Source organism: Phodopus roborovskii, unplaced genomic scaffold (genome assembly GCF_943737965.1).
Source record: "Phodopus roborovskii unplaced genomic scaffold, PHOROB, whole genome shotgun sequence".
Lineage (NCBI taxonomy): Eukaryota > Metazoa > Chordata > Mammalia > Rodentia > Cricetidae > Phodopus > Phodopus roborovskii.
In genome coordinates this window covers 255,379-327,467 of record NW_026126482.1, presented here as the reverse complement: position 1 = coordinate 327,467, position 72,089 = coordinate 255,379, and the positions used below count along the sequence as shown (strand labels likewise).

At 38.1% G+C, this 72,089-nt stretch overlaps 1 protein-coding gene across 1 annotated transcript; it reads right to left on the bottom strand.

Annotated features, from left to right (window-relative positions):
- Positions 1–15,201: 15,201 nt before the first annotated feature.
- Positions 15,202–58,260, bottom strand: Mfsd14b (major facilitator superfamily domain containing 14B). The gene is made up of 12 exons (XM_051194119.1): positions 58,007–58,260; positions 44,927–45,022; positions 36,395–36,457; positions 35,868–35,995; positions 33,225–33,339; positions 28,430–28,648; positions 27,091–27,204; positions 25,511–25,582; positions 22,960–23,072; positions 20,675–20,772; positions 18,794–18,936; positions 15,202–16,968 (listed from the first exon to the last, which is right to left on the bottom strand). The coding sequence occupies exons 1-12, from the start codon at positions 58,118–58,120 to the stop codon at positions 16,720–16,722; spliced, it is 1,524 nt and encodes a 507-aa protein (XP_051050076.1). The 5' UTR covers positions 58,121–58,260; the 3' UTR covers positions 15,202–16,719.
- Between the last annotated feature and the right edge of the window lie 13,829 nt (positions 58,261–72,089).

Below are 72,089 nucleotides of genomic sequence, written 5' to 3'. Positions count from 1 at the left end.
CAGGACTCCTTCAAGACCACAGTGACCCTGGCTCTAATTCCTGTCATTGCCTGCCTTTATTTAACCCATGTGTAAGGTAGTCAGCAAACATGCAATGGAAAATTCCTACTCATCCATGAGCAAAAGACAGGGAGTCCAACCACAGAAAATAGGAAATGATATGAAAAGGGAATTCAGGTCGGTGATGTAGCTCAGTAGTGGAAATAGGGAAATGAGGGGGAAGCTAGTGGGTTCACTAGGACTTTCCCATACACCCTGTAAACCCGGTACACACAGAGCAAGCTAATTCGTGGAAGAAGGAGGAATTAAAAGATCCACACATAGGGAAAGTTTAACTAGCTGTCAGGAAAATGAAACATAAAATGTATCATTTCTAGCTACCAAATTCCAAGCATGTAATGAGACTTACAGTTTTCCAGTCTTTTGTTAATCAGCAATTATTCTTTACAGTGGTGATAGGCATCTTAATCTCAAAGATATACCTCACATGTGATCTGAAATTATGTGAGAACCTGGCATTTCACTTTTATTCATATCAGTCTTCATCACTCAGATAAGCTTCAGACTGTAGGAACTTTTATTTACCAATGTCTTGGGGAGAGGGGAATATAATGTAAGTAAACTGGCTGAGGCCCTTAATGTAGATTTAGTCACTGTCAGTCAGATCCTAGAGATTTCCTAGCTAGATCTCTAAATTGAGCTATAGACATCTCACTCCCCGTCTCTGCCCAGCCATCTTACTTCCTGTCTGTCTGTTAGCTAATGGCAAACTCCACCCTCTGATCTTCAGACATACTTTATTTGTACAAGATATAACCACATATCTTATTTTTTGGTCTAAAACCAAAAGTTGTAACTAATATAAGTAAAACATATACAGGCAATAAGTATATCAACAATGTCTAGTCCATTAGCATTTAACAAATTCAGAGAAAGGATTCCATTATCTGTCCTATCTTGGTGAGTCCAAAGTCTTGTACCTAGTTTACTTTCTATTCTAATTTGCATTATCAAATTATCTTGTAATGTCTCTCAACTTTTTACACTTTTACACATCTTTAGTGAGTTTCTTTTCTGAGTCTGGTAAACAATGAAAACTATAACTATACTATCTAGTCTTCAACTCCCTCAGAGACACAAGAGGGAATTAATGTTAACCAAGTAAACAGAAAGTGCAAGCAACGTTGGGACATCCATCTTCTGCCTATAGGCCTAGCATATCTAACAGACATTTCTGTGAAGCAGGATGTTCTGAAGGATTGTTTCACCTTGTCTTGGCAAGGTTTGCAGTGACTTCTCTTGGCCAGTTTGGACAGCATACTGTGAGCAGTCAAGGCAAGGGCACTTTCTTGCTCAGTGACTTATTTTTGCCTCAAAAACAGTAAACTCCATGTGGAGTTTTTTTGTTGTTGTTGTTTTTTGTTTGTTTGTTTTTTTGATGCACATCATCTTCTCTACAATAGATTGGTGCTGCCAGGAAGAGACCTGTCTCATTGTCATAAAAAAATAACCTATGTTATTAAAACATCTTAATGCCATATTCTGTAGATCTCTGAAGGGTTTGAAGATGACCTATCTAAAATATATCTCTGTTTGACCTTGAAGACATTACCTAATATTACTACAAGTTCAATTGTAATAGGTGACTAATTATTAACCTACATTTCCTTATTATCTTATATAATTGTTAATAACTTTCAATGATTTTCATTACATTTTTTAAATGAGCCATATGGGTACAATACATTGAACAATTTTAGAAATATAAGTACAGTATGTTTTAACCAATTAATTTCAAATGTGTATGAATATAGAGTATTTTTATACAATATACAAAAGTCTAATTCAATGAAAAATACTTAAAACTTGTAGTTTTAAAAAATAGATTCAATAATGTACATTTTTATCTTACATCTATTTCATCCCTCTTTTTCTTTCCAGAGTAGATTCAATAATCTACTCTTTTATCCTATCATATCTGTATCACCCCCACTTTTTTCAAAACAAAATCCTTGACTCTGATCCCCTTTGTTCAACTTTCTTCCTGACCATAACCAACAACATTTTATAGCCAACCCCCTCAAACAATGACAAATATCCATAAACTATTAAGTGACCAAAAAACACCCACTCCACCTTTTGGGAGTGTGGGTGTCATGTTCTTAAATTTACTTCCTGCTGTCTGGGGGGGTGGCATCCTTAGAGGATCCTAAATTTGGATTGTCAATCTGTATCATTTTTGTTCAGTTGAGGCTAGAGTAGTCTGTGAGACTGGATCATCTCAGTGAGCTACCTCAAAATTGTTCTGAGCAGTTTGTAGTCCAAAGTTGATCTTTAGTTGGAGTTGTTCAGCTTAATGATGTTATCATAATCCTGGAGAAATTGTCATTGTGGGGCCCTGTCCTTCTTATAGAGATTGCAAAGCCCACTGTTAGGTATGGCCATGTTTCACTGCAGAATACTGGTAGAGACTCAAACCCAAAATCATGTATAGGAAGGTAGATGAAACCTTTTCCTAGAATTACTTAGTACTCTATATATAACAATTAACATCATGACAAAAAACTTAAATTACATACATATATATGTACATATATGTGTGTGTGAGAGTGTGTGTGTGTATTAACCTTACAAATTTTATATAATTATATTTATGCTTTAAGAAAAACTGCTTTAAAAAAGTGTAGTGATATATTAAGATTTATTAAAGCTTGCTTAAGGATTCAGAAAGCAAAGTCAACCACAAGTTATAGAATCAAGGCACACACCTTTAATCCCAGCAGCCAGAAACTAAGAGGTGGTGGTACACACCTTTAATCCTAGTATTGAGGATTAAGAGATAGATGGATCTCTGTGATTCCAAGGCTACCCAGTTCTATACAAGAGTGAATCAGTCTAAAAGAAAATTATAGCTCACATCTTCAATCCCAACATTAGGGAAGTATATAAGACAGAAGCAAGTTGTCAGAGAGGCATTCATTTGCCAGCCACACTAAGAAAGAGTCTGAGGTTTGGTGAGAGCACATGGAGACAGGATCAGCCCATTCAGCCTGAGGTAGAGGTAAGAAAGAAGCTACTGGCCAGCTGCTTTGCTTTTCTGATGTTCAGATTGAAGTTTGAACCCCAATATCAGTCTCTGGGTCTTTTATTTGTTTGTGTTACACCAAAGGATTATGAGATTACTGGTAATACAATAGTCCTTTAACTATTTGTTTTACTTCTTTTTTTTAGGTTTATTTTTTTATTTAATTTTATATAACAAAGTCCGATTAAATGAAAACAAACATTTATACACAATATTTTGTTTCCACAGAAAATGAAAAGATGTGGATTCCTTCCAGACTAATGTGGTTTGATCACGCCAGACCGCCTGAAACAGAGTACAAGCTGATCCTACATTCAAAACAGCTGGACAAAACAGCCCTATAGACTACAGCTAGGATATCTGAATCTTCTTCGAATTCCCCAAGACAGCGCCCCTTACCAGCAGGAAGTAGTTTGGAAAGAACGACGCCCAAATTCCCAAATATTTGTTTTACTTCTGTCCCGTATCAGCTGTCTCTTTTGACATGAGACAGATATTTTGAATTTTACTTTAACAAGCATGCTTGAGTTTAGAGAAGGAGTGAGTCACACTCCAACTCCAAAGCCAGCTTTAGCCTTTAATTGAACTGGGACTACAAAAAGACCATTTGCATTATATGTCTGTAGAGAAAAGCAGACACAAATATTTGGGAAGATTTTTGAAAATGTATCCTGTTGGAAATATGATATACCAATAGACCAATTTACTCCTTTCCTTGGGACTTTTCTGGATTATTTGTTCCTTTTCTTCAGATGTCTCAATTTTCCAGTGATCTCCAGATTTCTTGGCTAGATATCTTTATTTTCCTGAAAAGACAAAAATAAAACCCTTCCTCAGCCAGGTTCTTCTTTGGCAAGTTGTATCTGATTAAATGAAAAACATGGTTTCATAGGTTAGTTTAGATTAAATGGCCATGTTGCTTGATGAGCTATCATCTCTTCTACTTAAGAGGTGTCTTGTTTAATTCTGTAGTTTTTATTCAATGTCTGTCTGCAGCTGTTGTTCCTTTCTCATTAGCATTCAGAAAATTGAAAGTTAATAAAGCACTATGCAATCTATTTTAAGGGTTCTTTATTATCCCTTTCTATTCATTTAGCATATTCTTTAGAGTTCAATTTGAACTTTCCATCACTGCCTTCTCTGTAGGATTGTGTGGTATACCTGTAATATCCTTTATATTATAATAAGTCAAACACTGTTTTATTAGAGACATATGCTGGAGCATTGTCTGTCTTTGTCTTTATTTGTGCAGGTATACCCATGATGGTCATAACTTCTAGCAAATGCGTAATTATCAAATCAGCCTTTTCCAAACTCAAAGCAGTTGCCCATTGATAACATAATGATATGGTATACATATTTTAATTTTCCATATTTTACAAAATCAAAAACATCCATCTGGCTGATCTCATTCCTTTGAGTACCCTTTGGGTTACTTCCTGCAGGTAGCGAAGCTTGGTTGTATAAAGAACAAGTAGGACATTTCCTTATACTATCCTTGGCTTGTTGCCAAATGATAGAATTGTCTTTTTTCAAACCTTTGCTATTGACGTGTGTTTTTTTTTTTTTTTGGTTTTTTGTTTGTTTGTTTGTTTTTTAAACGAAATTCTGAGGCCTTTAGCACATTTCTATCAATAGTTGATCAATTTCATCATTACCTTGTGCTAGAGGTCCTGGCAGACCCATATGGGATCAGATGTGTGTTATACATGTGGGAGGATTTCTATTCCTGATTATGTCTTGTAACTGAATAAATAATAAAGTCAATTCTATATCACCTGGTATAAATTCAGCAGCTTCAATATGCAAAACAACTTTTCCTGCATATTATGAATCTGTAACTATGTTGAGAGGTTCTTTATGATCCATTAACTTCATGAGAAGAGCATATAATTCTGACTTTTGGACAGAATTATAAGGACTTAGGTTCACTTAAATTTCCTGATTTACAACCTGCCTTTTCTGATTTATTTATATCAGTGTACAATAAAGGGACTCCAATTATTGGTGTCTCCCATACAATGAGAGGGAGAATCCAGTTAGTTATCTTTTTAAGTTTAATTCTCTTGCTTTTGGTTAATTGCTGTTGACCTTCTCCAAAAAACTACTACAAGCTCTTTGCCAGGGTTCACTTTCTGCCCATAATTTGTCAATTTCATCATTAGTAAAAGGTACTATCATTTCTATTGGATCTATTCCTGCTAATTGATGAAGTCTCAATTTTACTTATAGAATCAACTCCGTGACCTTTTCCACATAAGTTTTTAATTTTTACTCAGTTTATGTGGTTAAAAAAAATCCATTCTATAATATCTTCCAACTGCATTAAAATTCCTATAAGGGAATCCTTAGAGGGTAATATGACTAGAATACAGTTAAGCTTTGGATGGACACACTCCACATATGTGATCCCTATTTTGTCTTCCACCAAAGCCAATTCTTCTTTGGTTTCAGCTGTTAATTCCCTGTGACTATTAAGTCTTTGTCACCATCTAAGGTTTTGTTTAAATTAATCAGCTGGTCAGATTTTATACCAATAATGTGCTGTAGATGGGAAATATCTCCTAGCAATCTTTGAAAGTCATTAAGAGTCTGAGATTGATCTCTCCTAATTTTCACCTTTTGGGGTCTAAATTTAGTAAACCTATTTTATAGCCTAAATAATTAATACAATCTCCTCTTTGTATTTTTTCAGGGGCAATTTGGAATCCCCAACAAGGCAAAATTTTCTTCACTTCTTCAAACATTCTTTTTAAATTTGAATCAGATAATAATTTCTACATTTGAATCAGAGAATAAAATGCCATCCATGTAATGATATACTATAGGTTGAGGAAATTACGTATTATTTCCAACAGCTGACATACAAAATATTGGCACAAGGTGGGACTACTTAACACTCCTGTGTGAGAATCTTCCACTGATATCTCTTAGCGTGCTGAGAATTATTATAAGTAAACACTGTGAATATTTTTCTTTGTCTTTTTCTCGTAATGGTATACTAAAATAACATGATTTTAAATCAATTACTGTAAGAGGCCATCCTTTAGGCAATTGGGAAGGCAAAGGAATTCCAGACTGTAAAGAGCCCATTGGCTGTATCACTTTATTAACAGCTCTTAAATCTTTTACCCTTCTCCCATTTTCCAGATTTATTTTTAATAACAAATACAGGAGAATTCTAAGGGCTGGTTGATTCCTCAATATGCTGAGAATTTAGTTACTCCTGAACCAGCTCTTCTAAAGCCTGCAGTTTCTCTGTTGTTAAAGGCCATTGCAAAACCTATACAGGTTTGTCTGTCAGCCATTGTAAAAGTAGGGCTGTTGGTGTCTTTGGAAGATTAGCAGTTGTTGTGTCCTGGTTTTGCACAACTTGAATGGTTTGTGATTGTTCTTTATAATATCTTCTTATAAATCTTCCAGAACCATATGTAAATTTATGGTTTGTTCCTAAGATTTGGGGAATGTTTATGTGGGCATTCCGTTGATGTAACAAATTATGTCATGTCCCCACAAATTCATGGCTATATTAGCAACATATGGCTTTAATATTGCTCTCTGGCCCCACACATTCAAGCCATCTTGTGCTCTGTTTTACCTGAGATAAAGTTCCAATCCCTAAAAGTTGAACATTGACCTCCTGACGAAGCCAATTTGGATGCCAAGATCCTTGTGATATAATTATGTCCACACCTGTGTCTACCAAACCTTCAAGGATAACATCGTTTATTCGTAATTTTAATTTTTATCTTTGCTAATTTATAGAAGTTTGCCAATATACTCGATCTGTGATTTTTCCTGTTTTGTTCTCTCTCTCTGTCTCTGTCTCTGTCTCTGCCCCTCTCTCTCTCTCTCACCAGGGTTTCTCTGTGTATCACTAGCCATCCTGAAACTTGCTCTGTAGACCAGGATAACTTTGAACTCAAGAGATCTGTCTGCTCTGCCTCCCTAGTGCTGGTATTAAAGGCATGTACCACTACCACCCAGAATGTGAGGGTTTTTCTTAGATTATCTGAACAATGAAGACCCTCGTTAAATTTGGGTTCCCATCAGGTGGCAGCCCCTATACAGGGACATAGAAGAAGAAATCTTTGCTTTTTGTCCATTTTCCCTCCATCTTGCTAGAATGTTCATCTATCCTGTTACTGCCACCAGTATTAAATACAGCATCTTCAAGATTCCAACACAGGTTGAAGTCCGTAGCTTTAGCTAAAGCCAAAGGTTTGGACTGCTGAGACATCCAGCTTCAAGAATTGAACAACATTTCACATTGCAAGACACCCATTGTTGAAGCACTCATATCACATCCTGTAAGCCAGTCTAATAATTCCCCTCTTCATTATGCACATAATCACAATAATATAGACAGCAGCCAGGAAAAAAAGGTCAGTTCTCTGCTCAGTCATCATCAGAGAAGCTTCTTCCTGGGAACAAATACAGAGACCCAGACATCATTTAGAAAGTAAGAGACCATGAAATCCTCAGCTCTAAATGGGAAGTCTCCATCATATCCCTCCCCTCAGCTCAAGGAACTCCACAGAAGAGGAGTAAAGATATGAACTCACAGAGACTGAGGGCATGCAAAAGGGTCTGCATCAGTTGGAGTCTTAGAGCTGAAAGAAGTGGATGCATGGCCCCATTCCTAACCCAGTAGCCATGGTTACTTGAAAATGAAATTTTAGTTTCCTCCAAGGAAGTCTCACTGGGAAAACAAACTACTATTAAGGGTAGACTGCATGTCCAGCACTATATGGCCAACAGAAAACGAACTTGATGGGATCTTTGGGGGCTCTTTGTCTCATAGTATCATGTCAGGGATTTTCCTTTAATTTTAATTTTTATTTTGTTTTATGTATGTTGTTTTCCTCCTCTCTTTTTGCCCTTTGCCTGTGTATTGTGGTATTAGTATTTTTGTGGTATCCATGAATGGGTCTGTTTATTATGCTTTCCCTTGGATTCTTTTCCTTCTATTTGTTTGTATTGTTCAATTCTGATGTATTGGTTTTGCTTTGTCTTATTACATTTTATTTTGTTTCACTGTTGTCCCATAGAAGCCTGTTTAAGAGGTGAATGTGGATGGGAGGGAGGTTGGGGGAACTTCGAGGAGTGGGGTAGGGAAAACTGTAATCAGGTTATATTATGTGAGAAGGGAATCTATTTCCAATAAAAGGGAAAATACGAAAATATAACATATATACCTATTTATGTATTTTTCATTCTATCAATTCTGTTCCTTTAGATAACCCTGACTAATATGTGGGCTCTGGTATTTACTCACCTGCCTCCCCACAGTACACTGCTAAGTATCAAGCCCAGCTAGATATCCAACCCCATATCAACACCCCACATAGTCCTGTGTATGGGGCCCTCTGGACACTCCTTTCCCCCAATGACCCACATATACTGCTATGTACCAGGTATAGCTGACATCCTAGTATCAAGGTGTATTGAATATTTTAATGTCAACTTGACACAAGTTTAAGTCACCTGAGAGGGAATCTCAGGTGAGAAAAATACGTTCACAAAATTGAGCTGTAGGCAAGCCTTAGCACATTTTCTTAATTAGTAATTGATGTGGAAGGGTCCAGCTCACTGAGGGTATGGGCTAGTGGTCCGGGATTCTATAAGAAAACAGGCTGAGCAAGCCATGTATCAACTCTTGCCTCCAGGCCCCTGGCCTGCTTGAGTTCCTGTCCTGACTTCCTTCAGTGATTAACAGTGATGTGTAACTGTAAGCCAAATAAATCCTTTCCTCCCCAACTTGCTTTTGATCATGGTTTTCCATCACAGCACTAGTAACCCTAACTAATACAAAGGGCCTGCCAAACACGCATTGCTGTAATTATGAAACACTGATTTCTAAGCACCCTCTTGTCACTGTCACAGATAAACTTCTAAGTTTTAGGGCTTGGTAGGCACCCCATACTCAGGGCGACACCTACCTTGCTAGATACTCTTCTACCATATCTGAAACCCCATATACACTTAATTTTTGAAGTGATTGTGTGCTATCCCACAGGGTCTGATATCTAACAGTATATGTGATATAGCATTTATAGGGGTATCCAGCATGGAGGAATGGAGGACTTGTCTATTAGGGCTTGTTACCCAAGACATCACTAGGGGAAAGGGATAGGATCCAGTACAACTAAATTCCTAATGGTGCATGGGGGTGATGGTCAGCTGGTTAGTGGGTTCTAATACCTATCAATGTATATGGGGCAACAAGAAGGGTTGCCCTACAGATCCTGATACTTTTCAGTTACTGTTGAGTAAAGAACGGAAGTCTAGTGGACTGTTGGGTAGTACCAGTGTTTGGGACTGCCACAAGATGGCAGTGTTACCTAGCAGTGTATGTCTGTTGGCAGCAAAAGAGTCTGTGACGGGTATCCAGCATGGTTTAAAATCCTGCAGTGGTAGTGATGGTGGTGGTGGTGGTGGGGTGGTAGTGGTGGTGGTGGTGGTGGTGGTGGTGGTGGTAGTGGTGGTGTGTGTGTGAGAGAGATTTGGGCAGTGTTCAACTACTGTTGTGGGGGGCAAAGTGGGCTATGGTACTGAAGGACCTGGTACCTTCCATTGTATGGGCATGAAGGTATTCAGCAGGGCCTAATAATATTGGGCAGCAGCAAGGGTAGTGGCTAGCATGTCCTGTTTAAAACTTTATATGGGATGGGGTGGTTGTCCATTTGGACCTGATATATAGTGCTTTATGTGTTGCTGTAGGAGTGATGGTACCAAGCAGATTATACCTGGATGTTTGTATCTGTTATTCAGTAGGACCTGATAAATATAGTCTATGTGGGAGAGGCTGCAGATGGGACTGTCCAGCAAGATATGGTATGTAACATTGTATGTTGTTTGGCAGTGTGGGGGACGATGTCTACCAAGTGCAGATACCCAGCAGTGTTATGGGGTGATGTGAGATGTCTGCCAGGTCCAGATACCTAGCCATATATGTGAGGCTTTGGCAGCAGGGTTGGGGGGAAGGGGTTAGCAAAGCCTGATATTTAGCAGTGTATATAGATTACTGATCTGGGTCTATAGTCCAGTAAGACCTGATACCTAGATGTGTATGGATCTACTGGAGGTGGTTCCAGCATGGCCTGAAATATTGTAGTATGTTGGGCAGTGATAAGAATGTGATTACATATCTAAGCCTGATGCTAACACTTTATTTGGAGAAGGGGAAAGTTCTAGTAATATATATGGGTTAGGGCAGGGGGTGTTAAGTAGGACCTGATATGTGGGGATGTTTATCAAGGCCTGAAACCTAGCAATTTGTGTGGGGTGGTAGATCTAACAGTAGTGTCTTGGGGGAAGCAACAGGGAATGTGTCCAGAGGAGCCTGATTCTTAGCAGTGGTAGCAGTGGTGTTTAGCATGATTTTATATTTAGCATTTTATGTGGAATGGGAGGGATGTCCAAAAGGGCCTGACACCTGGCAGTACATGTACCACTTGATACTTATACTCTTATATGTGACAGGAATGGGGGAAATGTTCAGTGGGACTTGATAAATTGCAGTGTATTTTGGGTGGCAGCTGGTGGTAGGTATCAATCAGGGCCTGCTAATTCACACAAAACATACAATGACGTGGAGGTATCAAGTTGGGACTGAAACATAGCAGTGTAGGTGATATGGAGGGGGCTAGTGAGGTGCTTATCAAGGCCTGATAGCTAAACGTTTATACAGAACACTAGAAGAGTATCCAGCATGGCATGAAAACTGGCAGAGTATGTGGAACAGCAATGGGAGAGGACACATCCAGAACATTATGAACTTTAGGGAATCATGATCCATCAGGCACATTCCTTTGTAGCCATATGTTCCCATGTTTCGGGCCTTGCTGGAAGTCCCCCTCCCCCTTTGCCCTGTCTTCCCACGTAAGATGCTAGGAATAAACATCTACTGATTACTCCAACCTTCCATCACTCCATAATTAAAGAATATCAGACACATAAACTTCTAGGTTTTAGGCTCTGACACCCTGTAGTTTTAAATACACTATCATGAATCAGATCCTGCAGGACCCCTACTCCAACTTACATGTTCTAAATGTTAGTCCTGCTGGACACATCCTCCACCACCCACCATCCATAAATTTACTGCCCTTTCAGGCCAGGCAAACATAAAATGCTTGGTGTCAAATATTACTGAGCAGACACCTTCTCACCTCCACCACAACCCACCACATACTCCTAGGGATCAGGGTATGTTCTGCCACACAACAGCCTCTCTATACTAAGTATCAAGCCTTACTAGACTTTCATCTAGAATCCCACATATACTGTTAGGGATTAGGCCCTGATATATCTGACCATCACCATATATACATTTCTAGAACCCCAGCCTTGTTGGGACTTCTAACCAGCACCTGCCAGCAATACATTGTTAGGATTTTAGGACATGATAAGACTTGATTACCACCCAATTTACACTCTTAGGGAATCAGGTCATATGGGATGCCCACTACGATATTGCCACTCTAGGTGTTAGATTTTGCCAGCAGATCTCAATCTGTGGTTTATGACCTCTTTGGGAGTTAGATATTTCACATATCAGATATTTATATTACAATTCATAATATTAGTAAAATTAGTTATGAAGCAGCAATGATTATGGTTGGGGTCACCATAACATGAGGGACTGTATTAAAGGGTTGTAGGATTAGGAAGGTTGAGAACCATTGTGCTAGACCCCTCCTATTTCTCCACATAAAGTGCTAAGGATCTGGTTCTGTTGGACACATTTCCCAATTCCTTGCTTTAACCATTCCAGATATACTTCTAGTTTTAGGGGTATGCTGGACACACTCCTGCCACTTCCTCACTATACTTCTAGGCTTTCTATCCAGCCTCCCAGGCTGTTGTCGCATATATAGCAATAGCTACCAGAACCCACTCATACTACATTGCTAGTTATCAAGCCCCGCTAAAGACCACATCCTTTGATGACCCATATAAACCAGAATTTATCAGGTCCAGCTGGGTAGTTCCATCTTTCCTACATAAAGTATTAGGTATTAGGCCAAGCTAGATATTTCCTCTTGCCCCCAAGACACTGCTCCTACGTTATCATACCCTGCTGGTATCTTACCTCTGGATTGCCATCTTACATAGTTATCAGGATTTGATTGAATGCCACCTCATGCCCCTGCCATGGAAGCCCTGCATATCCTGATCCTTATCAGTGTAGTGGCACACTGGCTGTTGGTTGGTGCCCAGCATGTTCTGATATATAGTAGTGTATGTTGGTTGGAAGCAGCAGCAATGAGATATTCTATAGAGTACGTTATGTAATATTGTGTGTGAGTTACTGGTCCACAGCTATTATCTAGTTGGACCTGATACTCAAATATTTGTAAGAGATGGTGACAGAGAGGTGTCTAGCATGGACTTTAAATTATCAGTATATGTTGTCAGCAACAAGTTAAGCATGCCCAGCACAATCTGATACTTTATGTGGGATTCAGAGAGTGTATATTCAGCTGGACCAGATAGATACCCAGGACTATGTGAAGTTATGGTAGGGTTAGGGGTACCGGCTGGGTCTAATACAAAGTATTGCGGCAGCGGCAGCTGGGGAGGGGGGGTATTGGTGTGAGGGAGTGACATCTAGCAGTGTAGGCAGTGAGTTGGGGAGAGTGTCCTACAACCTGATGAATAGTAGAGATGCTTAGCAATAAGGTGAGGTTATCTAGTAAAGCCTGATATTTAAGCACTTTATGTAGGACACTGTGTATTGGGGGAGAGGGAGTCCTTTTGGACTTGAAACAATACTGTACATGGGGCTTCAGAGGATTACTGGGTATCCAGTCTTATTCCTAGCAATATATTTGATCTGAAATGGTAGTGGCCCAAAGGGCCTCTTACCTTGTAGTATATGTGAAGATGTGGTAGGTCTGAATCTAGTATATGTGAAGTTTTGCCATCAAGGGCCTGATAACTAGCAGTGTATTTCAGTTGGCAGAGAGTGGGGGAGAGGGGGTGAAGTTGTCCAATAGGGTCTGGTATCCAGAGTGTAGTGGTACAGCTACAGTGGTAAGTGTCCCAGTAAGGCTTAATACTTAGTTTATATGGGGTGCCAGAAGAGGGGTAGCCATAGAGAATGAAAACCAGAAGTGAATATGGGGCTGCAATAGTAGAGGGTGTGTCCATAACATACAAACTCTTGAAGGACACCTCCCACTCCACATATACTTGAACATCAACCTCTGCTGGATACCATCTCCGCTACATAAAATTTTTAGGTATCAAGTTCTGTTGACCCCTAGCCCATATTCCATATATATTGCCAGCCATCGGCCCTGATGGACTCCTGCTGCCCAGTTACAGCAGAAGACCTTGATGTGGGATGTCATTCTGTTTTCTGCTTTTATTGGTTGATGAATAATGTTGATTTGGCTAATGGCCAGGCAGAATAAAACCAGGCAGAAAATCCAAACAGACATACAGAGTGAAAGAAGGCGGAGTCAGGAAGACACTATGTAGATGCAGGGGAAGCAAGATGTGAGGTAACAAGCAACGAGCCTCATGCTAAAATATAGAATAACAGAAATGGGTTAATTGTGAAAGCTATTCAGCAACATGCCTGAGCTATTGACCAAACAACTATAATTAATATTAAGCCACTGAGTAGTTATTAGGGAACTGACAGGCAGGAGAAAAACCTACATTTACAAAATCCCATTATTTTGGAGATGCTAGTACCATGGGATGACCACTAAGAGCAGCTGCAGCAGTGGGGTGGAGCCAGCCAGAGCTCATAAGACAAGCTGTGTGTGCTACAGAGTGGAGGTGGAGAAGTGACTCAAGTCCTTTAGAGGAGCCCAGGTTGAGCATGAACTCCAGACATTAAACATTGTGCTATTTACTCTTTTGGAGCTTTGCTTTCCTCTGATTGTTGACTGTGTCCTGGTTCTTCCCTCTTGAAGTAAGAAAGTATTTATTTACTTATTTAATCTTACAGGAGCCCCCAGTTGAGACATCACATCTCAAAATACTTTGAGTTTTAAAAGAGATTGGCTACTTTAAAGACACTGAACTATTAACATGTTTGAATTTGTGAAGATTTGGATTTTTTAAAGTTACTTATATTTTTAATGTAAGATCTTGGAAATGAACACGAAAGGAATGGTTGTGGCTTAATGTTGATGGTAATGTATTTGTGTGTCAAACTGACAAGAGGTCAATTGTGCTGGGTGGTTTTATGTCAACTTGACACAGACTAATGTCATCTGAAAGGAAGGAACCTCGGTTGAGAAAATGCCTCTATAAGATGGGGCTATATGCAAGCCTGTGGTGCATTTTCTTATTAGTAATTGATGGGGGAAGGCCTGACCCAATGTGGGTGGTGTCATCCTTGAATTGGTGGTCCTAGGTTCTATAAGAAGCCACGAGGAGCAAGCCAGTAAGCAGCACCTCTCCATGGCCTCTACATCAGATCCTACCTCTAGGTTTCTGCCCTGTGTGAGTTCTGTCTTAACTTGCTTCAATGATGAACAGTTATGTGGAAGTGTAAGCCAAATAAACCCTTCCCTCTCCAACTTGTTTTGGTCATGATGTTTCACTGAAGCAATAGAAACTGACTAACACAGGTAGTATCTAGCAGGACCTGACACCTAACAGTGTATTAGGAATAGTGGCCTTAGGCAGAAGGTCTTGATTTCTAAGAAGTTTTATATATGGTAGCGATAAAAAGGTGTCTAGCAAGCCATAATAAATTTCTATTGGGAGTGTCTTGAGAGTGGATTTGTGGGCATGAGTACAGAGCCCATGAAGTTTAGAAGGCATCGAATTCCCTGGAGCTGGAGTTGCAGTGGTGTAAGCCTCCCAATATGAGTGCTGGATGCTGGAAAAGAACTCTTCTCAGCAAGAGCAGCAAACATTGTCTCCAACCTCCTGTTTTGTTTTAAATACTTTTTACCTATTAGGAACAGAAGAGATAATTCTACACCCATAGCAGCATTGTTTTTATGACTTACATTTAATGGGAGGTTTTCAAGGAACTATTCAAACCATCTTTTAAAAAGTATTTTTTTAATTAGCTGAAGGATTACTAACTCAGTTATGTTGATAGCTACCCAAAAAAGAACCCAAAAGAGCAATGACAGAACTTGTTTTTAAGACATGTAAGTATCCATTGAAAATTTATTATGTATTAAGAAGCTTAACCTAAAAACCAACAGCATAATAAAAAGATATGTTATATCTGTTCATTGCAGAACAGGCTTCAAAATATATTTTCCTTTAAATGTATTCAGTCAGTACACAATCCTTTATAAAAGTTGTATATATTTTTTTTCTGTCAATGCCTTCATTATTTATAAATACAAGATTTACACAGCACCCCCATCAAAAAATTAAAATCCTTACAAATATCTACATGTTTTCATACCTATAAAACTTTCAAAGGAGTGCTTTGTTAAAGATAGACCCTAGCTAATGGTCCATTTACTGTGCAGCAAAATATAAAATCTGTAAAATTTTCTTTGTCCACAAAACATCTCAAAAATTAGCAAGATACTTATCATGAAACCAAGCTTCACTAACCCTCGTATTTTTAAGGGAATTTGATGTGTGCATTTCCATGAGATTCTGAATTCAGAAAAAAAGACTGAGATACAGACTAGTTGAAAACAAACACATTCTACATTAACAGTTAAGGCAGGAGTATGGTGAGGAAAACAGAAGTAGGGCACAGGAGATATGGGAAGGAGCATCCATTACTGTTACTCTCACCCCCTTTTAGGAATGTTCAAATTGTTTAAACAAAACAACAATAAAAACTTTTCTTGAAGTATACTTGGATTTCTTTGTTACCACTAGAATGCTTCATGGTTGGTTGTTTTGCTTTGAGATAGGATCTTACTAAGTTGCTGAGGCTAGCCTCAAAACTTGCAATCCTCCTGCTATAATCTGTAAGTAGCTGGGTTATAGGCTTTACTTTTCTTCTTCTTCTGTAAAATCACTTTGTGTATCAAGAATCTGAACTGCTTGTTCAACATGATTTGAATGTCCTAAGAAAAATTTCCTTTAGCTAATAAAGGTGATCATTGACCAACACTATTAAGGTTCATTTTCAAGAAGCTTAAGAAGTAACGAAAATAAAGGGAAAGCAAAACTAGGTTTACATCCGAACTTTGGATAAAGTCAGTAGATCCCTGATACCAAGTGACTCTTAAGAATGGCCACTCATCAACACCTATGGACTACGAAATTATTCACAGAAAGAGAATGAAAGAAGGCAGTTCCACACTGTCTACCTAAAAGGGTACAGAAAAATTGCTGTCACTCTTATTCTAGTTACTGAAGGAAAGACAACCTTTCCTATCAGACATGATTTTTCTATTGAAGTTTTAAAGTCTAGATTCCACATAACCTTGAGAGTTTCATATTATTTTCTGTGAAGCATTTTCAATCTTTTTTAGAATATATAAACAGGAAGGAAAAGAATGTGAGTAAAGGAACAGAAAGAGGCAGAAGAGTGAAGGGCAGAGGCATGAGAAAAGTATTTAACTTGGCCCAAAGGATGCTGCTAGCATTGCTCCTCCAGCACCATGAAGTCTCCAAGTGGTGCAGCTTCCTCCATGGCTCTCAGAGATGGTGTCTGTAGAACTTCCTTTAGTGATGGGTTAAAGTTCAGTGCATTGATTTCCAGGCTCTTCAAAGGAGAGCTCCCAGATGCTGCTGTCTTGCAGTAATGGCTCAATGTCCTCATCACTGCCCCGTTCAGGAGGGATGCTTGGGCTGCCACTGATGCTGTTGTTATGTTTTTGAACTCCACTGTTTTTACGGTATTCGGGGATAAATAAGGCAACCAGAAAAGACATAAGAACTATACATGCTCCAAATAAAAATGGCGGGCCTGGGATGAAAGCTCCCTGATGGACAAAAAACAAAAACAATACAAATAAAGACAGAAGTTTGGTTAAGTTTCATTTTGTTTTTTGTTTTTGTTTTTTTTTTCTATTTCTTTATTTCTTTTTATTTTACATGTCAATCCCAGTTCCCCCTTCTTCCTTCCCTCCTCCATCCCTCTTTACCTCCTCACATGCACCCTGACCACCCTCCCCTCCCACCCCCCACCTCAATTCCATATGTAGGGCAATGCCATCCAGGTGGGGTCATGTAAATCTGTCAAGTCATTTGAAGTAGGGACAAGGACTTCTCTCCTGTCTCTAGGTTAAGGCAGTATCCCTTCATGGGGGATGTGTCTGCAAGGTCCTTTTGTGCACCAGGAATATATCCTGGTTCCACTGTCTGAGGTTCCTTAGACTGCTCAGGACTTCTAGCTGAGACCCATGTTCACGGGGTCTGAGTCAGTCCCATGCTGGATTCCCAGCTATCAGTCTGGGGGCCCGTTAGCTCCTCCTTGTTCAGGTCAGCTGTCTCTATGTGTTTCTGCAACCTGGTCTTGTCCTCTCCCTCTGCATCTGGATTCTAGTTCAACTCAGTGTTATGTTTTTTAAAGACAGAGTCTTGTGCTATTTAGTCCAGAGAGGTCTTGACATTACAACCCTTCTGCTATCAGGATCATATGCATACATTACTATACCAGCATAGCAGCATAATTAGACACTTTTTTTTTTTAACTTCAAGCTAGTTCTGAATGATTTTTTTAAAAAGCCACTATATAGTTAATTGTTTTTTTAAATAAGCTTGTATTTTATTAATCAAGGCAAATTCTAATAGAATTTAGTGTTTAGAAAATAACTCAGGGCAATAACCTATAAACTTATAAAAGCAGTCATTTTCTTTTTGTAATTGTTAGTATTCAGGCATCTGTACTGCCCTGTCCTTGGGACTCTGAAATGACATGCCCTCAGCTGCAGCCACTAAGAGCACAACCTGTGCAAATTCACTATATTCCTTTTTAATAAAAGGGCCTTACATACCTTCCTCTCTCTCTCTCTCTCTCTCTCTCTCTCTCTCTCTCTGCCTGTCTCTGTCTCTCTCTTCTATTTTGCTGCTCCTGTCTCCAAGCCAGTGTCCTCCTCGCCTCCTGCCTTTCCCCATTCCCTTTCCCCTCCACATGAGCTCTGCTGTCACATGGCATCTTTCTCTCGCACGCCTCTTTTTAAAATTAGAAGCAGTAATCTTTAATCTTATCTTGTAACCTTAGATCATGCATTTCCACATGTGAATATTAATAATTTCAGGTTTGTACAGAACTTCATACTAAATGTTTCTCTTTTTAAAAATGGAAGCACATTAGGTTTTTTTTTTTTTTTTTTTTAAAGACGGGCTCTGTTGTATGGCAGGCTGGCCTCAAACTTACGTAGCCAAGAAAATGACCTTGAACTTAAGATCTCCCGCCTTTATCTTCTGATTGCTACAATTACAAGCACGCACAATCACACTTTTGAGTTTTATACATTTTAGGTAAGCACCTACCAACTGAGCTATCTCCTAAGTCTCTTTAGCTGGATTTTTTAGGTAATTTCGTATCTTATTTAGGTTAAACTTGGCCAGATAACAGCATACTATTCATAGTGATTATATAAGTAAAAAGATAATCTAAATAAGATACACATACTTTTTTCATATAAGACATTAACTCTGTTCTTAATTCTTTCTGATTCTGAGCAATGAACACAGAATTTGCTGCTGTCAAATGAAACAATAATAAATAAATAGGAATCTAAAGCTACAAGATTATGCTATAATCAAGCATAACCATTATTATAACACAGATCACCAAATTACCTGTAGGGGATCTTCATCAGAATTCAATTCTGGGCCCAACTCGTTCAGTTCAACATGGAACATGTAGAATATAAAGCCATATAGTGCTGGCCCTAGACCATTGCATAGCCCTCGTATTCCTGTTACAATCCCCTGGGCAACTCCTAAACCACAACAATGAGAAGGGAGTCAGTCTTCTTAGAAATGTACCTCAATATACGGAGCTTATCTAGTCCTCTCCATCACATTATAACACACAGATTTGGTTGTACTGTGCCATCATAGTTTAGGCTAATTATCTTATAGCATCTATTATAGTCATTAGAGCTCATCATATTTTCACTCCTTATACAAATATGTCTATTTAATAGTTCTCTCTGTACTGAAGTCTATAAGGAGAAAAAATGAATTCAGTTTCTGAAAACCTTTTGGACTAAATCTACCATTTAGTGGGAAATACAAAAAATATCAAATTATTATTTCCTTATCAGGTAATTTCAATTTTTCTATGGATTAAGACTTGGCTCATTTATTATTCATGTACAATAAAAATAGGTCACATGTGAATAAATACAAAGAGGCTCCCCCTGGCCTTGGGTTGCCATCAGCACCTCCCATCTCCTGCAGATGTCCACTCAAAAATTATGGATGTGCCAATTTCTAGGTATCTCAACTTTCTAATATGATAAGCAGAACATGGTTTTGAAACATATGAAATGAATATCTGTAAGTCAAAAACAGGCAAGTATGATAGTATCCATACTTAACACTGCAGTTAAGGGTGACAACAGGGTGTCACTTAAGTCCATTAATTTAAAAATACATACAGCAGCAAATTCTTTATGTGGGAAAATAAGTGTAATGATAAATAAACTATGTTTTTAAAATTTATTTTTTGTTGAAATTTTTAAGTCTTCTTAAGAATTTAAAAAATTAGCCAGGTGTCGGTGGCACACGCCTTTAATTCCAGCACTCGGGAGACAGAGGCAGGTGGATCTCTGTGAGTTTGAGGCCAGCCTGGTACACAGAACTAGTTCCAGGACAGGCTCCAAAGCAATACAGAGAAACCCTATCTCAAAAAACAAAAACAAATAACAAAAAAAGGATTAAAAAATTTCCCTTTAGGGATAGAGGTGTAGCCTACTAAATCCTAGGCACTGGGTTTGATATTGGCAATAAACCAAACCAAAATGTACATTTGTGTTGTTTTATACATAGATACACAAAAACACATCCTCTAAAATTCTCCACTTTCCTATAATACAAATGAATGTTACAATGAGATAAAAAAAAAAAAAAAAAAAAAAATCTCCCGCTTCCTGACTCTAGTAAGGTGGGCCACTAGAGAAAAAGTTAATTTTGGCAACAGAAATGGCTGGAAAGGAACCAGGCATTGAAAGGAAGAATAAAGTCTGCTTTCTATACAGCAGTTCTAACTTACTTCATCTCTCTCTATATCCAATTACTAACAACCAGAGGTTTCTTCATCTCTTCAAAGATTTATTTCTTAAATTAAGCTCCTGAGACTGAATTATTTCAAGTTAACTTTTAGTGACTAAGTAGATATTACACTGCTAATTTGTTATTATTATTTAATAAAAATATGTTGAAATAAGACTATAAGCTGGTTAATTCTGATAGCAATATGCAATCAGAATTGAGATTAGGAATGGATCTTTTCTATTTCTAACTATAACCTGAATGACTGAGTCTGGATTGCTAAGTGTGAGTGTGAGCAAGGAAGAAAGTAGAACTTCTGTATTTCATAAAATAAGCAGGTATGCTTCTATGGCAGGGGCCCCTTGTGACCAATTGTTATTGTTATGGAGAATAAAGGATGTCATACTTCAGGGAAGAGAGGTTCCAGCTGAAGGAACAAAATGCAAGGGGTACATATCTCACCTTGTTGATCTGACTCTGCATTCCGAGAGATGAGGGCACTAACTGCTGGGAATGTAATGCTGGACATGGCAGCCACAGTACCTGCTGCCCACATCATCCTGAAAAGATTAAGGAAGGCTGTAGTAAGGCTTTAAGGTACTTTTGATCAATATGGTGAGTGTTAACAGTGCATGCTTTGTATTTCCTCATGTTCCATTTTATTTATTTTTCCCTCTTTAAATACAGATTTCCTGGACAAGGCAATGCTTCCTCAGTAATTCCAGAAATCTCGGCATCTTAAAGGGTCAGGAAGAAACAGCATGAGTTCAAGGCTAGTCTGGAATACAATGTAAGTCTCTGTGTGAAAGAATTCATACTACTAAGACTGATCAAAAAATATTTTATTTCCTTATTTCTTTCAAAATCTCTTCTCCCAGGTTGCCCCATTGTCATTTCCAAGTGTAGCATCAAGTTCTAAAAAGGTGTCTATTTTTCTACTTGCTTTAAATAAATACACATCTCCATCTTCTCTGACTTTCTACATTTCTTGAAAATTCACCTTTTACAATCACCCCTGAGCTGTGTGGTCTGTCAGGCTTGACAGCACTGTCTGTTACCAAATGAATGAACAAAGACTATTTGCTTCAGACCTTTTCTCAATGAAAAAAGAAAAAGAAAAAAAAAATTTAGGTGTGAGTCACAGCAATGTCTGAGAGTTAAGGTAGGTCCAAAGGCTCTTGTGCCCCACTGGGCCATACTTCCTTGGGGGGTACTCTTTATTGACAATCAAAAGTCTTATTATCATAAAGTCTTTTTAACAGTTAAAGTGTTTTGACTAGATTAGCTAGATACTGAACCAGAGTTCACAGGATCCGCACCATCCCCCCGTCCCCCCAAAAATCATCATCCTAGTTAATCTTAGGCAAAATATTAACACAGAATGAATGGTTCAAATAAACAAAATTCAGAATTTCATATATTTGATTCTCAACTAATCTCTAACCAATAAAGCATTTATGAATGCAAATGAGGACTAATTCATGTCTAAAATGGGGACTGAAACTGCAGTATTCGGCAATAAGGTACATAAGAACACTTGCCATTCAAGAAAATGGAACTCAGAGCTTTGTGTTCCTTTTTATCAATAGGGAGCTAAAATATGAATACTTAAAAGAAAATCGACTCAGGATACTCACATCACTTTGGAGGAGATACTGGTGTTCACCAACTGGTTTATTTTATGATAGTTATATTACTACTTAAGTATATTAAGTTGATTATATGTTATATCCTGAAAGTAGATACATTTCTTTAAGAAGCAGAAGTACAACGAATATGAGACTGCAGTGGTCAGCTCTAAATGGGGCATCTGTATCACACTTCCTTCCCACAAGGCACAGGGATCATTCAAAAAAAGGTAAATTGAAAGATTTTAACAGCCAGAAGTAGTGGACATGTTCAGTGAAACAGTATTTGCTAGATGTGATAGCACTGTTGCACACATGAACTCACAGCAAGACATGCACATGATTCAGTCAGCCAAAATACCAGCATGAATTGAGGAGGGGCTCATAAAGTCATCCCCCCTCACCTCCATCAAAGGAGCTAATGACAACTGATGGCTTCTGGGGAAAAGAGGTGGGGAGTGTCAGTTTTCTTTGGGTATGCATTCCCTGAGAGGCTATTACTCATGCTCCAGTAGATGTCCTATCTTTTTTTCTGCATATACAAATAGTACCAAGTGAACACAGTGAGTTTAAAAAGAAAAATCCACATGAAGTTATGGAAAAGTGGTGGTAGGCCCAGCAGAAAAGGTGGAACGGAGGAAATGGGGAATATATCTGATGAAAATATATATGCATGTATGATATTCTCAAAACCCAGACATGGTGGCCCAAATCTAAAATGCAAACATTCAGGAGGCCTACACAGGAGAACTGCTCCAAGTCTGAGGCCAGTCTGGGCTATAATTTTTTATTGTTTCAAAAACCCACCTACCCTCAAGAAGAGAGAAAGGAGGGAGAGTGTATATGGGAGACAGAGGACTGGTGGATGACAACACAAATTCAATTAAGCAATGACTCCAGATTTAGTGAAATCTTTATAAATTATCTTGAATCCTTTTAGTTCCACTCCTGCCCCAAGGGTGAAATGCTGAAGATATCAAACAAGTGAAAAAAAAAAACAAAAAAACATTCTTTTAACATAATCAAATAGACTTAGCTCCTTTAAGGATCATCACATCTGTTAATATTCATTGCTTTTTATCTGTATGTTTTGATATATGTGAACTACAGGAGGCTTACCAGGCCTGAGATCCAAAACCATACCATGCAAGTTGGAGCATCTGGAAACCCAAGCCAAGGAGGACAGTATTTTTATTCCCTAGTGAACTCATCAATTTGCTAAGGAAGACTGTCTGTAAAGGAAAGAAAACAATCCTGAGAAGCCAAAGGAACACACATTAATTTGACCATAAACTCAAATTAAGAGCATAAGCTCTTTTAGTGAAGTTCACTCACTGACACCCAAAGATTTTTAAGGACACACGTGTCTGTTTATAACCCCCAAGGGCAAGCAATAGTGATAACTCTTCAGGGTTAGAGTTCAAGAGCTCTAGTGCTGACCTAGGGCTTAGGGCCTTTGACCTTCTTCCGAGAAACCTATCTAACTGGTGCGCTGCTGATGGGAGATGTCATTCTGTAAATATGTTTCTCTTATTGATTAATGAATGAAGCACTGTTGGCCAATAGGAAAGCAAGATAGGTGGGAGTAGGAGACAAGGAGGATTCACGGAAGTAGTAGGGAAGAGTCAGCATGTAGAAACCTGAGAGAGCAGAATACCTGCCCCTATCTCCAGTAAGATGAGATCATGTGGAAATACTTAGATTAATAGAAATGGGTTAATATTTAAGAGCTAGCCAATAAGAAAAAAGTAACTAGCCAACAGCATTATTATCTAATACAGAGTCTCTGTGTGTTATTTGGGGCTAGCGCGACAGTGGGACCAGACCAGCGGAAAAACATACTCTTAACACTCTGCTACTACCACCACCAACCCCCACCCCCTCCCATGAATACAGCTGCACTCCAGTTACGACTGAGAGGATTACACTTTAGTGTTCTTTGGAGAAATGTAAACAAATACTGTTCAGCAGAATTCCACACCTGTATATGTTCAGCACGGGTTACTACTCACTCATAATTAACAATTTCACAAAATGAAGAATGATATGAGCTCTGTTTTTAATAAATTTATATTCTGTTAAATACAACTTGTAGAGACACTCTGAAAAGGAAGATAAGGACACCTACGGGCAAACAGCTAAGGTTAATGTACAAAACAAATGAAAATCATAAACAACTTGGAAGCTTAACATAATTTATATATGCTAACACCATTATGGGCATTCTTTGCTGCCAGCCCAGAGCTGTGTCAGTCCCAAATAAACACACAGACACTATATTAATTATGAAACTGTTGGCTTTGTTTTGGGTTTCTTATTTTCTACCTCTGTCTTAATTACTTAACCCATAACTACTAATCTTTGTATTTCCACGTGGTCTTCTCTTAACAAAGAATGAGTCTAGACCTGTTACTCCTCTAGCATCCTATATTGTGACTGCTCAGTGTCTCCGCAGAGAGGAGAGCGATTTCCTGTTCTCTGCTTATGTTCTGATTCTGCCCAGCTAAGTCACTTCCTGCCTGTCTGTACAGACCTCCAGACCTTTATGGTTGGCTAGTGGCTGGTTTCTGCCCAGATACATCACTTCCTGGGATCACATGATGACTCCTCTCTGCCTACATTTCCCAGAATTCTCCTTGTCTCTGAGTCCTACCTATCATCCTGCCTGGCCAATCAGTGTTTTTTTATTCATCAACCAATAAGACAAACATATATACAGAAGAACACTTCCCATCATCTCCTCTTTCTGTCTAAATAAAAAGAAGGGTTTAACTTTAACATAGTCAAATTATATATAACAAAACAGTTATCAAGTTAGAACTATAGTTATAATATAAACAAAACCAGCAAGGAACTCCGAATCCCTTCCCAGACTTCTCATATCCTCTACAGAGAGTTAATCACAGAAGAACATTAGCTTGGCCTAGATAGCCCTTTCAAAGGAATGGCCTCTGGGCAATCCATACAAACTGTAGTGTATGTCCCTGAAGCACACCAGGGCATATACATTTTCCTTTCTGGATTGACGATTATAATAGATTGGAAAGTATTTACTGTTACTAACTTACTACATATATTCTAATGTGCTGATTCTTATTTGTTTAGTCCTGTAGACACCAGGATCTAGAAGACATTTATTTCTAATTAATTTTCACCATTAAGGAAACACTGAAACACATTCCTCTGGTTTATTCCGCAGTATCTGGTTACTTTATTTTTCCTTTAAAATAGTTTTTATAAGTATTTGTTATGTGTGTGTACACGAGTCCCAGCATGTATTTGGCAGTCAGAGGACAACTTGAAGGAGTCAGTTTTCTCTTTCAACCATGTGGGTTCCAGGAAATGAACTCAAATCACTGCTTGGCAACAAGCACCTTTTATTGTGTCATTTTGCCACTCCCTTAATCCAGCTGTTTTGGAAGTAAGAAAGAAAAATGGATCCAGCACAAATTACAAATAATGTCCTAATGAAATCTGTATAAAGTTCTACTGAATCCTGAGAACTTTAATATTGTATGTGCAACCAGTAAGTGTGTCCCTGCCAGCTTCCTGAATTTGATGAGGTTCTCTACATGAACAAGATGTGTTACAGCAGGAGCTAAGCAGCTGAGGCAGTAGTGTGGAGGAACTCCTTTATCATTTTAACCCACATGTTGTAAGAAACACTCACCTGAGCCACAATGGACAGAATTCCTACCATAGCTATGAATGCTACAATTTTCACAGATCCAAAACCTATGACCTATAGAAATGAAAAAGGTAAACAAACAGATCACTTTTAAATGATGTAATTAGTAAATGATCTTTTCCCTATTAAAACCGACAGGAAAAAATAGTTGAGGAAAGTTCACAAAAGCAATAGAAATTAGGGCAGTGACAAAAGCTCCAAAAAATTAGCCCATAATTTTATCCAAATCTGACATAAAATAATTATAAGCAGGTACAAATTGTGAATTTTCTTGAAAATTTTATTATGCTTATTTTTTTTAAAGCATTTCTTCTCTTAATTAGTCTATCCCAGTGTGGAGGCAATGAGACCATACAAAAAAGAGAGTGTAAAAGAAAGCAATTTGACTTTTAATTTTTTTCAAGGGAGAATTGGACTATCAGCTCTTGAATCTGGTTGTATTTTAAAACTATGTGAGCAACAGGGAAAAGGACAGAAGGGGAGAAAAGAGAACAATAGGGTGCCAGAACCCAGTGAAGACCAATTATATTAGACTCAGAGGTATGAGCCAGAGATGGGAGTGCTGTAAAAACTCCCATATACTTCTACTAAGTAAACAACCAAGTCTGATTGGCAATTGACCTCTGAACCTCTAATGTTGACAGTAACTATGAAATGGCTAATAATTTTTAAAAGGATATATTACTTTGTTTTCTACGGAAATTCTATAAAATATAGGAAAATATACCAAAAGTGACTTTATATAGTCTTCTTACTTCACAAGTGAGTATCTTCCTCCAAATCACAATTAAATAATAAAAATACTAGGGCTAGAACCTCTGGCTCTTCTATTACTACCTAATCATATTAAATTACAAAATCTGGAACTGGTAGGGTAGCTCATGTCTATAATTTCAGCACTTAGGAAGGTAAAGGCAGCCTATTTACTGCTAAAGCATGGCAGCAATACTAAGAGTAAACTTATCACAAACTACAGACTGCTTATATATAAAAGTACATAGGCTCATGAGCCACTTTGGTACCAGTTGTATATACCCTTTGAGGAAGAGAGATGGCAGTTCTATATCTTCTCTTAATTTGGTTTAATCTAAATCCCACTTTAGACTAGGGTCTCAGAGACAGACTTGGTGGTGGATGGCTTTAATCCCAACATTCAGGAGACAAAGGTAGATCAATTTCTATGATGTTAAGGTTAGCCTGGTCTACAGTAAATTCTAGGCCAACTAACCTGATACACATACAAACCCTCAGAGTTTTGTTTCCGATAATTCTGTCTTTTAAAAAAACTATTCCACAGTAGATGTCTTACTATGTTCTTAAATCTTGGATATAAGCAACACTCCTGTCTCAGTGAGAAGTTGGGCATGGTTATACATACCTGGGGTACCATTATTTATAAGGCCACCACTAAAGTCATCATTGGATTATAGGTCCCTGCTTTGTAAAATCTCTAGAAACAAGTTCTTATTTCCTTTTCTACAGTGGTTTCCTCAACCTATCTTAGACAAATCTCAATCTTTGATATTCTACGTGTTAAAGACTACTAGGGACTTATTACTCACCTGCCTGAGATAGAGAAAAAAGCTTGAATACTGTCCAGCTTCAGGGAGGTATGAGAGAAACACTGTGATGCAGATGAGTAAGACTGTATAATCTTTTCCAACTTTCTTTAATGACTGGGAATAAGCAGAAAGCAAAATCACAAATGTCAGTGTTTTTGTGATATTGGCTTCACTATTTTCATATATCTCCTTCAAGAGATCCTGAATACCCTATAAACCAGTCCAGAAAAAAAAAAAAAAAAAAAAAAAATTCTACAGAACTTCCTAAGAAAAGTTAATTCTTTCTCTGGATTGTAAAGTAACTTCTTTTAAATGATTTTAATTACAAGGTTTTCTTTTTCTGACATAAGGTCTCATGTAGCCAAGGCTGGACTCAAACTCTGTATGTGGCTGAGGATACATTTGATATTCTGATCTTCCTTTCTGCCTCTTCCATAGTCCTCATTATATGTAAATTCAACCTATTCTTCAAACTGTTGATAGTCAAGTTGCCTGAAACCAGGAAGATAATTGGTAGGTCCTAAAATTTTTATCTGAACAGGAGTGACAAGTGTCACAGAACTTTTAGGCCGCCATCCATAAACTTTATATACTCATACCCAAAGCAACTAACATTTACTGAAACAAACAAAATAATAACTCACAGGTTCTCTAGTCCATTCCCGAGTCCTCCCCAAAACTCTCTATCACCACCTGACAACGTAACATACAAGAGTAACAGGCAAGATCTCCAGGAAGTACTCATTTTAGAAAATAATTTCAAAGGGTTGGGGAGATGGTTCAGTTGGTCAAGTGCCTGCTGTATAAGCATAAGGAGTCAAGTCTGACTTGCAGCACCTACATTAAAAGCCTGGCATTATGGTGCATGCCTATAACTCTAGCACTGGGAAGGCAGAGACAGGAGGATCCTTGGAACTTGTTGGCTGGGTAGTCTTGCTAGCCAACTGTGATAGCAAAAGACATCAGACATCTACCACTGGCCTACACAAGCTCACACAATGTGATTTACAATTGTTCTATAAAAAAAGGTAGATGTATCAGAGAGGGAAGTAGAAAAACTTTTCTAGCACTATTTCTTGTTAGTATGATCTATCTTCATTCATTTTATTAAATGATAAAAAAAATGACCACGTACTTGAGGATAATACTTTGTCTCTTATGATTTATATGGCTTACTTATATATTTCTCATTTTCTCAATCACTTACTTGTAATTAAAGTTTCCATTTTTACTGTAAAAGAAATCAACAACTGTTGGGATCCTTAAGCTGTATATATAGTCTTATTTTCTTAGCAAAAAGAAATATATAGGAAATAAGTATTTTCATGTCTTAATTTACCGCAAAAGGGTCTGCTTGTTTCCACGAAATCTGAGCTCCCCAGGAAGCAGGTCTAATTTTCTCTGGTAGAGATTCTGGAACTGCCACCAAAATGAAGCAAATGTCTAGGAGAGCCACCACTGTGGCTACCAGCACAACAAGACTATCTCCATAATTTGCAGAAAGGTATGTTCCAATGGCAGGGCTGCTAACCAGACTAGCTGCAAAGGTGGCTGAGACCTATGGGAAAAAGCAGAGTCATTTAGTTTCCTAAATATGAGCATCAGTGGAGAGAGCATGCTGTTTCCCTGAGTCCCACCTTTTGTTATTTTGTTTTTTAAGATGAGTATTTTGCTTGAGTGAATGCCTGGTACTCACGGGTCAGTAGAAGATCTGGAGGTATGGATGGTTATGATCAGTACTCTAAAATAGCTGTTCTTAACTGCTAAGCCATATCTCCAGCTCCCTCTCCTCAATTCAGTAAGACAAATGTGTTACATCCAAATTTTAAGAATAAAAGAGTATCCCTCCATGGGGGATGTGTCTTGTCAGAGTTACACGATCCCACCTGGATGGCATAGCCCTACATGTGAAGTGGGGGGAGGGGGATGTTAGGGAGGGGGTTCAGGGTGCATGTGAGGGGGGAGAGAGGGTAAGAGGGAAGGAGGAAGGGGGAACTGGGATTGACATGTAAAATAAAAAAATTAATTAATTAAAAAAAAAGAATAAAAGAGAAGGAAAGCAATTTTGATTAAACATGTATTTACCCACTGTTAACTAAGTGGAGATATTCTGGGCTAAGTGGAGATATTCTGGGTAGCTATAATTAAAATACAATATAAATTAACACCATAGAAGCTTTTCTCATAAAACATTCACTGATTCTGTTTCTTTAACTGGAAAACAGAGGCAGAGGTGTGCAAAGAAGGGTATGTAAACAATTCCTTCCTGGCTGGGATTATAGCTCAATGGCATGGCATTTGCCTAGCAGAAAGTATAGTGGTTCATGCCTCTAATCACAGTATTTAGGAGGCTGATGCACGACTGCTGAGTTCAAGGCCAGTTCTAGACTACATAGTCTGTCTCCAAAATAAATAAATAAATAAATAAATAAATAAATAAATAAATAAACAAACAAACAAACCAACCAACCAACAAATTCATTCTCTGGAGAGCTGAGATCTATAAATTTCTTAGGAACTATACCTGATTCATCTAAAACCACTATATTTTTCCATATACCCATTTATCTCTTTATGACCATTTCATTAATATGGGGCAGGAGGTAGCTGGTTTTAAGAGAAAAAGCTATAACCAAAATGAATACATTAATAAAAATAGAAGAATGAAGGCTGGAGATATATAGCTAAGCGACAGACTATTTGGCTAGCATTTTCAGGATCCTGGGTGTGATCATTAGCACCATTAATACCAACACCCACACAAAAAAATAAAAAGTGATTTGTGGACAGGCTGAAGCTTTCTGGTTAGAGGCCATGGCTGGTGAGCCTTATTACACTGCACCCTGCGTGCTCCCCATTTAGAAATACAATGTAAATATTCATTGTCTAAATTATAAATAGTTTATAGAGCACCAAAAACATACTAGTAAGTTATTAAAGCTAGAAGATCCTATTAGAAACAAAATAAATCATATAAAGACAGTGAGTTAAGAAAATTAAAAAAAAAAAAACCCATAGACATGAAATTGGAAGACGTGATAAAGTATTCTGGGGGGGGGGGAGGATGGATATGATCAAGATATATTATAAATATGTATGAAATTTAAAAAGAATAAGTAAAATTGTTACTTAAAAAGAAAACTAGGGTTGGAGAGATGGCTCAGAGGTTAAGAGCACTGACTGCTCTTCCAGAGGTCCTCAGTTCAATTCCCAGTAACCACATGGTGGTACATAACCATCTGTAATGAGATCTGGTGCTCTCTTCTGTAATAAAATTCATGTAGCCAGAACACAGTACACAAAATAAACAAAAATCTTTTAAAAAACAAAAAGAAAAAGAAACACTAGAAATCATTGTATTTGACTAAGATTTCTAGTAAGCCAATAACATTTTTGAAACATTATCCCACAACTGAATATAAATATACAATACATATAAAACTAACATTACATTAAAAAACTTTAAAAGCTAAAAATGATAGAAAAAAAGGCTTTTGGAGTGAGGAATAAAGATAGGGAGAATTTTAGTTTGGGAAATAAAAATTTCTGAAAATCAGTATTTATGAAGTATGTGATGTTGACAGAGATCTTACTGTTTTATTTGAAAAAGTCCAGATAGTCACATTACTGCACCACAGATTGTAAAGACATGCAAACAGCTATGCAAACAGTGCTGTACACTCTTCAATTGCTATGGGAGCACTAGGACATCATCCTCATGTGTTAGGGAAACAGTATCTTTAGGCTACATTATGTTTTAAGAAGGATAATACTTTTGCATTTTTTTTTAATTATCTAAACCCACAATTAAAAACATTCACTAAGACTCTGCTGTGGTGAATCACCCTATAGATTCATTTACCAGATACAGTGAGGAGTATCCTACCAGGAGCATTATTCACTGTTATGACCCTTAAAGAACCTCTTTCTTTGTTTCCTGAATGAGTTTCAGAAAGGAAAGCATACTTTAACCTAAAGTATGGGTATCAAAAGTGCCGTTTAGTATTAACACAGCCTGGAAATAATCAGCAGTAAATTCTCTGCAAGCTGGATAGACTGTAAGGAATTACTGGCAAAAGTCCCAGGCTTGAGACAAACCCAGTAGCCTATTGTTGAGCTACAGGAGCTAAAGTGATCACACTTCAGATATGGGCTGGGATGTTCACTCACTGGCTTCTTGTCATGTCCCATGAATAAGCACGAATCCTAACTGTCATCTAACGATGGGAAACTGAGCTACAGATTAAGTAATTAAGTGACAGTCACTTCTGGTGATTACCAAAACCCTTCATGTAATTAGCACAGAAGCACTGTAAATTATTTTTCTGTTGATAGCAAAAAATAAACAGCTTTGAAAATCCCACCATAAGGAAAAGACAGAATGGCTCAGCAGCTAAAGGTCCATGATGTACAGGCCTGGTAACCAGAGTCTGATTCCCAGGACATGGTAGAAGAAGAGTAGTGACTTCTGAAATGTTCTCTCACTGCCACATGAATGCTATGCACCTACACACACACACACACACACACACACACACACACACACACACACACACACACAGAATTAGTAAGTAAATAAAGGCCAAAAAAGGGAAAAATAATTAACCTTTTAACAAAATGTCTAACTGGTCAGACATTATATATATCATATATACACATACATCAAAACCTTACATGAGATATTTCCCATTAATATGTACAAGTTTTACATTTTCATGTATCCATTAACATTTTTATAGAGGAGATTAGTGTGTCCGTAGACATTTTCCATTTTAGAGTAGCTGGAGAAGAAAGCTGCACTACTATGAGGTATAGGATCTTGGTACTCTTCCCAGCTTTGATGGCTGACACTTAAAGCCTACCTTGAATATGTCCCCCTATTTGAAGCCTTCCTATTTACTTTTTCCTCTATCCTGCACAGCACTGCGTACGTGTCTTTAATTTAGGATGAAACACAAATAATATTCACAGGAGGTGGGAAGGGAGAAAGTGAGCAGACAGTAGTCAGAGGGGAAAGAGAAGCTTTCTAACAGTAGGTATCCAAAGCCAACAAAAAATACAGTGTTTTACGGAACAGTAGTAACTTAGCTGTATGTTAAAAACTGATCAATGAATGTACTCAATCAGGCAACAAGAATGAACACTTTATTCTAAGAAGCAGTATTTTATTTTAAAGAAAAGGGTACAAGAAAGAAAGTAATTATTTGGGTTACTGGCACTAACCCTCTTTTAATCTATACCTCTCCACGGTCTAGACAGGTCACTTATCTTCTTACAATGTGCACATATATCCCAGACACTGAACAAGTGTTTACAAGTGCTCATCAATATGAGTACAATATGAATACATGCTATCGTATCTCTAAGAATATGGAAGTACCTTGGAAAGAAAGAAAGGAAGGGAGGGAGGGAGGGATGGAGGGAGGGAGGGAAGGAAAGAAAGAAAAAGGAAGGAAGGAAGGAAGGAAGGAAGGAAGGAAGGAAGGAAGAAAGGAAGATTAACTTGCAAAGATGTGATCCTCTGCCCTGCTGGCTCAAAATGTTTCTGCTTCCATCTTCTAATAGTTCTTTCTTCTCCTATATAACTATATTATCATTATCATGACTGAAAAAAAATGAGACTGTCAAATGTAAAGTTACCAAAAAATATATGTCTGATCCTTTTGATATTTATTGAACAACCATCTGCCAAATGAATAGCTGTTTCCCCCATAGCGTCATGCCTCCAATGAATGCCTGAGACACATTGTTGAGATTTTTCACATTTTTCAAATCTATTTCTGAATTGAGACATCAATTTCTTGTCACTTTTTAACAGATTGTTATTTATTACTCTAGTTTTTATAACGTCTACAAGCTGGGCATGATAGTGCATGCCTGTAATCCCAGCACTCTGGAGAGAAGGTGATCCTCAGATACTCACTGAGTTTGGACCTAGCCTGTCCTTTAAAACCCTATCTCAAAATAACAAAAATTTCGTAGACAGGTAAACTGTTACACAATACAATAGCTAGCCAATACAATAATATAACCCCAGCTCTCAAGAGACTATGAAAGGAGGATTCTTAGTTTGAAGTCAATTTGGCCTATGCGTTTTTATTTCAAGACAAACAAACAAAAAGTTACCATCTTACCCATCCATAAGCAGTACTTCTTTCATGTTCTTGAGTGAAGTCAGCTACGTAGGCAAATATTACAGAAAAAGTGACTGAGAAGACTCCAGATACAGAAATCATGCCAAAATACCACCTATAAAAAGATTGTTTTAAAAAGAATATGATTAAGAGCATCACCTATTAACTGAAAGATTATTTAGCTAGAAGAGTCTTATAATCAAAGTCAAAGATATCCTGTGACTATTATAAACTAAAAAAATAAACCCAAATATATCTGTCTGTCTATATATCTATCTAAAGATAAATAAAAATTAACTAGAGGTTTTTCAGTATTGAAAGGAGTAAATGTTGACCTAAAAAATGGTAGAAGAGAAAAAAAAGAATGGATGAAATAAAAGTTACAGCTTTAGGCATAGCTGTAATTTTAAAGGTAGGCAATAAAATAATGTTTTAAATTTCCTTTTTAAAAATCTACACAGAAACAGAGTGTAACAGAAAATGTTAATATAATTCAAACTAAAAATTTCTATAATATGCATAAATACACTGAAAAAACATCCAGTTAAAACAGCAAAAGCCAGAATATTACATAACACAAAGTGGAATTTATTCTATGACATAAAGATATTTTAATATTAAAAATTTATTAAGTAATTAACAGTAACATAACTATTATCATATCAATAAGTCTTTAAAATTTTTAAATTTTGTTATTACTGTTATAGCATCTCTCTATATATATATGATGTGTGAGAGAATACAGCCATGCATGTGACATCATGTCCTGTGCAGGTCAGACAACGGTTGGTCCTCTCCTTCCACTATGGATTCCAGGGTTTGAACTCAGGTCCTCATGCTTATACATCCAGTGTTTTTACTCACTGCATCATCTCATGTGCATCATAACAGTTCTTAAGAAAAAAAAAAAAAAAAAAAAACAAAGAAAAAGAAACAACAACAACCCCCCCCACTTATGCTAAAAGCCACCTAACATCTAATCTAATTCTTGACATAAATAAATTCTGAATCTAATCAATAAATATTTATTTTAAAAGTGATACCCTTGAATAAAATAGAAATAAAGGGCTAAAGAGATAGTGCAATGGTTAAGAGCACTGGCCGCTTTTCCAGGACCCAGGCTCACTTCCCATATGGCTGCTCACAATTGTCTGTAACTCCAGTCTCAGGGAACCCAACACCCTCTTCTGGCTTCTGTAGGTACCAGGCTCATACATGGTAAAAAAACATACATAGAGGCAAAACACTCACACACATAAAATTAAAAAAATAAAAATAAAAATAGGGGGAAAAAAGGCTACCTTGAGGCCCAATGAAGAAAAATTATAACAGTCTTTACAAAATAGAAGAAAATCCCACAATCATAACTAATTAAACATTATTCATTAGTCAATAAAAATTTTAAGAGCAGTAAGTAGTGTAAAACTAGAAGGGATGAGGTAAAATTATTTACAGATGATATTAACATTATTATACATAGAAAATCAAGCAATTAGGATAAAAGACTAATTTGTATTACAATAAATAGAATATAAAAGAATAAAACCAACAAATATTTAGAATTTAAATAAATATTAAGCTAGCAATGGGGATTTAAAAAAAAAAATCTCTAACTCACCAGAAAGGCATGATGCATTAGTATTCTACAAAAAAATGATTACTTGGTAGAAGATAAAATTATTATGGTATCCAACAAATTTAGAAATATTAACAGGAATTCCTGATAATCATACGAAAGGGTTTTTACATAGCAAGAGCATCTCAGCACCAGGAATACTGGCGAAAATACTATCCCATCATCTAAAAATAAAACATTAAAATGTTAAAAAGGAAAAAAACCAAAAAACCAAAAAAAGCTTGAGTAAATCCTAAACCTTCTATGGTAATTAAATTACCTGGATTCATCATACTAAAGAGGAAATATTAATTCAAATTCATGTCATGATTTAGAATAAGCTAAGGGTCTTTATGGAATATACAAAAATGACTCCTGTCTATTATTACATAAACAATGTTCATTCAGTGCCATAATGCAATGAGATGACAAAAGATTTAAATATATATATATATATTCACAAAGTCACAGTGGTAAGAGCAGCAACTGTTAGCGCACTTTAAGCACTGACCTAAAACTGACATCACAGCATCAATAACTTCTCTTAGAGACACCTTGAATTTCTCCAACTAAGTATAGTAGTTTATTTTGAAATTGTTAAAAGACTGTTCTGCAGATCAAAGTAACGGTTGAGTTCATACATTTAGAAACTCATTAGGATTGAAGTGTTTTGGAATTTTTTCCTTTTTGAATTTTGCATATATATGATGAGATATCCTAAGTGTAGGACATGAGTGTAAAATGGAAATTATCCATATTCTATATACTCCTTATACACATTGTCTAAAACTCATTTTATTCAATATTTGAAATACATTTTAATTTTCTTTATTTTATATTTGTTGATTATGAGGGAAAGTTTGTTTATTTGAACCAATCAGATTTGTGTTATGTTGGTGCTCAAACAGTTTAGGATTTTGTGGTCATTTCACATTTTGGATATTTGAATTAGGAGTGGTGACAAACTGCTTTTATTTACACAGGACTCAAAACAGACCAATATGACAGTGAAGAGTTCAGCAACTCACCATGGGTTGATCCTCATCAGTGGGATAGGGAAGCAGGTAAAGAAGACTGTGCCAAGGAGAAAGGGCTTCCTGCCCCACACATCAGAGAGAGCTCCTATGAGCGGGGCACTTAGAAAAGAGAGCAGGCCCTAGAGAACAAGCAGAAGCAAAGGCTAGATTTAAAATATGACCCCTCATAATTCTTCCTTTCTATGTGTATTAATTAATGTTGCTTAAATTACTAAAGTGTAATTTTAATTTGAATTATGTTGTTTAACACACAGAATAATGCAGACAAATATTATATAAGCTTGAAGGGCTAAATAGAACTGTTGCCTGATAGAGCAATTAAAAGGTTTATATAATAATTAAACATTTACATACTGTCAAGTATATACAGAATAAAATGACCTAAGTCATTTAGAGTATTCACTGGGATTTTTAATGTTAAATTATTTTATGTGTTATAAGTATTTGTATTGTGTCTTATTCTGACTTACTAGGGATTCCTGGTTTTGGTTCTTATGATTTCACACAACTTTTCTTACCTTTACACCTTGAATGAGACCATTCATGAGGAATGTGTGTTGAGGAAATGTTTCATGTAAAACCTATAAAAGCAAACAAACATCAAGACATACTCAAATATAAATTAAAAGTAAGGATTCCTGGGCTGGAGAGATAGCTTACAGTTAAGAGCACTGGCTGCACTTCCAGAGGTCTTGAGTTCAATTCCTAGCAACCACATGATGGCTTACAACCATCTATAGTGAAATCTGATGCCCTCTTCTGTTAGAAAGGCAAGCATGCAGACAGAGCACTGATACATAAAATAAATAAATAAATCTTTAAAACAAAAAAGGATTTCTGCCTTTATAACTGGAAGGCTAAACAACATAAACTGTAAAAAAAAAATTATAAAATATTAGTGAAATCTTAAACAACAACAAAAACACTTTAGTCAGAGCTACAGAGTAAAACCTTGTCTCAAAAACAAAATAAAACAAAACACCTTGAAGCCATGAAAAGGCATTAAGACAATAAAACAGTATGGTAAGAATCAGACAAGATAAGCCCTATCACTCATAGGTGCTTTTGTCATAAAATATTTAGAGCATGGTGTCTGTGAAGTCCATCGGAAAGCATCTGATACCCCAGGACTGGAGTTACAGACAGATCGAAGTTGCAATATGGGTGCTGGGACTCAACCTAGGTATTTTGAAAGTGCAACAAATGCCTGCAACTGCTGAGACATCTCCTCAGCTCCTTCAATTATTCTTAGGAAGAAATATACATAATTCAATAAATCAGTCAATCTCTCTTTCTTACTCTCCTGTCCCTATACACAGAGCTATGTTTCATTTTTACAAATAACTGTTGAATTAACAGATGTTGAAAGAGAACTTTCAATAAATTTTCCAGATTCCCCAAAACCTCAATGAAAGGAAAAGGAATTTTAAAAAAAAAGAAAAACAGCTATAAGAAAATACATTATTAAAACTGGTCATACACACACACACACACCCCCAAAAAAAAAAAAAAAAACCTCCGGATATATTGTTGTCAATGTTACCAACCTTTGTAGTTGGCCACAAGATATTAATCACACGCATAGTCTTCAAGTGGGCCATTTACAGAATTAAATGGGGTAGAATTCAAACCAAATAGTGCTTCAGAATACTTAAGAGCTGCTCAAAGCAGTAAAAAACCTATTAATTTCACCCCAGCCCCTGGCATCCATATACCCAGAGTCTGGGATGTTATGGTTCCACCCAAGACCTTTCCCTACCTCCCTTCAAACTCTGCTGCATCTCAGAAAACCTGCCAAATGATGGCCCCCTCCCCCAGAGATACTCAAGACCACTCCCACACACAGTATTTAAACTGTCCCTCAGAGAACAGACTTGTGGCTTTTCTGGTCTCCCTTTACTGCCTCCTCTCTAGGGGACTGGAATGCCAACCAGGAATGCTGTATTCATTAAACCTGGGCTTCTTCTAATTCGGTTTGATTTGATCTAATTTGGATTACTGCATCAGCAGAGAGGATTATCAGGTAGAGAAACTTTTCATTAACTACATTGTAAAATCCTTCAGTATTCTAAACAGTGGTGACATATTATTTATGAATTATTAAAACTTGCCTGAAGATTCAGAAAGCAAAGCAAGAGACAAGCCTTCGAAGCCAAGCACATACCTTTAATTCCAGCAGCCAGAAGTTAGGAGGTGGTGGTACACACCTTTAATCTAGGATTGAGGATTAAGAGGTAAAGGGATCTCTCTAAATTCAAGGCCACCCAGGGATATATGAGATTGAATCAGTCTAAAAGAGTAACAGATCTTGAATGTCTTTAATCCCAGCACTAGAGGGGTATAATAGACAGAAGCAGGGTCTTCAGTATTCAGTAGGAGGCATTCATTCTGCAGCCATGCTGAAAGGCAGCAGTTTGAGGCTTGGTGAAGAGCTCACTCCTGGATCAGCCCTTTCAGCCTGAGCTTGAGGTGACAGCTAGTAGCCAGAGGCTTTGCTTTTCTGATCATCAGCTTTAAGTTTGAATCCCAATATCAGTCTCTGGGTCTTTTATTAATTTGTGTTACAGAGAGCCTATCCCTTAACAGATCAAGAGTTCCTAAAATCAGTCCTTGCACTAAATGTTAAGGAATGGGAGTTTCTACTCGGGCAGAGTCCTGTGCTAATACACTTTCAAAATATCCTTTAGTTTGGTTCAGATTGGACATGTGCAGTAAAGTACCCTCCCCAAAGTGCCTTACCTATATGAATAAGTAAGTATAGGCCTCCTTAATAAATTCCTCACAACCCCACTATCCCATGTGGTTCTCCAGCTTCTCACAACAACCATAGACATGGAGCTTGAAAGACTATGGTTAATTGGCTAGTGAACAGGCCATTACTGTTGTCGAGGAAGCAGACATTGGAACTGTAACACCAGCACAGTCTCACGCAACTTCACACATTTATATTATTTGCCTAGTCCCAGAAAACATTTATCTCTCAATTACTCTTCTATTGTAATCTACTCTCACTTGTAAATATAAACAGTTACATCAAATTCAAAAGAAAGGCCAGGAAAAGCTGTTGAAATGTACCAAACAGACTGACAAAAAAAAAAAAAAAAAAAAAAGGAAAAGATAATCTACCTCACTTCTAAAAGGTTCAATTATAACAAGCCATAAAATAAAAATGTTTCTTCTCCATCAGACTGAAGATCTCCAATAGTTGTGTATTACAAACAACACTATACATGGCAGAACTCCAAAATCACACAAAACAAAAAAGGTCTGTAAATCAATTATAGAAGGAAATAAAGAGATCAAGGAAGAAAACAAGGGCACCAGAATGGAGAATCAAAGGAAACCCAAACTAAACATCAGTCAACTTAAAATACTAGCAATATACTATTTAAAACGGTACATTTAATTGCTTTATACCAACTAATCACAACTATAAAAACCATTCTAAGCACACAAAACACCATACTAGTATAGCCCAGGGACTACAGTTTACAGATCACTAACTTATGGGGAATGGTAATTTGTATTAATGGCTTTGTTTCAGATGTAAATGATGCCAGAGGCAGTATAATGATGTATCTATCCCAAATTTGAAGACAAGATGACTCACTAATAGTTATTTTACACTGCCCTGTCAGTTCTTTTTATAATTTTATTAGCAAAGTTGGAAATGAGCTGTTGTCTTTGTTGTATTACCGCACGCGCACACACACACACACACACACACACACACACACACACACACAGGACAGACGGGGCTAGAGAAACTGCTCAGCATTAAGAATGCTCATTGTGCTTATAGAGAATCAGGGTTCAATTCTCAGTATTCACATCATCGGGCTCACAACTGCCTGTAACTCTTCTGCCCTCCACTAGTACTTGTACACACATATACAGGCATTCATTTAAATAAATAAACTTAAAATGTGTGACAGACAAAAATATGGTTACTAAGAGAATGCCAAGAAACACTCATTGCATCTGTTTGTACACTGTCTGCTATCCAATAGTAAACAAAGTTTTAACAAATAATATTGATCAACTAGTGAGTTGGACTTACTGACTTTAATAATTATCATTTATATAAATGGGCTTGTAGGAAGCACAGCTCGAGTAAGTATTAGAGAAACCAGGATTGTCAGTCATGTGGGTCTATTATTTCAATGGAAGTAAATGAATGATTTCTGGTCACCAGGAATGCTGGAGTGAAGTGGTCTAACACCCCAGTGATCCTTTGCTATTCTACTGGGAGCCAGCCTCCATCTGAATTTGACCCAAATCCTAAGAATTGTTTAGGCCCTAATCCTGAGCTTTGTCTCTCAGTGAACAGAAATCTTATGAGAGAGGTCCCATGTACTCTGCATGCCCCCTCCACAGAATCTATCCTTATACTTATTACAAATCCTTCCTCTCTAGGCTTTAGCCCTAAATTCAGCTTATCACAGCCCATAGAACTCATTCTTATTGTAAAGGGCACTGGCGCTTTACTACTTTGCTAGGGAGTTTCTGTATAGTTATGCCTGAAGTTTTGTTGTGATAACTGCCATGTAGAAACCGTTTTCCAAAGCTTTACTACCCTTAAATGAGTAAGAAAAATAAACCACAAGGTCAGACTGTGAGGCTTGCAGGGTCCCTGGCATAGGCCCATTCTGGGAATTTTATTTAACAAACAAACAAACCCTAGAAAATCCAACAAGTACATCTACTAAAGTCAATCTGTGGCATCTCATGATTCTAGAAATCAAGTGAGTATACATTTACTTTCTTATTGTTTTTCTTGTTTGTTTGTTTGTTTTCCCACTTGAGTAAGCCATCCAACAAAGTAACTATGTCATGTGACCAAAAGGTCTAGTAGACAGTTGTACCTCATTCTAGCTACTGGAACTCCTGGAAAAACACACTTATTAAAGAGACAAGAAAGCTAATGAAAATATCAAATGGCAGATGAGAGAAAAATCTATGTTAATCAAATGAAGGAATGAATGGACACATTATCTTGAGAGTGAGTTAAGAATAAAGGATAAGAGAATTGAATGTCACAAGAAAGTGTTCAAAGAATAGTCTGGGTTTTTCAGGCCACCACATGATAAAGATAAATGAGTAGGGAACATTCAATTGTTAAGTGTCTAGTAAGGTTTCAAAGTCCGCTTGAAAAATAAATTCTATAAACTAAAAGCAATTTTTGTGTCTAAGACTATTATATATAGTTTATAGGGTTAAGCAGTTGATTTAAATGTACCCTAGGGTGTTAGTTTAATCACATTATTCGTACTAAATTAAGATTAGGCCCTGAAAAAAACATGTAAATAGGGACAAGTCATTTTAATGCACTAAGTAATACTACTAGAAGGTAGTCCCTCACTGTATGAAGGCAATTTCATAAAACTGCTACAAGACACTGGTGATATAAACTTTACTTACATCATCAAATAAATGAATTAAAACTGTGAGCTAAGCCAAGGCTACCCAAGATAAGTAATATCTCAAAGACTAAACCAAGAAGTAAGCTGCTTTTTTACTACACCAAGAAAATCCTAATTATTCTCAGATTAAGAACTAGTCAGACTGACAAAATATTAATATGTGTATAGTATTCTAAGTTTCCAAATCATGATCCCAAGATTGCATTTTTGGATTCTTGGGTTTTTGCTTTATTAAAAATAAGAGTGCTGTTCATAAGCTACATTAAGGTAAAAAATGAAAAAAAACAAACATACACTATCATCTTAATAGTTAAATTACTGTGGGTGATGGGTTTAAGATGCCAAGGAATAAACAGAATGGTAACATACACAAACATAAAAGAGGACAAATGAGTACTGTCTGTGACTAAATAAACTCTAATGTTGTTCCTTCCTTATCAAAGAACACCAAATTATCACATAAAAAAAAATTAAAAAGGACAGAACTGAATGGTATATGCCAAAGCAAACTGTTTGTCTTAAAGAGGAATTCAATCTCCCAATCAAAAAATAGAATAGGGATAACACACTGTGGGGTGAACAGAACAGTAAGGGAGAAAATGAAGAAACAAGAATCCAGATTAAGACAAGTTCATCTCATGTATGAATAGTACAACTACTCACTTAGCTACTTTTCTTAAATAACAATAAATTTATAATAGCAACAGGGTACTTCTCACACTTAAACATTCATTTAAGCAAATTTATATAAATAGAATTAACTGCTCAGAAACTCAAGAGGCTGTAGAGCAGCTTCTCAGCTGGCTATGTCAATGTCTGCCAGGAACAGTACACCACCCCAAAAATTATCTGCTCTGAACATGAAAGGGAAGATACAGTATAAATTAGAAAAGCTAGATAAGATATATGAGGGAGGCAGTGGGACATTGCCAGTTGGAGAGAGTAATGTGTGATATAGGAGTCTGCAGCTAAGAGATCATCTATGTTCACCTCGCTCCAAGCTCCTCATTTGCACAAATAAGCTACATGGGATTATGTGTGTGAAATTTGAGTGTGACAGAATGAAAAGGGTAGAGGAAAAAGGGGGGAAAGGCCTTAGACACCCCCCCCCCGCCAGAGCCTTTGTCACAAAATCCCTGCATATATACTAATTCCCAAAACATTAGAGAGGTTGTAATTCTGTCAGAAAGTAGACTTGTAATAGAAACTGATTTAACTTGTTTGAATTACAGAGACCACAGTCCTTTCCTGAGATATAAACAGTATCTTCCCAAATAGGAAGAAATATTGAGATGTACTAATACTATTTAATTACTCATATTTATTTAATTAATTTCCTCCCTTGTTTCAATGTATTTGCACCTTTATACTGTGTTCATTGTTGTCTTTTAACTTTTATCTTGCTAGAAAAAGGTTTTACATCTGTTCATCCTCTACCATATTCTGTGTACTACTTCTTATATGTCTAGCCCCATAAATTTTTCTACTCAGTCTTATTTTATTCTGTCTTTTCCAGTAGATATGAAAAAAATCCAAAAAACAACAAAAACATGTCAACTATGGTTTCCTCAACCAATACTCAAGCACAGCTGCCTTTCAACCTTTAAAGGGACACAAATGAAGTCCACAGGTGTTTCCTACTACAAGTTAACACCAGAGTTGTTGTCAAGTCATTGTGTAAGCTATTGCAGTCAGCTTCTCTCTGAAATAGCAGTAGGAAACAAATATCCAAATAAAGACAGGATTCATGTTAAAACAAAAACAAACAACAAGAAGAATGGAGAAAGGAGCAGGGAGAGATAAAACTAAAGGATCCCTCCATCCCAACAGATGTGCAAATTACAACAAAGAATCCAACCCTCTACAGGCTCACAAGTCCTCTATACTGAAAATAAAAGATAGAAAGCTAAAAGGAAAAAAAAAAAGATTTCAGACTCCCACTTTTAAATGATCAGTGACCATACAGAAGACTCAAATAAGCAGGTGAACGAAGTAAGAGAATCAATTCAGGATGACCTACCCAAGAATATTTCCAACATAACTTAGCAAGGGAGTTCAGAAAGGAGCTCAGGAAGGAGAAAATCTCAGGAAGTTCAAAATCTGAAAGGGAATTAAACACAAATTCTGGTAATGAAAGAAATCAAATGCTTAAATAAAACAAACAAACAAACAAAAGAGTGAAAGCATCATAAGCAGACAAGATCAAAGAGAAAAACAGATTTCAAGGATGGAAAACAAGGCTAAGACAATAATGTATTTTTACATATGTACAAATAAAAAGTCAACAAATAAATAAGAAGTCTACAAATACGATCAAAATGTCTAAGTTTGAGACATATTCAAGAGACCAAAGTTGAAAAATAATGGGGCAGAAGAGGAAACTGAAGGCCATGTATTTAGGTAAAGATAATTTATTTCATGAAAACATATCAGAACATGTCCCAAATATAGAGAAAGAAATGGAAGCCTAAATTGATAAGATATATCATAATGAAGATGTTCGAAGCACAAAAGAAATAATTAAAATTAAGAGTTGTTGATAAATGACTTAGGTTTTTGTTTCCCCCTTACAAACTCAGGAAAGCATGGAATGATGTGTTTCAAGCCTTCAATGTAACTATCAACCAAGATCTTTACACTCATCAAGGTATAGTCTCCTATAAGGCTAAAACCCACTCCATAACTGGCTAAAACCCACTCCATAAACTTCTGTATTTTCAAGATTGAACTGAGACAAAAAAATTGCACATAAGAAAAGGAGCTTTCTGGTATGGCAAAATAATAACTGAGAAGAGACAACTATTAGTGATTTCGTTGTTTTTGTTTGTTTGTTTTTTGTTGTTTTTGTTTTTGAGACAGTATTTCTCTGCAGAGCCTTGGCTACCTAAAACTCACTCTGTAGATCAGGCTAGCCTCCAAATCAGAGTCTGTCTCTATCTACAGAGCTGGAAATAAAGTCATGTGCCACTGTGCCTTGCCTATTAGTGATTTTTAAAAATAAGTAAAAACAACTGAAACTTAATTTCAAAGACATTTAAACTTACCTTATATGTTAATTAAGGTGGCTCACTTACAGTTTCCAAGGTTCAGTCCATTATCATCATGGTGGGACATAGCAGCATTCAGGTAAACATGGTGCTGGAGAAGTAGCTAAAGGTCCTATATCTTGCAGGCAACACGAAGGGGTCTAAGATACTGGTTGGTATCTTCAGAATAAGACCTCAAAGATCTACCTCCACAGTGACACACTTTCTCCAACAGGACCACACCTACTCTAACAAGGCCACACATCCTAATACTGCCGCTCCCTTTGGGGCCATTTTCTTTCAAACCACCACAGACACACATGCAGGCAAAAGAGCCATATACATAAAATACAAAAAAACAAAACAAAACAAAAAAAAACTTAAAATAAATATAATACTTGATTTAAAGAAACTGCTATAGAGAGGTTATCGAAACCAGGCACATGATCATTCTTACATTCATCACTATAAAGTATTTACCAATCCTCTATTTATTGGGTCCTTAAATCAAAGGCCATTACATCTGAATAAATTTCAACAATGCTTCATATTTCATATACAACATGTCTAAAGATGAAAGACACAGTCCAGTGATACTTACAGTCAACATTGGAGTTGTCAACAGGCCCCATGCAAAGAATTCAAGGAAGATGACAATAGCAGCATGGTAAACACTTGGTTGGCCAAAGCCTTGTAGCTGAAAAAGAAAGAAAGCTGTTAAAAACAATAGTAAAGAGACAACAAGATATTATCATGAAACGGCATAGAGAAATATACAAACTTCAGACTACCTATGTCATTCAAGACAAAATCATATTCTAGGGACCAGGTATATGGCTATGTTTAGTTACTTTAACCCAAAAGCAACTTATGAAAGAATTTATTTTGGCTTTACAGTTGCAGAAAGAGAGTCTGTAATTGCACACTGTGGGAAGGGGCAGCATGGTAGAAGGCAGCTAGAGCAGATGGCTGAGAGATCACTGCAGAGACTACCAGGACACTTCTTATTCAAAACTATTCCACTATCTGGCAGCCCACAGGCGCATAGCCATTATCATAATGCAAAATGTACTTAGTCCAACTGCAAAAGTCTGGTAGTCTTTAACAGTTTCAATACCATTTGAAAGTCCAAAGTCAAAGTCAGATGTAGTAAATACACCTTTAATCCCAGTATTGAGGGGACAGAGACAGACAGATCTCTAGGGTTCAAGGACAGCCTGGTCTACAGGAAAGTTCTAGGACAACATACAGAAACCCAGTCTTGAAAAAACAAACAAGCACAAAAAAGTTCAAAGTGTCTTTTGATACTCAGGGCAATTTCTTAATTGTGTGACCCCTGTAAAACCAACACGCAAATTATACACTTCTGACATACAAAGGCATAGAATATACAATTGCTTCCAAAAGACAGGAACAAAGACCCAAACCCAGCAGAGCAAACACCAGCACATTCTGTAGCTCCATGTCTTTAACTTATATTTTATCTTCAAGGAGTTCAGAAGGCTCAGCTTTCCAGTTTTGCTACCTGAAATCTTTCTCTAGGGCTGGTTCCACTCCATCTACATGACTCCTCTTGGCAGATGTCTTAGGGCTCTAGCATCTTCAACATCTTAGTGTCTGTAGTAACCCAGGCTTCTTATATAGCTTCATTGAATAACCTGTAGGGACTCCTTGCAGCAACAACCCCAACACTGCCACATATTGCCTGGCCTCAGTAGCTCTGATCATGGAGGAAGAACCCAGGACAACCTCACTCCAGTATCTTTCATACCTCCAAAGTCAGCACAGTGTGGCTCACACTACTAAATTCGTGCTAATTCTACTGCTAGTTTGGGATGAACCCTTCATCTCCTTTGACTTCATTAGTAGAAGGTTTAATAAATAGAAACAATTGTTTTCCAGGAGCAAAAACAAACAAAAAAACCCATGAGCAGCCTAAGATCATCAGAAAACAGATATTGCATTAGTATTCATACAGTAGCAAATTACAGTTATGAAGTAACAACAAAAGTAATTTTACAGTTGGGGGATCACTGTATTAAAGGGTGGCAGCATTAGGAAGGTTGAGAACCACTACCCTATGGTTTTTCCTTTCAGCAATTGGAAGTTTAGTTGAGAAGGTATGTGTGGGGGGGGGGTGGAGGGGTCTTGCCCTCAGGACACCCTTCCCATAGTTCCAAACAGCAGGAGGCCTTTCCATAACAGTACAATCTTTCACTTTTACTCTTTCAGCAAAAGCTTTGCTGTAACATTAGGCTTTCTAGTGTTCCCTCCCTTTCAACTTCCTCTTTGGTTTCCTTTTACACTGTTATTTTCTAAAGGTTTTTGGTAAATTTATGACTTGTTTATAATTATTGTTTAACTCTGTAGAGTGGAAATACCCTCAAAAAGTAAAGTGTTCTGCCTGTTACAGTCTCTGATCCATCCCAAGCAGCTACTCTGTAAAGGTTAGTGAACTGGAGACACAAATTTCATGATAGGTGCCAGACACCAAAGATAAATCAAGACAAAATAAACAATTTAACCCCCAAAGATATAGAAGCAGTCATTAGAAGTCCCCCCCCATCCCTTCTCCCCCCTCAAAAAAATCCACTCAGGGCCACATGGTTTCTGCCATGAATTCTACCAGACTTTCAAAGAGCTACTCCTCAAATTACTGTATAAAATAGAAACAGAAGGAGCACTGTGAAATTCTTTTTATGAGACCTGTCACCCTGATATACAAACCACACAAAGACTCAACACAGAAAGAGAATTACAGACCAATTTCCCTCATGAACATTGATGAAAAAATACTCAAAATAACTCCCAAACCCAATGAAACACATCAAAAAGACCATCTACCATGATCAAGTAGACTTCATCCCAGAAATGCAAGGATTGTTCAGCATTCCAAAATCTATCAATGTAATCCACTACATAAGCAAACTGAACGACAATAACAAAAAACAAAACATAACAAAAAAAAAAAAAAAAAACTACATGATCATCTCTGATCTTATTAAATGCTGAAAAAGCTTTTGACAAAACCCAATACCCCTTTATGATACAAGTCTTGGTGAGATCAGAGATACAATGATAATACCCAAATATAGTAAAAGCAATATGCAGCAAGCTGAGAGACAAGCTCAAATTAAATGGACAGAAACTCAAAGCAATTCCACTAAAATCAGCAACAAGACAAGGCTGTTCACTCTCTCCATACTATTCAATATTGTGCTTAAGTTCTAGCTGGAGCAATAACTAACTAATAAACTAATAACTAAAGGACATCAAAGGGGATACAAATTGTAAAGGAAGAACTCAAAGGATAGTTATTTGCACATGATAGGACGGAATATATAAATGGCCCCAAAAATTCTATCAGGGTACTCCTACAGTTGGTAAACACCTTTATTGAATGGGCTCAAGACAAGAATAACTGGGGAAAAAAAATCAGTAGTCCTCAAATATACAACGGATAAGTGGGCTGACAAAGAAATCAGCAAAATAACACCCTTCACAGTAGCCACAAATAATATAAAATATCTCAGGGTAACTAAACAAGCAAGTGAAAGACATGATGAAAAGAAATTCAAGTTCTTGAAGAAAGAAATTGGAGAAGATATCAGAAGATAGAAAGATCTCCCATGCTCATGGATCAATAGGATCAACATAGTGAAAATGGCCATCTTACTGAAAGCAATTTACAGATTCAATGAAATCAGTCCCCATCAAAAATTCCAACCTGATTCTTTACAGACCTTAAAAGAACAATACTCACTGATTCTTTTTTATAGTGTAAACCCAAGTTTTATATTTTGTCATGCAAACAAGTACCTGTCTGTTTCTGAATAAAACTGTTTACATTCAAAAAAAAAAAAAAAAAAAAAAACCTTCAACTTTATATGGAAAAACAAAAAGCCCAGGATAGCTTAAACAATCGTGTGTATGATAAAGGAACTTCCAGAGGTATCACCATCCCTGATTTCAAGCTCTACTACAGAGCTATAGTAATAAAAGCAGCATAGTATTAGCATAAAAACAGACAGGTAGATCAATAAAATTAAAGACCCTGATATAAACCCACAAACCTATGAACACCTGATTTTTAACAAAGAAGCCAAAATTACACAATGAAAAAGGAGAGCATCTTCAACAAATAGTGCTGGCATAACTGGATGTTGGCATGTAGAAGAATGCACATAGATCCATATCTATCACCCTGCATAAAACTCAAGTCAAAGGCTATAACATAAAATCAGTAACACTGAACCTCATAGAAGAGAAAGTTAGGGAAAATGACCTTGAACGCATTGGCACAGGAGACGACTTCCAGAAAAGAACACCAGTAGCACAGACACTGAGACTGAGAATAAATGGGACCTTATGAAACTGAAAAGCTTTTGTAAGGCAAAGGACACTACCAATAGAATAAAACATCAGCCTATAGAATGTGAAAAGAGCTTCAACCTCACATCTGACAGAGAGCTGATCTGCAAAATATATAAAGAAGTCAAGAAACTAGACATCAAAAAAAAAACACCCAAATAATCCAATTAAAAATGGGGTACAGATCTAATTGAGAATTATCAACAGAAGATTCTCAAATGACTGAGATGCACTTAAAGAACTGTTCAACATCCTTAGCCATCATTGAAATGCAAATTAAAATGACTCTGAATCAAACTCTAAAATCAAAAACACCAATGGTGGCTTATGTGCAGCAAGGGAAACACCCTACTGCTGGGAATATAAATATGTACAGATACTTTGGAAATCAATATGGCATTTTCTCAGAAAATTGGGAATTAATCTATCTCAAGACACAGCTATACCACTCTTGGGCACATACCCAAAGAATGCCCAATCACACCACAGGACATCTGTTCAACTATGTTCATAGCAGCATTATTTGTAATAGCCAGAACCTGGAAACAACCTAGATGCCCCTCAGCCAAAGAATGGATAAAGAAAATGTGTTACATTTACACAATGGAATATTACTCAGCTGTTTAAAAACAATGACATCAGTAATTTGAAGGCAAATGGACAGCCCTGGGGGGGGGGGTGCGGGGGAATCATTCTGAGTGAGATAACCCAGACCCAGAAAAAGAAACATAGTGTGTTCTCACTCATAAGTAGGTATTTGCTATAAAGGAAAGGATAACCATGCTATAATCCACAGCCCTAGAGAGGCTGAGTAATAAGGCCCAAAGGGGGATGCATGTGATTTCCTTGGAAAGGGGAAATAGAAGAGATCTCCTGGGTAGTTTGGGGTAGGTGGAGATGGGATCATGAAGGTTTGGGTTGTGAGGTGGAGGAAGGTGATGGGGAGGGGACATTTTGGGGTCAGGTAGAAACCTGGTAGGAGGGAAACTTCCAAGAATCTACATGGATAACCCCAGCTAAGACTCCTAGCAGTAGAGGATATGTAGCCTGAACTGTCATCTCCTATTATCAGATTGATGATTACCCCTATTGTCATCAGAGAGCCTTCATCCAGTAACTTTTGGAAACAGATGCACAGACCCACAGCCAAGCACTGGGCTGAGCACGAGGAATCCTGCTGAAGAGAAGGAGGAAGGATGTTAGAAGCCAGAGGGGTCAAGGTCATGACAAAGGAACAGAAACAACTTGGGCCCATAGGAACTCAGAGACTAGACTGACAGGGAGCCTGCAAGGGACTGACCTACATAACTTGGTATAGCTTAGGTCTACTTCTGGGACCCCTAGCAGTAAGAGCAGGGCCTGTCCCTAAAGCTTTGGCTGGCTTTTGGGAACCTATTCCCCATACTGGGTTGCTTTAATACAAGGGAAGGAGCTTAGTCCTATCTCAACTTGATAAGCCATGCTTTGTGGACACCCATGGGAAGCCTGGCCCTTTCTGAACAGAAACAGAGAAAGAGTGGATTTGGTGGGGGGGGGGGAGGTGGATGGAGGGAAAGGGATGAGAGGAGGGAGGGGAAAATGTGGTTGGGATATAAAACAAATGAATAAATGTAGTAACATCTTGTTTAACCTACCTTCAAATAAATTTAATAATAAAAAATTAAGAAGTGTTTTTTAAAAGATGAAACCTTTAAGACTTTTTATGAAACCTTTCTGTGGCTTGTTAATCTTATCTCTCACAAATACATAAATCAATACAACATTTAAGACAAAAAAGAATACGGTCTAGGGTGGTAATACTTTTTTAAAAAAGTAGATGTGTTGTAGACATTTATGGTTTGAAGAACCATACTATCAAGTTCCAGGAGAGAAGGGTATTCAAATATAAGCATATTAAACATGTTACAAAATGGATTAATCTTGGAAACATTAACTTAAATAAGCCAGTAATAAAAGTACAGTATGTAATCCCAAAAACATGAAATACTGAAAGTAGCCAAACTCACAGAAACAGAAAGTAGAAGTGGCCAATGGCTGAAGGAAATGTTGCTGACATTCAGTGAGAAATGAAGAGTTGCTTAATGGACAGAGTTTCAGTTCTGTGAGATATAAAAAGTTCTTGAGAGTTACAACACTGAAAATAAGCAATGCTATTTTTAAAAAGTTATGAGAGTAAACTTTGTTACATGCATTTTTCCACAAGTGCACGTACATGCATTCACACATGCACGCCCATGTGTGTGCACGCATGCACACGTGCACACACACGCACACACACACACACACACACACGACAGAAAGAGAGAGAGAGAGAGAAAGAAAGAGAGAGAGAGAGAGAATATTGCCATGTAAAAGGATGCCAAAGCACACTTCTGTCTTTAGGATACTCATCTTCAAAAATAGTTGAGACTAAAGGAAAGGAAGTCTCTATGATTAAAAAATATAACAAAGCATCCGCTTGACCCCACTTCTTCTAAACATAACCCACACATAAAAAGAACCAAGAGCATACGAAATTAGTGAACTATTAGGTAAGTAATTTGTTTTAGCCAGAAAATCTATTCCATAATATACTCACAGTAAGTAAATAACACTGCATTTTGTTAAAACCATCAGAACTTTAGAACTCAATTAAAAAAAAAAAAAAAGCATGTATCAGTGGCTCCTACTTGCCTTATTCCCTAATATGAAAGCTGTAGTGGAATATAAGGTATCTAAAACATCTACTACAGCACACTTATCTTCTGCAGGTCCTGAGACCTGCAGAAGGGAGGGAGGGAGGGAGAGGGAACTGGGATCGACATGTAAAATAATAAATTAAATAAAAAAAAAAATGCTTTGACTCCAAAATTTAAGTTCAAGGACAAGTTACTGGGGAAAAGGATTTCTATTTTTGTTTCCACAGAAAATGCAAAGCGGTGGATTCCTTCCAGACTAATGTGGTTTGATCAAGCCAGACCACCTGAAACAGAGTACCAGGTGATCCTACATTCAAAACAGCTGGACAAAGCAGCCTTACAGACTACAGCCAGGATTTCTGAATCTTCTTCAAATCCCCATGACAGCGCCCCTTACTAGTAGGAAGTAGTTTGGAAAGAACGACGCCCAAATTCCCAAATATTGTCTATAAATGTTTGTTTTCATTTAAATGGACTAGGTGACATAACAAACCTCAACAGATACAAGAGAATAGGAATAGTCCCCTGTATCTTATCGGACCACCATGCTTTAAGATTGGAATTCAACAACAACACAAATAGCAGAAAACCTGCAAACTCATGGAAACTGAACAATGTGCAATTGCACCACTCCTGATTCAAAGAAGAAATAAAGAAATTAAGGACTTTCTAATATTCAACGAAAATGAGGACACAACATACCCGAACTTATGGAACACCTTGAAAGCAGTGCTACGAGGGAAGTTCATTGCACTAAGAGCCCATATGAAGAAAATAGAGGATAGTCACATAAGAGAATTAACAGTGCAACTGAAAGCCTTAGAATAGAGAGAAGCGAATTCACCCCATAGGAGTAGACGCCAGGAAATAATCAACTCAAGGGCTGAAATCAACAAAATAGAAACGAGGAAAACAATACAAAAAAAAAAAAAAAAAAAAAAATCAATGCAACGAAGAGTTGGTTTTTTTGAGAAAATCAACAAGATAGATAAACCTTTATCCAAATTAACAAAAAAGCACAGAGAGAACATGCAAATTAACAAAATCAGAAATGAAAAGGGGAACATAACAACAGACACAGAGGAAATCCAGACAATTTTCAGGTCATACTTTGAAAATCAGTATTCCACAAAAATTGAAAATTCAAAGGAAATGGACAAATTTCTGAATAACTATCACTTACCAAAATTAAATCAAGAACGGACAAACAACTTAAATAGACCTGTAACCCACAATGAAATAGAAGCAGTCATCGAAAGCCTTCCAACCAAAAAAAGTCCAGGGCCAGATGGATTCAGCCCAGAATTCTACCAGACATTCAGGGAAGAACTAATACCACTACGCCTCAAACTGTTCCACATGATAGAAACAGAAGGTTCATTGCCAAACTCTTTTTATGAGGCCACAATAACTTTGGTACCCAAGCCTCACAAAGACGCAACTAAGAAAGAAAACTACAGACATACGAAAATCTATCAACGTGATCCACCATATAAACAAACTGAAAAAGAAAAACCATATGATTATCTCCCTAGATGCGGAAAAGCCTTCGACAAAATTCAACACCCTTTCATGATAAAGGTCTTGGAGAGGTCAGGGATAACAGGAACATACCTAAACATAATAAGAGCAATATACAGCAAACCAACTGCCAACATCAAACTGAATGGAGAGAAACTTAAGCCGATTCCTCTAAAATCAGGAACAAGACAAGGCTACCCTCTCCATATCTCTTCAATATCGTACTAGAAATTCTAGCTAATGCTATAAGACAACAAAAGGAGATCAAGGGGATCCAAATTGGAAAGGAAGAAGTCAAACTGTCTCTATTTGCAGATGATATGATAGTTTACATAAGCGACCCAATAAACTCTACCAGGGAACTCCTACAGCTGATAAATACTTTCAGCAAACTAGCAGGATACAAGATAAACTCAAAAAAATCAGTAGCCCTATTTTTTTCAGAGGACAAAGAGGCAGAGAAAGAAATCAGAGAAACATCACCCTTTACAATAGCCACAAGCAACATAAAGTATCTTGGTGTAACGCTTACCAAACAAGTAAAAGACCTATATAATAAGAACTTTGTGACTCTAAAGAAAGAAATTAAAGAAGATACCAGAAAATGGAAAGATCTCCCATGCTCTTGGATAGGTAGGATAAACATAGTAAAAATGGCAATCTTGCCAAAAGCAATCTACAGATTCAATGCAATCCCCATTAAAATCCCACCACAATTCTTCACCGACCTTGAAAGGATAATAATCAACTTTATATGGAAAAACAAAAGACCCAGGATAGCCAAAACAACCCTATACAATAAAAGAACTTCAGGAGGCATCACCATCCCTGACTTTAAGCTCTACTACAGAGCTATAGTTCTGAAAACAGCCTGGTATTGGCATAAAAATAGACAGGTAGACCAATGGAATCGAATTGAAAATCCTGATATTAACCCACGCACCTATGAACACCTGATTTTCGACAAAACAGCTAAAATTATACAATGGAGTGAGGACAGCATCTCCAACAAATAGTGCTGGCACAATTGGATGAGGGTGTGTAGAAGACTGCAGATAGACCCATGTCTGTCGCCATGCACAAAACTCAAGTCCAAATGGATCAAAGACCTCAACATCAATCCAGCCACATTGAACCTCTTAGAAGAGAAAGTAGGAGGTACCCTTGAACAAATTTGTATAGGAGACCGCTTCTTGAACATAATTCCAGGGGCACAGACACTGAGAGAAACAATTAATAAATGGGACCTCTTCAAACTTAGAAGCTTCTGTAAGGCAAAGGACACAGTAGACAAGGCCAAATGACAGCCCACACACTGGGAAAAGATTTTCACCAATCCTATATCCGACAAAGGGCTGATCTCCAAAATATACAAAGAACTCAAGAAACTAGTCAACAAAACACCAAATAACCCTATTAAAAAATGGGGTACAGAACTGAAGAAAGAATTCTCAATGGAGGAAATCAAAAAGGCTGAAAGACACTTAAGAAAATGCTCCACATCCTTAATTATCAGGGAAATGCAAACAAAACAACTTTGAGATACCATCTTACCCCTGCCAGAATGGCTAAAATTAGAAACACCAATGATGACTTATGTTGGAGAGGATGTGGAGAAAGGGGAACACTCCTCCACTGCTGGTGGGAGTGCAAACTCATACAGCCATTTTGGGAATCAGTATGGCGGTTCCTCAGGAAAATGGGAATTAGTTTACCACAGGACTTGGCAATCCCCCTCTTAGGCATATACCCAAATGATTCACATCCATGCAACAAAGACATTTGTTCAACTATGTTCATAGCAGCACTATTTGTAATAGCAAGAACCTGGAAGCAACCTAGATGCCCCTTAATTGAAGAATGGTTAATGAAGATGTGGCACATCTACACAATGGAATACTACTCTGCAGAAAAAAAATAATGGTATCTTGAAATTCGCAGGCAAGTGGATGGCACTTGAAGAAACCATCCTGAATGAGGTAACCCAGTCAAAAAAAGAGGAACACAGTATGTTCTCACTCGTATATGGATTTTAGACCTAGATCAAAGGATCACCAGCCTATAATTCACACCACCAGAGGAACTAGGATACAAGGTGTATTCTAAGAGATTCATATAAAGTCCCTCACAGAACTGGAAAGGGACAAGTCCCCCAGAGCTCAGGGGAAGTGGGGGGGGGCAGCAAATGGAGAGAGAAGTAGGAGAAAACGACGGGGAGGAAAGGAATACATGTGCGACCAGGAAGATTGAGCCTGGTTAGGAATAGAAGACAGGAAAGAGAGAGAGAGAGAGAGAGACAGAGACACAAAGAGAGAACATAAAAGAGGGAGCCAATTTTGGTTTGAAGATAAAATTGAACACAAAGAAAGGTCTAGAGAACTACAAGACTGCTCCCAACTAACAATTTGAGCTTCCGTGGAAAGGCTATCATAAATGCCCTTCCCGGAGAGTGAGATCAACAACTAACTTATCCATGGAGCCCTCAACTAATGCCTGTTGGAAACAGAAGCAAACACCCATACATAAACACTGAGTCTAACTAGAACCCAGATGCAGATGGAGAGGACAAGACCATGCGGCAGAAACACATACAGACAGCTGACCTGAACAAGGAGGAGCTAATGGCCACTAGACTGATAGCTGGGAAGCCATCATGGGACTGACTCAGGCCCCCCTGAATATGGGTCTCAGCCAGAAGGACTGAGCAGTCTAAGGGACCTCAGACAGTGGAGCCAGGATGTATCCCTGGTGCACAAAAGGACTTTGCGAACACATCCCCCATGGAGGGATAACTGCCTTAATCTAGAGACAGGAGAGAAGCCCTAGTCCCTACTTCACATGACCTGTCAGATCTACATGACCTCAACTGGATGGCATTCCCCTACATATGAAATTGGGGTGGGGGGATGGGAGGGGAGGGTGGTTAGAGTGCATGTGAGAGGGCAGAGAGGGTAAAAGGGAGGAAAGGAGGAAGGGAGGGAAGGAGGGAGGGAGAAGGAACTGGGATCGACATGTAAAATAATAAATTAAATTTTAAAAAAATGCTTTGACTCCAAAATTTAAGTTCAAGGACAAGTTACTGGGGAAAAGGATTTCTATTTTTGTTTCCACAGAAAATGAAAAGATGTGGATTCCTTCCAGACTAATGTGGTTTGATCAAGCCAGGCTGCCTGAAACAGAGTACGAGGTGATCCTACATTCAAAACAGCTGGACAAAGCAGCCTTACAGACTACAGCCAGGATTTCTGAATCCTCTTCGAATCCCCCATGACAGCGCCCCTTACTAGTAGGAAGTAGTTTGGAAAGAACGACGCCCAAATTCCCAAATATTGTCTATAATGTTTGTTTTCATTTAAATGGACTTGGTTATATAAAATAAATTTAAAAAAAAAGAAATACCAAGAATATCCCCGAATATTTATTCAGGCCTTACCAGGTACTAACTAGGTCACAGTAACTCTCGCAACCTATGAGGTACATACTATAAGGTACACACTAGAGGTTAAATAACTCACCCAAAGTAACATGGAAAATTGGAATTCTAAACATGGTCACCTAATTACTATGCTAACATGCTTCTCCTTGGAAGTTTACTTCTTATTCTACATTCCTGGTGAAATGGCACTACAATCATATCAACCTGCTAATTCTCACTAATCAGCAATGTGGAGGAGGGCGGGCTGGTATTAACAAGAGTCTCAAGCAACAGGGGCAAAAAATGCTGAGGAACTGAATTCCAGAGATACAAAGAAGAGAACAAGAAGCTAAAATTTGTACACATAGATGCAAAGTTAACACTTCTTAGGCTACTGGCTTGGCCACTAGTTAGTAATTACTGTCCATCCACTGGTGGAAGACAAAAGGGGAACTTAGTTTCATTTAAAGGGCAGGAAGATGATGTATTACACATTTAATGAGAAATAACAATTTTATACAACTCACTCCACCAGGTAAGCTTTCCTCAGGTAAGCTTTAGCTTTGAAAAAAAAAAAAAAAATGATCCCTCCATGCTTCTTAAATACACTCTTATTTTACATGAGACACTGCGTGGTAACACTTTGTAGAATTAGGACTAGAAACCAGCTCTAGTCTAGGTCTAACACATCAAGGAAATGAATCACAAGAATGCAGACAGAACAAAACTCTAAGACCTGTACCTTGCAGACTTGTAAGCCCTTACTAAATACTACACAGCTGTGCTTTACCTCCATATTTTTGCATATATCAATACTGCCCTAAAATTTCATTCCACATACTGCTCCTAATTCTCCAACCTCCCAACTCTACCAAAGGTGAATTCATATAAATCAAATATGCACTTGTAACCACTTAGTATTCTTTAACAGAAATTAAATACGCAAGCTTAAACATTGAAAGAATTGGCAAAATTAACTGCATATATATCGTTCTTAAAACTCCAATTTTTCATTGAACAAACTTTCCCATGGTAGCAAGAGTTTGTACTCAACTTGCTACAACACTTTTTTATATTTTAGATCCCAAGTAGATCCTTCCCCCAAAATCCTTTTTTATACTTAGGACTGAAGAAATGACATTTCTCTGCCTAGTTTCCCACCATAGAAAACTAAGGTGGCACTGATCAAGGCCCGTACTGTGAATCCAGGTCAATGAAAATAAGCTTTCCTGTGATGCTGTCAAAGTCATCTCAACTTAAGTGTCGTTTCAGGAGTATCACTGCAGGAGATGAGACCATCAGCTTCCTCTCAGTAGACCACACTCTGTTCTGCAGCCCAGAGGAAGAGGAAGGATAAGAAAGAAGCCTCCCACTTCTACCTCCAGCATCCTTGTAGGCTACTGGGGAGACTGGGTCAAATGATGTTTTTAAAGAACTCCTGATTACCCATTTGTCTAACCTGCCTTAGACAGAATCTGCGCCCAGAAGATTCTGTCAAGTGACACACAACGGAGAACTCTAACATAGTAAAATTACGTTTCCTGTCCCTTGTCTGGTGGCTCTCGAATCAGTAACAAAATCTCCCAGAGCTTCGTCTAGGGAAGAGTTACTAGGAAAGCTAGCTTTTCAATGAACCTGCTCCTCCTAGAAAAGGCCAAAATTCTAGAGCCCCCGCCCGAGCCCAGCCAAAACTTACCCAGCTGCCGCTGGCGGCCTGAGCGCTCCCGCGCTTCTCAGGCATGGCTGACGCCTTGGGTGAGGCCACCGCCTTCCACCGCGGCTCCTCCGGAGACTCCCCGTCCGTACTCATGCCGCCGTCCTGCCCGGGCACGTCGGGGTCGCTCCCAGACACCGGCGACGCCGCAGCGGCGGCGGCGGCGCCCGCGCCTTCATGGGCTCCGCGGTCCGCGGGGGCCTGCCACTCAGGCGGCGGCGCCAGCTGCGACACCGGCTGCTGAGGAGTCGCCCAGGCTGCAGCCGTGCAGAAAGCGGACAGGACCCTGAACTACACAATCGTGGTCAGTAACCCCAGGACCCGGACACTGGCTGCTCCGGAACTGTCTGGGGAAGCCGACCCGCCCAAAGCACTAAGCTAAGGCGGCTCCCGCCTAGAACGCCCACCCCTCGCAAGTAGCGCAACCAAGCTCCGCCCCGTCTGCGTATCACGTCATCTCTTAGTGACTCCGGTCCTATTGCTTTTCCCCGAGACTGAAAGGACCCAAGGCTCTCCTGATTAGGCTAGACTGTCCTGTGAGCACTAGAGATCGCCGGTGTCCTCCAACCCAGGGCTAGGATTTCAAGTGCATACCATCACACCTTCCATATTATGTGGGCTTTGGGCACCTTAGGAACTGAGTTCTTCCCTTCCCCGCTAAATGATAATCGATAATAGTTATAAAAATGGACAACCTGATACACAGACCCTAGATTTGGAATCCTGAAATGGGAAAGTGGTGTGCAGTAAAGAAGATTTCAGAAGTCTCCAACCTTGATCTGGAATCCTGAAATGGGAAAGTGGTGTGCAATAAAGAAGATTTCAGAAGCCTCCAACCTTGCGCTGAATAACAGAAAATTCCACAGGGTATATTGCTCCGGTGGTAGCACTTGCAGGGTGTTCTCTAGGCTCTGGGTTCAGTCACCAATAAACACATACACACATGTAAAATCAATCAGTCAAACAAATAAACAAAAAAACCTAGAAATTTCCCCATATATAGCCCAAGCTAGTCTTAAATATATGATGATGAGCCTGCCTCATTTTCCCCATGAGCTAGATGTAGGTTTGATCCCACACACAGGATATTGTTCTCAACTCTTAAATATAACTGGAGACGAGACGCTATGTTAAACAAGTCAGGTACATTTTTGTAAATTATATTGTTAATCTCACGCATTTGAGGAGAAGGATCACCGACTCAAACTATGGTAAAATTAAAGGGAGGTTTATTTGGGCACACATCAGAACCAAATCAGCACCTGTCTCTCCCTAAGGTAGGGTTCATGATACCAGCCCCAAGCCAATTTCTCAAGCTCTTTATATAGGCCAAAACCATAGGGTGAGGAATTTTTCATATAGGTGTGGCCTCAGAAGTGAAACCAGGATGTTAAGGAAAGTAGGTTATAGAACAAAAGGGTATAGAAAATTTGCAAAAATAGTTAGCCCTCCAGGGGGACTGGTTTACGGTACATTCAATGTTTACTGGGGTAGGATAAAGTCCAGCTCTGAGAAATAGAAACTCAATTTTTATAGTAAACAGAAACTTAACTTGGCTCCTAGGAACAAAATGGAGATGGGCTGGTTTATCAATATCTTATTGAGCCTAAATTTTCCTGCCTGTTTCATGCATGTTTTGTTGATTCTGGTTCTCAATATCTACACAAAACCACCTAATACCATTTGCTTAAAATGCTAGTCTTCACCTCTCATCTTTCAGATATTCCTTAATTAAATTCCAGTTTGTAAAAATCCCGATTAAAATGCAATGTTTTAAAATGTAACCTTGACAGCTGGAGAGATGACTCAGCAATAAGAGCACTTGCTGCTCTTGAAGAAGACAGAGGTTCTATTCCAAGCAGCCACGGCAACACACAGTCATCTATAACTCCAGTTTCAGGAGTCCAACACACTCTCTGGGCTCAACATGTTCAACACAGAGAGAAAGGGGGCAGTCACTTATACACATAAAAGTATATATAACCATGTCTGATGCCTTGATGTGGAGAATTATGGTATAGGACTCATCAAGCACTCTAAGTTTAAGCCACAATCCCCAGATCCCAGCTTCATTATATATGTTAAAGGCTTAGCGTCAAACTTTTCATGGATGTTAAATACCAAGGCCTAATGAATAATATATTTCCAAAGATGAATTATCATAACAGTTTTCTAAAGATATTTAGCTTGTTAGAAAATTTTCTCTCTGTCTCTCTCTGTTTCTCTCTGTCTCTGTCTCTCTCTCTCTACACACACACACACACACACACACACACACACACAGACAGAGATTGAGAAAGTCTGAGTGTCATTATGTGAATATGTAGTGCATGGGGGTGACCATGAGGACCATAAAAAAGAGGCAGATAGATGCTCTGGAGGTAGTCACAAGAAATTGAGCCACCTAGCATGAAAAATGAACTCCAGTCTTGGAACCAAACTCAAGTCCTCTGCATAGAGCAGTGTGGGCTCATAATCACTGAACAATCTCTACAGACCTATTCTTTATTTATTTATTTACTAATTTATTTATTTTTGGAGTCAGGGTTTACTAAGCAGCTCTAGCTATCTTGGAAATCCTTAAGTAGATCAGGTTGGCCGATCTGTCTACCTCTTCCTCTTGAATGGTGAGATTAAAGGCCTATGTTACCTGGCCTTACCTCTTCTTTTTTTAATAAAGTATTTTTACATTATATTTATTGCTGGGCACAGTATTTTACATATGTGTGGGTGTGTGTATGCCACAGCTCATGCATGAAGGTAGAGAACATCTTGTGGAAATTGCTTTACTTCTTTCACCACCTAAGTCTCTAATATTGAACTCAGGCATTCAGGCTCAGCATCAAGCACCCCTTCCCTCTGAGCCATCTTCCTAGCCCTTAATTAAATAAATTTTAAAAGATTCTAGTTGTATGATATTTAAACCATAATAATTGATTAATTATGTATTAATTCAAATGAATATCAGGATTCTGCATAAGTTAGCATCTTATAGACTTAGAAAATTAATGGTTCCCACTAACAGACATCACATTTGATTCAGGAGTGGTTTTTATTGACTCAAAGCTTAAATTCATAGTAATGAAATGATACACAAGAAAAAAATCTGCCTTCTGGTGAAAATTATTTCTTCTTATTAGATTTCCACAATTGTTATATGATTCTACACACACACACACACAGAGAGAGAGAGAGATAGTAATCATTGCTTCCTAAATTTACTTGTATATACTACTTTTATTCTCAGAACACTGATTAATATCTTACAGAATCTGTAGGACATGGTAAAGAAAGCTATGATTTTTTTTAAGCATAGGTGTGAATCCATAGAAAGATACTTATTTACAATTATAACATAAAAGGACTGGGGAGATTCCCAGAATGAGTGAATTAACATTTTATAAGAGAAGATAGGTTGGACTTGGTGATACATGTCTTTAATTCCAGTATTCTGGAGGCAGAGTCAGGTAAAGGCCATCCTGGTCAGTTTAGGGTGTTCCAGGACAGCCAGGGACACATACTGAGAGCCTGTCTCAAAGAAAGGAAAGATAGAATTTTGAATTGCCCAGATAAACAATGAGTTAATTCTCCAATCATGCAAAATGTGTAAAAAAGCTAGAAATCCCTTACTATCACCCTAGTTTTTTTTATCATGGAAATAGATACACCTGCTAATTGCCTTCTCTTCATTATTTACAATAGGAGTGATACTATCTCTATGCCCAAAACAGGAATGGTTGCTAATGTAGGTCAACCCCTCCTTAGCCACCCCCTCATGATTACTCGTCCAAATCTTGCATATACCTCACTTACCTCCTACTCTTTTTCCCACTCCTACTATATACAAGCAGCCACAGTGCCCTATTTATTGCAAATCATTCTGTGCTTGCTCTTCACTACACACTTAACTCATGGTCTTATTACTTACCTGTGGAGTGTCTTTATCTTTCAGATCCATTTCCACATAAGCATGCATTGTCCAGACAAGCTAGGCCTTCCTAAAACAAAGGTATCTTATTGTGTCACATTTATGCTTTCATACAGGATAGAACTGCTCATTATTGTGACCTTTGCACCTTAGGATCTGACTTCTGCCAGATTCTCAGCCTCATTTGACACCATCTATACCTGTGTCATATTGTTTCCTTTCCCTATGATGATTCTTTACTTCAAATCTACCTCCTCTCTTTCCTCTACAACTTGGCTACAAATCCTGTAACAACAACACTTATCCAGGTATCTTCCCCACCAGATCTTTCTATGTTGGCCCTCAGTATCACTTCCCTTTGCTTTCATTCTTCTCATTCTACTATTTTGATTGTTTTAGATACTTCAAATAAATTATTTCAAATTTATCCTTTTGCGTCATTGAGGTTCATATAGTTGTCAAATTTCCTTCTTTTTAAACCGATACAATTAAACGCATATACCACATTTAATTGTGCATATTCAATGGGCATATTTATAATTTTTGTATATTATGCATAGTGCTTATGTTAATATACAAGTATTGTTTGGACACAGTTTTCAGTTCTTGGGAGTACCTGTCAAAGGAGTAGAATTATTAGCTACTTAATTCTAGTTTAACTTTTTCAGGAGCCACCAAACTTTTCACCTGTACCCGTCCTATTTTACATTTTTTGCCACCAATGCAGGAAGTTTTCACTTTCCACATTAAAAGCAACATGTACACACACATGCTCACGCGCACACGCACACACCAGCAGCAGTAGAGGACTTACCTAGACTCACGTGGACCTGGATTGCTATAAAATAATCCTTCTGTACACTGTAAATATGTATTATTCTCATTGGTTAAGAAAGAACTGACTGGTCTATAGTTGGGCAGGAAGAAATTAGGTGGGAGAGCCAGACTAGAAGGTTGCTAGGAAGAAGGAGGGTGGAGTCTGGAGTAATGAGAGATGCAGACAGAAGCACGATGGGCATACCACACTGAGAAAAGGGTCTGAGCCATGTGACAAAGCATAGGTAAGAAATATGCATTAATTTAAATGTAACAGTTAGGTAGGGATAAGCCTGAGCTATTGGCCACGCACTTATAATGAGTATTAAGTGTGTTTATTTGGGAGATGTTGGCAGGACATAAACTTCTGGATTCACGCTTCAGTATCACAAAGATAAATCTGTAAAAGTATTATAGGGGCTGGAGAGTTGGCTCATCAATTAAGAGCACTAAGTGCTCTTCAAGAGGATCCAGGTTTAATTCCCAGTACCTGCACTACATCTTACAATGGTCTGTAACTCAAATTTCAGGAGATTTGTAGATACCTGGCACACAGATGGTGCACAGATATACATGCAGGCAAAACAAACAAACAAAAAAGCATACGCAAAAAAGTTTTTAATTAAAAATTTGTTATACTTAGCCGGACATTGGTGGTGCACGCCTTTAATCCTAGCACTAGGGAGGCAGAGGCAGCTGGATCTATGTGAGTTTGAGGCCAGCCTGGTCTACAGAGCTAGTTCCAGGACAGGCTCCAAAGCCACGGAAAAACCCAGACTCAAAAAACCAAAAAAAAAAAATTATAGTTATTCTGTCATTATCCTTGTGAACATTAAGTGGTACCTTATTATGGGTTTTATTAGTAGTATTCTGTATTCTTTGACTATTCCATACATGTATAAAATGCATTCTGGACATTCTTCTCTCACCACCCTCCTTAAACTTCTTTCTACCACCTGCTCCATTCCCCCACCAAATCCTCATTCCATTTTTATGTCTTTTTGTTTTTGTTTCTTTTTTATTTATTTTTTATTTTACATGTCAATCCCAGTTCCCCCTTCCTCCCTCTCTCCCTCCCCCTTATACTCTCTGCCCCCTCATATGCACCCTGACAACCCTCCCATCCCCCCACCCCAATTCCACATGTAGGACAATGCCATCCCGGTGGGGTCATGTAAATCTGTCAAGTCATTTGAAGGAGGGACTAGGACTTCTCTCCTGTCTCTAGGTTAAGGCAGTATCACTCCATGGGGGATGTGTCCGCAAGGTTCTTTTATGCACCAGGAATACAGGAATACATCCTGGTTCCACTGTCTGAGGTCCCTTAGATTTCTCAGTCCTTCTGGCTAAGACCCATATTCGGGGGGGGGGGGAACTGAGTCAGTCCCATGCTGGATTCCCAGCTATCAGTCTGGGAGAAGCCTGTTAGCTCCTCCTTGTTCAAGTCAGCTGTCTCTATGTGTTTCTGCAACCTGGTCTTGTCCTCTCCATCTGCATCTGGATTCTAGTTCGACTCAGTGTTTAGTTATGGGTGTTTGCTTCTGTGTCCAACAGGTATTAGATGAGGGCTCCATGATGGTGGATAGTTAGTTGTTGACCTCACTATCCGGAAAGGGCATTTATGGTAGCCTTTCCAAGGTTGCTCAAATTGTTTTTGTTTCCTTAATCCACTTGCATTAACCAGGACACTTGAATGCATGGGCATGCAAGTGAAGGATCAACTGAAGCATAAATAACTCTCAGTGACTACATCATTGAAGACAGTGACTTACTCCCCTTCAGTAGCCTTTGGTTGTCATTAGCTTTCCAGGGCCCCAAGAACTCCTGCTTAAATGACTGACTGTTTAATAGCTTGCCATTGTTTAGTCTTATGCAGGCAACCACAACTGTTGTGAATACATGAGTGCAAAACCATATTGTGTTCATAAGACATTTTTTGTGGTCTCCCTTCTTACTGCCAAGCTTTTATATTCTTTCTACCACCTCTTAATGTTCCTTGAGCCTTGGAGGAGGTGATATCAGTGTTGTGTTAAAGGTTACCAATTTTATTTTTGATTTTTATTTGTATTTCCCTAATGATATAGAACATCTTTTGGTGTATTTGTTGTCTATTTGTATATCTTTTATAGGAAAGTATCTACTCATGTCCTGAGTCTGAGGCAGTAACATTGTGAATTCAAGGCCATCCTGTGAGACTCTCTGAGTGTGTGAGTGTGTGTGTGTGTGTGTTTAAATCAAAATGGATTGAATGCAGTAGGTGTAAGAACCTTAAGCCCTCTTGTAGGGAGTAGGGTTTTACAGAATCACATCTCCCATCACCCTCTATTAAGGCAGATATTTTATTTTAGTAGTTTGACATATATATATATATATATATATATATATATATATATATATATATATATATTTCAGAGGTCTTTAAAATGGTTTACGAAAATAAAAAAGACTAAAGAGCAAGAAATTCCTTTGTTTGGGGGAAATTATATATGAAAAGAAAGCTGTTTCTTGTTGCTTTTTGTTTTGTTTTTATCTTCTAAGGCCTGATTGCCTTAGCTGATTGCAAGAGACTAACTGGGAAAGCAGTCTAGCCACTTGCCAATGTTAGCTAGGTAGTGTATTTCCAAACTGGATAGTGAGACTGCTCACTCACCTGGGAAACAGTCAATTCAAAATATAATTCAGTCCATATCAAACTGTCCCCTATAATAGCCTTTATTATCTGACATACCCGTTAAGATAAGAGCTAGGCCCCAGGGTGTTGCCATTTGCCCCACCCTCTGAATTTCCCAACTGTCTTAGAAGCAGGAAATGCCTGCTTCTTGATGTTGCAATCACTTGTGGTTACAATTTCACATTTTTGCAGTCACATGAAGATTACAAAAGACATTATCAAGCTGCTTTCTGATTACAGAAAAATTCTGAAGAATAAAAATATTTTTTTCTGAATGAGATTTTAAGTAGCTTCTAAGAAAAACAATGCTGTTAAAGAAAACAGTGAGTTCATATAGCATTGCACTATAGCCAGAAATGGGTTTAGAAACATCTTTACAAACAAGGTGAAGAGACATTCTTCATAAGGAATTTTGAATACTTGAAAAAATGGGGTGTAAATATTAGAAGATATTTTGTAATTGTGACTGGCCTTTACTTTCTTGATGATACATGGAATAAAAAATCAAATCTGGATTGTTGGGTATGGTGGTGCATGCTTGCAATCCCAGACACCAACGCAATTCCTGTGAACTAGAAACATTTTAGTGGTTGGACAAGCTGTACTCTCGTGCTGCCTGTACTGCTGCAAAGACAAATCCAACCAACAGAGCCTGGGACAGGCTGCCTAGCCTGCAATCACAGGGCCACACAATGAGGTTCATTTGTTGATGTTGCAGGATCTCTAATAGTCTCAACAGCATTTTTGGCAAAATCATCATTTCTTCTGTGAATTATTTTCATACCTTTATCAAAAATCAATTTTTAGGTGAGATTAATGGTACATGACTATAGTTTCAGGAGTTAGAGACAATAGAATCAGGATTTTTGAGGCTACATGAGGCTATATATGGAATCCATATCTCAAAAACAAACCTATCTGACATCACAAATTACCATCAGGATGAATAAATACTGTTATAAACATCTGAAAGAATTTTGATAAGAATGTGGTAAATCTAGAAAAAAATTGCATTATGGTTAGGAAGGTAAAATCATGTTAAAATTAAAAAAAAAAATCAGATGCTTTAAAAACCTGAAAACTGAATAATCCTGAGAGCTACCAACTGTACTTCTGGATCTATACCTAAAAAAAAAATGAAAGAAGACAACTGAAGAGATGTATATAAACTCATCTTCATAGCAGACTTATTCACAGTAGCCAAGGGGAGAAACAAATCAAGTGTCCATGGATGAAAAAATACGTAAATAAAATTTTATTTTGCACATATTATAGACTATTACTTTGCTTTACAAAGGAAACTCTGACACCTACATCAACCGTGATAATCCTTGAAAATATTAAAATACACAAAATATGGCAGTTTAAGAGTCCCACATATTACAAGATTCTTCTTTGTGAAACTTCTAGAAAGGCCAAATGCTTGAAGCGTGAGGGCAGAGAAGGAAAATTAACAGCAACAGAATTTGGATTTTTAAAAAAGATTTATTTTATCATTTTTATCTATATATAAATGTGAAGTATGTGCAGGTACACTTAAATACCAGGTTCTTGTGAGCTGCTTGACATGTGCTGATAATCAAACTGTAGTTCTCTGGAAGAGTAATAAGCACTTTTATTTATTTTATTATTTTAATTATTTAAATATATTTTAATATTCTTATATATTGATCCCAGTTTCCTCTCCCTCTCTCCCACGGCCCCCCTCCCTTAACATCCCATTCCCCACCCACTCCACAGAGAGGGTGAGGCCATCCAGGAGGGATCATCAAAATCTGTCAAGTCATTTTGAGTAGGGTCTAGGCCCTCTCTCCTGTCTCTAGGCCAAGGAAGTATCCCTCCATAGGGAATGTGCTCCCAAAGTCCTTTAATGCACCAGGGATACATCCTGGTTCCACAGTCAGAGGTCCCTTAGACTGCCCAGGCCTCCTAGCTGAAACCCATGTTCAAGGGCTCTGAGTCGGTCCAATGCTGGTCTCCCAGCTATCAGTCTGGGAGTTCATGAGCTCCCCCTTGTTCAGGTCAACTATCTCGGTAGGTTTCTGTAGTCTGGTCTTGACCCCTTTTCTTATCACTCCTCCCTCTTTGCAACTGGATTCCAGTTCAGCTCAGTGTTTAGCTGTGGGTATCTGCCTCTGTTTCCAATAGCTACTACATGACGGTTCTAGGATGGCACAGAAGTTAGTTATCAATCTCATTATCAGGGAAGGGCATTTAAGGGTAGAACCTTCTTTTTTTTTTTTTTTTTTCTCAGCTTGTTAGTTGGGGTCATCCTTGCAGGTCTCTGGACATTTCTCTAGAGTCAGTTTTCTCTTCAAACCTATAATGGTTCCCTCTATTATGGTATCTTTCTTTTTGCTCTCGTCTATTTGTCCTCTGACTCAATCATCCTACCCCCACATGTCCTCCTCTGCTCCCCTTTGCTTTCCCCTAACTCCTTCTCCACTCACTGTCCACCCACTACAAATATGTTCAGGAGATCTTGTTCTTTTCCCCTTCTGTGAGGGACCTTGTATGAATCTCTTAGGTTCCTCCTTGTATCCTAGTTTCTCTGTTGGTGTGAATTATAGACTGGCGATCCTTGGCTCTATGTCTAAAATCTATATATGAGTGAGTACATACCATGTTTCTGTTTTTATGACTGGCTTACCTCACTAAGGATGGTTTCTTCAAGTTTCATCCATTTGCCTGCGAATTTCAAGATTCCATTTTTTTTCTGCTGAGTAGCATTCCATTGTGCAAATGTACCACATCTTCTTTATCCATTCTTCAGTGAAGGGGCATCTAGGTTGCTTCCAGGTTCTTGCTATTAAAAATAATGCTGCTATGAACATAGTTGAGCACATGTCTTTGTTGCATGTACGTGGGTCATTTGGGTTTATGCCTAAGAGGGGGATTGCCGGGTCCTGTGGTAGACTGATTCCCATTTTCCTGAGGAACAGCCATGCTGATCTCCAAAATGGTTATACAAGTTTGCACTTCCACCAGCAGTGGAGAAGACCTTTCAATCAAATGGACCAAAGAAGCAAGCATGTGTGGCTATCCTAATATCTAACAAGTGAGACTTCAAACTAAAATCAATCAAAAGAGATGAAGATGGTAATTTCGTGTAAATCACAGGAGAAATCCATCAGAACAAAGTCTCAATTTTGAACATCTATGCCCCAAATACAAAGGCACCCACATTCATAAAAGAAATGCTACTAAAAGGCAAAGCTCACATAAAACCTCACACACTTATAGTGGGAGACTTCAACACCCCACTCTCACCACTAGACAGGACCACCAGTGAGAAACTTAACAAAGAAACAAAAGAACTAACAGAAGTTATGTCTCAATTGGGTTTAACAGACATCTATAGAACATTCCATCCAAACACAAAAGAATATACCTTCTTCTCTACTCCACATGGAACCGTCTCTAAAATCAACCACACACTAGGCAACATATCAAACCACAACAGATATAAAAAAAAAATTGGAATAGTCCCCTGTATCTAATTAGACCACCATGCTTTAAAGTTGAAATTCAACAATACAAATCGCAAAAAAACCTACAAATACTCAATAAAATACTGGCAAACTGATTCCAAGAATACATCAGCGAAAACATCTTCCATGACCAAGTAGGCTTCATCCCCAGGTTGCAGGGATGGTTTAACATTTGAAAATCTATCAATGTGATCCACCATATAAACAAACTGAAACAAAAAGACCACGTGATCATCTCCCTAGATGCTGAAAAAGCCTTTGACAATATTCAACACCCTTTCATGATAATGGTGTTGGAGAGATCAGGGATAACAGGAACATACTTAACATAATAAAAGCAATATACAGTAAACCAATAGCCAATATCAAACTGAATGGAGAGAAGCTTAAGGTGATTCCTCTAAAATCAGGAACAAGACAAGGCTGCCCTCTCTCTCCATATAGCCTCAACATTATACTTGAAGTTCTAGCTACAGCAATAAGACAACAATAGGAGATCAAGGAGATACAAATTGGAAAGGAAGAAGTCAAACTATCACTATTTGCAGATGATATGATAGTTTATATAAGCGACTTAAAAAATTCTACCAGGGAACTCCTACAGCTGATAAACACCTTTAGCAAACTAGCAGGATACAAAATAAACTCAAAAAAATCAGTATCCCTACTTTATTCAGACGACAAAGGGGCTAAGAAAGAAATCAGAGAAACATTACCCTTTACAATAGCCACAAACAGCATAAAGTATCTTGGGGTAATGCTTACAAAACAAATGAAAGACCTATATAGCAAGAACTTTGTGTCTTTAAAGAAAGAAATTGGAGAAGATACCAGAAAATGGAAAGATCTCCCATGCTCTTGCATAGGTAGGATAAACAGCAAAAATGGCAATCTTGTCAACAGTAATCTACAGATTCAATGCAATCCCCATTAAAATCACTGCACAACTCTTCACTGTCCTTGAAAGGATAATAATCAACTTTATATGGAAAAACCAAAGACCCAGGATAGCCAAAACAACCCTGTACAATAAAGGAACTTCACAAGGCATCACCATCCCTGACTTCAAGCTCTACTATAGAGCTATAGTCCTGAAAATAGATTGGTACCGGCACAAAAATAGACAGGTAGACCAATGGAATTGATTCAAAAATCCTGATATTAACCCACACACCTATGAACACCTGGTTTTTGACAAAACAGCTAAAAGTATACAAATGGTGCTGGCACAACTGGATGATGGTGTGTAGAAGACTGCAGATAGATCCATGTCTATCGCCATTCACAAAACTAAAGTCCAAAGGGATCAAAGACCTCAACATAAATTCTTTTTAGAAGACAAAGTGGAAGGTACCTTGAACAAGTTGGTACAGGAGACCGCTTCCTGAACATAACTCCAGTAGTACAGACACTGAGATTGACAATTAATAAATGGGACTTCCTCAAACTTAGAAGCTTCTGTAAGGCAAAGGACACAGTTGACTAGACCAAATGGCAGCCCACAGACTGGGAAAAGATCTTCACCAACTCTACATCTCACAGAGAGCTAATCTCAAAAATATACAAAGAGCTCAAGAAACTAGTCAACAAAACACCAAATAACCCTATTAAAAATTGGGTACAGAACTGAAGAGAGAACTCTCAATAGAGGAAATCATAAAGGCTGAAAGACACTTAAGAAAGTGCTCAACATCCTTAGTTATCAGAGAAATGCAAATCAAGACAACTCTGAGATACCATCTTACTCCTGCCAGAAAGGCTAAAATTAGAAATGCCAATGACAACTTATGCTGGAGAGGATGTGGAGAAAGGGGAGCACTCCTCTACTGCTGGTGGGAGTGCAAACTTGTATAACCATTTGGAGCGTGGCAGTTCCTCTGGAAAATGGGAATCAGTATATCACAGGACCTGGCAATCCCCCTCTTAGGCATAAACCCAAATGACCCATGTCCATGCAACAAAGACATGTGCTCCACTATGTTCATAGCAGCATTATTTTTAATAGCAAGAACCTGGAAGCAACCTAGATGCCCCTTCACTGAAGAATGGATAAAGAAGATGTGGTACATTTACACAATGGAATACTATTATGTGGAGGAAAAAACAATGGAATCTTGAAATTCGCAGGCAATTGGATGGAACTTGAAGAAACCATCCTGAATGAGGTAACCCAGTCACAAAAAGAGGAACATGGTATGTACTCACTCATATATGGATTGTAGACATAGAGCCAAGGATCACCAGCCTATAATTCACACTGCCAGAAGAACTAGGATACAAGGAGGATTCTAAGAGATTCATACAAGGTCCCTCACAGAAGGGGAAAAAAAGAACAAGATCTCCTGAGCACATGGAAAGTGGGGGGGGGGCAGTGAGTGGAGTGGGAGCTAGGAGAAAGAGAAGGGGAAGAGAGGCATGTGGGACTAGAAAGATTAAGTCAGGGGAGGAACAGATGAGAGAAAAAGAGAGATATATATACCATAAAAGAGGGAGCCATTAAAGTTTGAAGAGAAAACTGACTCTAGAAAAATGTCAAGAGACCTACAAGACTGACCACAATAACAATTTGAGCAACAGTGGAAAAGCTACTATAAATGCCCTTCCTTGATAATGAGATTGATAACTAACTTATGTACCATTATAGAGCCCTCATCTAGTAGCTGATGGGAGCAGAAGTTGACAACCACAGCTAAACACTGAGCCGAACTGAAATCCAGATGCAGAGAGGGAGGACAAGACCAGGCTACAGAAACCAGCAGAGACAGGTGACCTGAACAGGGAGGAGCTAATGGGCCCTCACACTGATAGCTGGGAAACCAGCATTGAACCAACTCAGACCCCCTGAATATGGGTCTCAGTTAGAAGGCCTGGGAAGTCTAAGGGACCTCTGATAGTGGAACTGGGATGTAACCCTGGTGCACAAAAGGACTTTGTGAGCATATTCCCCATGGAGGGATACTCCCTTAATCTAGAGGCAGGAGGAAGGGCCTAGTCCTTACTCCAAATGACTTTACAGAATTCGTTGACCCCTCCTGGAAGGCATCACCCTCCCTGTGGAGTGGGGGGAGGGTGGATTGGGAGGGTGGTCAGGGGGCATGGGAGGGAGAGAGGTAGGGAGGGAAGGAGGAAGAGGGAACTGGGATTGACATGTGAATAAGA

Coding starts and splice junctions, on each gene's coding strand:
- Mfsd14b (XM_051194119.1), bottom strand. CDS start 58,120: ATGAGTACGGACGGGGAGTCTCCGGAGGAGCCGCGGTGGAAGGCGGTG. Junction 33,340..35,867: donor CTGATGAGGATCAACCCATG/GTGAGTTGCTGA, acceptor ATCTTTTTATAG/GTGGTATTTTGGCATGATTT. Junction 18,937..20,674: donor TGCAGAGTCAGATCAACAAG/GTGAGATATGTA, acceptor GTTGTGGTTTAG/GAGTTGCCCAGGGGATTGTA.